Genomic DNA, 69,477 nt, shown 5'->3' with positions numbered 1-69,477 from the left:
CCTCCAGGGACTTGAGGGTTACTTCTGGGCCGAAGTAGCATTATTGTAAAAGTACTACAAATTTACCTAGAAATTATAGATAGTGATTATTCAGGAGAAATTAGAATTATGGCTGCTTCTCCTCATGGTATTATAATTGTACCTGATAATACAAGAACTGTTCAACTTGTTTTAGTTCCTTTTCATCCACTACCTTCTAAATTTGTTAAAAATAAGAGAGGACAATATAGCTTTGGTTCCTCAGATGTGGGTTCAGTCTACTACTAATAGGAGACCTAACCTTAAGTTACTTATTGAAGGAAAAGATTTTGAAGGATTAATAGATACTGGGGCTGATGTAACAATTATTAGAGGACAAGATTGGCCATCAACTTGACCTTTATCTGATACTCTTACTCACCTTCAAGGGGTTGGTTATGTCAGTAACATACAAAAAGTTCTAAACTTCTAACCTATGAAGATGAGGAAGGCAGTTCAGAATAAATTCAACCTCATGTCATGCCACATTTGCCTGTTACCCTCTGGGGAAGAGATCTCTTGTCACAAATGGGTCTTATGATGTGCAGTGCTAATTTAAGTAGTGATTAGACAAATGCTAATACAAGGATTTTTGCCTGGTCAGGAGCTAGGAAAGGATGGACAAGGCATTAGGACATTTGAAAGGCCTAAGCCTCTCTCTAACACTAGAGGCTTGAAGTATTATTGGTAATGGCCACTATCTTGCCTGCATTCTGTGCTGATAAAATTCAATGGCTTAGTAGTGTTCCAGTGTGGGTTGATCAATGGTCTTTATCTTAAAAAAAAAAAAAAGAAGCTGCATCATTGCTTGTGCAGGAGCAATTAAAGTAAGGGCATATAATAGAATCTAAGTCACCTCAGAACACTCCATATTTGTAATTAAGAAAAAATCAGGTAAATGGCAGTTGTTACAAGATCTAAGAAAGGTTAATGAAACCATGGTACCTATGGGAGCTTTACAACTTGGACTTCCATCTCCACTAGCCATTCCTAAATGATATTATAAAATAGTAGTATATTTGAAAGATTGTTTCTTTACCATTCCATTGTATCTTCAGGATTGTGAAAGATTTGCTTTTAGTGTTCCTTCTACTAATCTTAAAGAACCAATGAAAAGGTATCGATGAACCTCCTTCTTCCTCAAGGTATGGCTCACAGACCTACATTGTGTCAAAGGTTTGTGGCTCAAGCCATTCAGCCTGTAAGACAGCAATGGCCAACAATATACATTATACATTACACGGATGAAATCTTATTAGCAGGAGACGATCCTCCGGACTTGCTTCTATGTTATAGAGATTTACAACAGGCGTTAGCTGATAAGGGATTACAAATAGCTCCAGAAAAGGTGTAAACTCAGGATCCTTATAATTATTTAGGCTTTAGGCTCACAGATCAAGCTGTTTTTCCTCAGAAGATAATTATTCATAGGGACAGTTTTAAAACTTTAAATGATTTTCAAAAGCTGTTAGGTGAAAGCAATTGGCTTTGCCCCTGTTTAAAACTTACTATAGGAGAATTGACACCCTTATTTGATATTCTTGGGGGGAGTGCTGATCCTACTTCCCCTTGAACTTTTACCTCAGAAGGATTGTTGGCCTTACAACATGTAGAAAGAGCTAACGAAGAACAATTTCAATATAGATTATTCTTTGCTTCTACATTTGTTGATTTTTTTAATATGACTCATAAACCTACAGAATTATTATGGTAAAAAGCTCTTTTTATGTGGGTACATTCAAGGATATCCTAAGTGTATTATATTGCCATATTATGAGGCAGTAGATCATAGGATGATGCTTGGAAGAAAACAAGCATTAGTTTATTTTGGCAAAGAACCAAACATCATTATTCAGCCTTTTAATGTAGATCAAAATACTTGGTTGAAGCAACATAATACAGATTGGTTGCTTACTCAAGTAGGATTTGAAGGCATTATAGATAATCATTATCCTTGGGATAGGCTGATAAAAATTTTAAACGTACATAAGGTTATATTTACTAAAATGACATCTTTACAGCCTCTATATAATGCTCTTTTAATATTTACTGAAGGTTTCTCTAAAGGACGAGGAGGATAACTTGTAAATAATCAATAGGTAGTCATAGAGACTCCTGGCTCCCTGCCCAGCTAGCAGAATTAACAGCAGTACTAAATGTTTTCCAGTTTGTAAATGATACTTTTAATCTTTTTACTGGTAATCTATATGTGGCTCAGTCAGTTCCTTTGTTGGAAACTTGTGGTACATTTAATTTTAATACTCCGGCTGGATCTCTGTTTTCACAATTACAGAACTTAATTCTTACCCGAAAAAGTCTTTTTTGTATTGGTCATATAAGAGCTCATTCTGATCTTCCTGGACCTTTAGCTGCAGACAATGATCTCATTGACAGAGCTTTAATAGGAGAAGTCTTAGTTTTACATCCTGTTGCATTGGCTAGATATGGTCATAATAAATTTCATCTCTCTAGTCACACCTTAAGGCTCTGACATAGATCACTAAGGAACAGGCTAGAATGATTGTGAAACAATGCCCTGAGTATCTTACATTATCTCCAGTTCTTCATAGGGGTTAATCTACATGACCTTATGCCCAATCATATTTGGCAAATGGATGTAACTCATTATGCAGAATTTGGAAAACTGAAATATATACATGTCTGTATTGACACTTGTTCAGGATTCATTTTTGCTTTTTTATATACAGGAGAAGCTTCTAGAAATATAATTGATCATTGCTTACAGGCTTTTAATGCTATGGGATTACCTAAAGTCATCAAGATAAATAATGGGCCTGCTTATACTGGAAACAACTTTATACAAGTAATTTGTCTTGAACATAAAACTGGAATTCCTTATAACCTGAATGGGTCAAGGAATTGTTGAGCATGCACATCACACTTTGAAAAATTGGCTTTTAAAAACAAAAGAGGAGTTATAGCCCTCAAGGTCACCAAAAGCACACCTCGCTTTTGTCTTATTTGTTTTAAATTTTTGAGAACTGACACTAAGGGTCAGTCTGCAGCGAATCACCACTGGCATCCAGTCACTTCAAGCTCATATGCCAGGGTTAAATGGTGGGACCCTCTAACTAAGACATGGAATGGTATTCATCCGGTCTTAATATGGGGGCGAGGTTCTGTCTGTGTTTCTTCACAGGAGGAAAATGGGACTCGATGGCTGCCTGAAAGATTGTTTCATCAAGTGGACAGGGGTCCTGAGCCTTCTAATGATGATGATACCAATGATAAAGACAGTTCAAAATCCTTATCAGCCAGCTGAGTTAATCTGGAGTGTAGTCTCCACTCTTACTGGAGAGCAAGTGCTTCCTATCAATTCTCAAAGCCACCCACCACATACCTGGTGACCAGACCTTCCTTGTGTTTGATCTTTGCCAATGAGCAGCTGGATTAGACACATGGGACATTCCTGAAACCTCTGGTGCTTCACCCCAGTCACTCCCTAAAAATGAGAGAAATTTCGGGACAACATATGTAGATATGGGGTGTGGGCAACCCTGGACTCGCTGTCGTCTTTTAAAGACTGTCTTTTGTGTCTGTCCTAAGGATCAAATTAGTAGGGAAAAATATCAGTGTGGAGGACTTCAGCATTCTTGTTCTGTTACTACTGGAGTTGTGTTACCACAGGTGAAGCTAGGTGGAATCCTTCCTCCAGTTGGGATCTGGGTTCTATTACAAGAAACAGTTCTAAGAACTTGAGAGCTTGAGAAGCACAAATTGCTTACTTCTCCCTGTAGATGCTCGGGGGCTTGCAGCCCTCCACGGGTAAGCGTTACAAGTCCAGGAACTCAGGTAAGGGAAGACTGGCTAATTGATGGGTTACTCTTTACTGTCAAGCTGAAAATTGAGTCTATCTTTCTTTCAGTAGGCCATAATATGGTCATCACTAAGTCCAGACAGAGGAATAAGAAAGTTAGCAGAAAGAATAATGCTCAAAAAGAGTAGAAAGAGTAGCACTAAAAAGAGCAGAAATAGCACCATTTCCTTATTTTCTTCTTCATTGTCTGGCATCCCTCATAATCCCACAGTTGCTGCACCTACCTTTCCAACACTTGCTATTCCACTTTCAGAACTGATGGTAGACATGTTTCATGTGATTAATAATACTTTTTCTAATATTACTCGCTCTTGTTGGCCTTGTTATGATATAGCACCTCCTTATCATGAAGGCATGCAACCAAGAGTTTGCTGTTCTACCTCCTCATCTTATCTCATTCCTCCTAAAGAGGGACAGTGGGTTTGTTCCACAGGTCTTACTCCCTGCATTCATACACAAGTGTTTGATAGCTCCAAGGATTTTTGTGTGTTGGTTCAACTTATTCCTAGACTCATTTATCATTCTTATGCTGAGGTCTTTGATCATTGGGATGGAGGTTTCTCTCGCTCCAAGAAAGAACTTGCTACAGCATTAACTATTTCAGTTCTAATGGGCCTCAGTGTGGGAGGAGCTGCTACAGGTGCTTCTGCCCTGGTTTTGCAAGGAAAAAATTATGAACACCTTAGAACAGCAGTAGACACAGATATAGAAACAATAGAAACTTCTATTTCCCATTTGCAAGAGTCTCTAACCTCCTTGTCTGAAGTAGTCCTTCAAGACAGGAAAGGACTTGATCTTATATTCCTTCAACAGGGAGGACTATGTGCAGCCCTCCACAAAGAATGTTGTTTTTACACCCATCATTCAGGAGCAGGAAAGGATTCTATGGCTAAAATTTGAGAAGTACTGAGCAAAAGGAAAAGAGAAAGAGAACAGAATTAGGGATGATTTGAATCCTGGTTTTCCACTTCCCCATCCATGGCTTACAACTTTAATTTCTACATTGCTTGAACCATTAATTATAATCTCGTTGCTTTTAATATTTGCACCTTGTATCTTAAATAGGTTAGTTGCTTTCGTACAGGATTGCTTTCAGCAGCTATTCGTCGTTATGGGGAGATGCATTAAGTGCATATGCATAGGTCCTTTGTGGCTTTGGTCTGTATAAGACAGAGTGTGCAATAGAAGGCTGGTAAGAGTGTCCTTGAGCTCCTACCGCATAAGACAGAGACAAGCACCAAAAAGCTGTGTTTGTTCTCCAGGACAGGTAAGAAGGAGTAATATAGACACCAACCTAAGACAGACATGGTCGCCTGGCCACTCTATACTCTAGACAGGATTACAGTAAGCAAGTAAATCTTGTGCCCCTGTCCTACAAGCAACACTGATCACCTTTAAAAAATAAAAAAGGGGGAATTACAGCCTTCTCAGCTGTGAGTAGGCCTTTTCTAGTCTTGAGCAGGCTGAGCAGTTATCCCAGCCTTGAACAGCTGAGCAGATCTTTAGTGCTTACCACCAAGGACTTTATCAAGAACCTGGATGGCCATCTGCTTTGGATGGCTATCTGCTTTGGATATACATGCTGGTTCCCACAGGAAATTGGAAGATTGGGCTGCCGTGCTGACCTTGCTTTGCAACATACATCGACTGAAACCAAGGATGAGTTTGTGGGCATCCATAACCCCATAACGCAGTGCTGAACATTAAACTTTGGAGCCTTGATCAAAACACAGACTTGGCTTCATTCTTTTCTCAACACCCTTCCCTTTTCATTTCCAGCACCCCTTCCAGGTAAACCCAGTTCCCCTCCCCCATGGCTGCTGGATGGCTACAGTCCAGGATCCCAAACAGGGAATGGTGCTGCCCGCAGTGAGGCTGTCTTCCCATTGCAATGGACACAATCGACATTATTAATCCCTACAGTCATGTTTGGGGATTAGCTCCCGGATGACTCCAGATCCTGTCACTCTGACAATTCACACTGGAAACCACTCCCACTGTGATGGACTGTGCTCTTAATCTGGGAGTCAAAATAAGCCCTTCCGTCCTTGCTTGCTCTATCACAATAGCTGATCTGGAGCAGTCACCCAGTGGCTCACACAGTGACATAAAGCTTAGGGGTGCAGGGAGGGGACACTGAAGTTGGGATGTAACATATGAGAGAATATATTAATTATAAAACAAGATTACTATTGATGGGTTTCAGCTAGGAGCTGCTGCCTGGTGCAGATGTGGGGCAGACAGATGGTGGTTTCAGGTGCATGTAGGGCAGGTCAGATGGCAGGAAGTTGGGGCTTCCCTTTCCTGCTGTCCCAGACCTGGGTCCTCTTGTGCTGGGTGGCTCTCATTGCGGCATGTGTTTCCTATTTCTTGGCTCTCCCCATCTCCCCGTCTTGCCCAGCTCACTGAGCCCCAAGGCCTCAGCTTCCCTCCTCCTCTTTTCCTTCCGCCTCCTCCTCCAGGTTCTCATCTTGCCCACAAGAACAGACAGAGCTAGACCTGGAACATCAAAAGATGCTATCTTTGTGGCTTTCTCTGTCTGAAGATAATTGTGCCTGAGTGGTGAGGCTCGTGATGGCTTTCTTGAGATGCGGGCTCCTTGAAGTCAAATGTCTCATCAGCATCAAGTCCATCCATGAACAAATGTGTTCCAAGCCTTACTGTGTGTTAGGGCTATTGTGTGTCAGCTGGAGCAATTTCTGAGCCATTCCTCCTATTGTATAACAGAGGAGAGAGATGGACCCAGGCATAAAAACAATGGTAACCATTTGAGCTACCCCGTGCCCCACCCTCACCCCCACCCAGCACCCTCCAGGCCGAAGAGGAGACTCCCCGAGCTGCTGGGAGATGGCCACCTGTGCTCAGGCCTCTCTGGCATTGCCTTGACTGAAGAAAGACACCTAGTTAAAGGTCAAGGCCCCTCCTGAAGCTTCTTGCATCTGGTGGCGGTCCAGCACTTGCCCGAGAGTGTCTGGTTTCCTCTTTCCATCCGGGAGACTGCTCCGAGCGCTGAGTTCCCTGTGATGAGAGCAGAGAATCACACTGAGATAACACCACAGCGTGGCTTCTCTGTGCACATAGGTCTACACTCCCTGCTGTCCCACAGGGGCCACACTGAAGGACGTACACTCTGGCTTGGGTCTATACTGAAGGACATACACTCCGGTTTAGGTCCACACTGAAGGATGTAAACTCTGGCTCAGAGCCACACTGAAGGACGTGCGCTCCAGCTAAGGCTGCTCTGAAGGACGTGCGCTCCCTTTCAGGTCCACACCAAAGGATGTGCACTCTGGCTCAGGTCCACACTGAAGGGTGCGCTCTGGCAGGTCCTTGCGTGTGTTTCTTACCTCACCTTCTCTGAGAGACTCTAGAGCTCACTTCACTCTCCTCCCACAGAGCAAGAAGGATGCTGGAGACCAAATCACAGATTCCTGCCCAGCAGGGACTGAGCAGAGCCTCTTGTTTTTTCTTCTGGCTCTTCTAGACCTTAGGCCGTGCCAGGAGAGAGAAGCTATGAACTCCACACAAACTGTCCACTGTGGGTACCGGGAAGTTCAGAGGCTGAGTGCAGAGAGAGTGCCTGGCCTCAGTAGCACCTGCAATGGAGAGTGGACCTAGAAATTGAGTTTACTGAGGGTTAGTATAACTTTCTCCCTTATTTCTCCACCTGCTGCCTAAACTGGGTGTGGGTAACTCAGTGCAATCTCAGCATGGGGGTGAGGGGAGGCGGAGAGGGAAGGTGTCCTGGGGCTCACTGTATCTCAAAAAATAAGGTAGATTTTGAAGAAGACAGACAACACCACCCCCCCAATTCATGCACACACACATGCATCCACAAACATGTACACACACACACACACACACACACACAAGAGATTTCAGAAAAACTTAGAGACTGAGGTGCCACCTACCTGGAACCCAGGACCTCGGCATCAACATTTTTAACATTCTCCACAATCCTAGAAAAGGATAAAATGGAGAACCCTTGAGAATACATATGAAAGATAATCGTTATTATTCGTAGAACATAAATTGTGAACAAAGCCATCAGAGTCTCTCTCCACACATTCAGGGAAGATAAGCCAGCTGCTCACTACCACTTCCTACCGGCAGCCTTGTATCTCACCCCAGCGCACAAGATGCCTCTTGATAAAAAGCATCCTTCCGCCCAAACCACCATCCAGCTGCGTGTGAGACCACGGAGCTAACGAAGCCAAGGCAGGCCTTAGAGAATGAGATGTGGCTGCTTTGAAGTTTCTGTGCAGCCGGGGGGAAGGTTTGTGTGCAAGATCCATGCCCAGGAAATCAGCTGTGCACTGTGATGGAGAGCTGGGGTGCACACCACTCCTGATACACTCATGGACAGCCAAATCCCTGTGAGTCTCAAAACTTCTTCCCTTTGATACAATCAGTGATTCTGAGAGATTGAGATCAATCCTCTGCAGGGTCCTAATTATACTTATTAGTGTGTACTAATTGCACAAAACAACAGGCTCCCCGAGTTTCATTCCTGTTCCTTGGTAACCCCTTCTTCTCCTTTTTGGCTCTTTACATTTTATATTACTCTATTTTTTATTTTATTTACTTTTTTTTGTTTTGTTTTGTTGAGACAAGACCTCAATATGCAACCCTGGCTATCCTGGAATGTATTTTGTAGACCAGGCTGGCCTCCAACTCACAGAGATCCTCCTGCCTCTGCCTCCCCAGTGTGCCACCATTTTTGGCCCCTTTTTTTATTCGGTATATTCTTTATTTACATTTCAAATGATTTCCCCTTTTCTGGCTCCCCACTCCCCGAAAGTTCCATAAGCCCTCTTCCCTCCCCCTGTTCCCCCATCTACTCCTTCCCACTTCCCTGTTCTGGTATTCCCCTATACTGCTGCACTGAGTCTTTCCAGAACCAGGGGCAACTTCTCCGTTCTTCTTGGACATCATTTAATATGTGGATTATGTCTTGGGTATTCAAAGTAAATATCCACTTATCAGTGAGTGCATACCATGATTGATCTTTTTGGCCCTTTTTTATTTTAAAGTTTCTGTATATGACAGGACGTACACGTTACATGTAGTTCTGTGTCTGTCTTAATTTTTGGACTGTAATACCATTCCCATCCATTCAGTTGCTCCGAATGAGACAATGCTGCTCTATCTGGCTGTGTGATATTCCTCTACCATGACTTGGGCAATACTTAGAAACAAAGCAGGAGCATTGTTTCTAGCCAAAACCCAATAAAGGCTCTTCACTCTATGCAGTTAGTGACCCCAAACTGAATGCTGAGAGAAAAAAAATTACTGAAACAATTGGTGAAGTTAGAATATGTACTTTCTTCATAATAGCGTTTATTGCACTGGCGTTAAGTTTAAGTATTTTGCCTGCATGTGTCTGCGTGGTCAGAAGAGGGAACGTGATCCCCAGGAGCTGGACTTACAGACAGTTATGGCTACTGTGAGGGTGCAGGAAGGAGAACACAGACCTCTAGAAAGGCAGCCAGTGTCCCTAACCACCTTGCCACTTTGCCAGCTCCTAGTGATAAATCTCTTGGTGTTGATAATGGTACCACTATTTCAGAAGAGAAATGACTCCTTGCTTCTACAGAATTCATTCATTTAGGGGAAAAGAAACACGGAGAAACCCATTATTTTTCTCAAATGATTCAGAAAGATCTATCATAGCGCACAGAGAAAATGATGAAGGTGGGCCATAAGAATGCTAATACTCGTCCAGCTGGAAGAAGAGATCACAGCTTCCTGTGTGCAACGTCCAGTGTCCCCTTCTGTACCATTTTAGAAGCATAAGAAAGACGTTTGCCTGTAGGGAGTGGGAGGGCATCTAGGTAAGAGATAAGGGTGACCTCAGTGGTAGGATCTAGAGAGTAACTCTTAACAAATCTTTGGTTCTAGATCTCTTGAGAGGAGATGACTCATCTTCTAAACAATCCCTTAATGTGGAGATTATCATATCCCCCGTGATTCCTGCCCATTGCACTCTGGGATGTGTTCCAACACACCCATGCTTGGTACAGACACAACCATAGTGCCTGGGACATCTTAACCTGATTTTGCTCATTTGTTTCTTTGTTTAGATAGAGTCTAGCAACATCTAGCCTAGGTTGAGATGTGCTGTGTAGCTCATGATACCTCCCCCTAAGCTTGAAAGCATTCTGCCAAGACTTCACAAAAGCAAAGATTACAGGCATGTGTCACCATGCCTGGTTTTAATTAGTTTTTCTTTTAACAATAAAATTCCTTTTTCTGGCATTGAAATGGTCTTCTCTCTCTTGTTCATCACTCCTCCTTAGACTTTTGTGATATGAAAGGGTCTTGATAGTTCAACTCCTTAAAGGCTAACTTTATAATTTAATGGTTTTTTTTAATTCTTTCTAATTAACAAGTGTATGAAACTTTGGGGGAAAAAGAGGGGTTGTGTGCTGGCTAATCTGATTGTCACCTTGATACAACTGGGAATCACCTGGACGAGTCCAGGGGCTGTCTAGACCAGGTAGCCCTGTGGGCATGTCTGTGGGAACTACCTTGATTGCCTTTGTTGATATGGAAAGACCCAGTCGGCTGTGGGTGACACCATTCCCTGTGCTTGGAGTCCCTGACTGAGTAAGAGAAGAAAGCTAGCAGGGCATAAGCCAGCACCATACATGCACCAATTTTCCTTGCCCTTGACTGCGATATCACTAGTTGTTTTAAGTTCTTGCCACTGCGACTTCCCAGCAGTGAGGGACTACGACCGGAACTGTGAGCCAAGCAAACCTTTTGGTCTTTGACGTGGTCTGAATGATAAAAGCCCCCATAGGCTCATAGGTCTGAACGCTTGGTTCTCAGCTGGAAGAACTGTTTAGGAAGGATTAGAAGGCATGGCTGTCTTAGTTAGGGTTTTACTGCTGTGAATCACACCATGACCAAGGCAACTCTTATAAGGACAACATTTACTTGAGGTTGGCTTACAGGATCAGAGATTCAGTCCATTATCATCAAGGTAGGAGCATGGCAGTATCCAGGCCGGCATGGTGCAGATGGAGCTCTTCATCTGAAGGCTGCTAGGAAAAGACTGACCCCCAGGCAGCTAGGATAGGTCTTACAGCCCACACCCACAGTGACACGCCTACTCCAACAGGGCCATACCTTCTAATAGTGCCATTCCCTGGGCCAAGTATATGCAAAGCATTACAATGGCCCTTCTGGAGGAGGTATTAGAAGAGACCAGTGAGCTCTTAGGTTTCAAAAGTTTCATCTGAAGCTGTAAGCAACTCTCCAATTGCCTTCCTTATGAGAGTTGCTATGGTCATGGTGTCTCTTCACAGCAATAGAACAGAAACTATGACAGTCTTCTAGGATGCCTTTGGTCAGCGTGTTATATCATGGTGACAGAAATAAAGTAGTATTAGAAAATGAATCTTGAGCCGGGCGGTTGTGGCACATGCCTGTAATCCCAGGACTCTGGGAGGCAGAGGCAGGCGGATTTCTGAGTTTGAGGCCAGCCTGGTCTACAGAGTGAGTTCCAGGACAGCCAGGGTTACACAGAGAAACCCTGTCTCCACAAAATAAAATCCAAAAAACTCCCAAAAATTAAAAAAATAAAAAAATAAAAAATAGAAAATGAATCTTGGGACTAAATGAGTGTTGAAACCTCCCTGCCTCAGTTTCTATTTAGTTCACACAAAGTAGGGGCACCAGGTACCCCAGGAAAGTCCACTGTGCTCCACCTCAAGGGTAAAAGATAATCACTTTTCCTTGAATGCAATGTGCTATAAATCTCTTGAAAATAAAAGTGCCTAAAATATCCGTATCCTGCCATTAACGGTGGTTTTTCACACTCAAACTTGTTGTCTTGTGGTTGTATCTTCAATGATATGTAGCAATATCCCTAAAAACAGCAGTTTCCCTGGGGTTTTATGTCAGATCTTCTGTAACTCGTGTGGGAAATTAAATTAAGTGGCAAAGACTTTTCTGATAGCTTCGTCTTACTCTCGATAACACGAGAGCTTTTAGTTAAATTTTATTTTCCTCTGTGTGAGCTTTTGTTAAATACAGGTTTCTCTCTGCAAACTCTTGTAAGCAAATACTAATGGATTTGTAGTTGGAAAAGAGAGTGTTACTGTAAATAAAACGAACAGAGAGGCTGATTTGAAAAAGAGTACAATGTTACAACATGCAGCAAGAGTCACAGTAACCACCAGTTTATACAGCGAGGTTGAGGCATGGAAAAGTCCAGAAGCACAAAAATGAAGATTGCTTACGATACTTTGAAACAGAATTCCCTGGCCCCAAGGATTAACACTAATGGCGCCAGTCTGAGGCTGAACCCACAGTGGACGGACAGACAACCCTGCCGATGTTTTCTGTGTAAGATCGTGGGGGCATTGTGTGGGGTGTGGTTTGGGCAGTAGTTTGTTGGTAGGGTTTGTTTTATTTAAGGCTATAGAGACAAGGCAATTAAGAAGGCTGCTGCTCTACGTGGTGGCTCTTAACTCCAGCTCCAGGGGGAACCCTATGCCCTCTACTGGCCTCTGTGGGCACTGCACACACGTGACATTCACTCTCCCACACAAATGTAGAGATAAAAAGAAAACTACATCCCTTTTTAAAAGATTTTATTTGTGCGTGATGCGCACACACGCATATGTGTTTGCTCACTTGAGTGGTCCTGTAGAGGTCAGTAGAGGCAGGAGGCATCACTTCTTCTGAAGCAGAGGCTTTCGCGGAATTCTGTGGTCCGCCGGATGCCAGCAAGCCTAGAAACCCGGTCATCTTTGCTCTTCTTAGAACTAGGGTTGCAAGCTTTTGCAGGAATGTCAGATTGTTACACAGGTGGTAGGAACCAAATTCTGTTCCTCATGATTTATAAGTGAGTACTTGTCTTAGTCAGGGTTTCTATTCCTGCACAAACCTCATGACCAAGAAGCAAGTTGGGGAGGAAAGGGTTTATTGAGCTTACACTTCCACGTTGTAGTTCATCACTAAAGGAAGTCAGGACTGGAACTCAAGCAGGTCAGGAAGCAGGAGCTGATGCAGAGGCCATAGAGGGATGTTTCTTACTGGCTTGCTTCCCCTGGCTTGCTCAGCCTGCTCTCTTATAGAACCCAAGAGCACCAGCCCAAAGGTTGTACCACCCACAAGGGACCCTCTCTACTTGATCACTAATTGAGAAAATGCCCCACAGCTGGATCTCACGGAGGCACTTCCCCAACTAAAGCTCCTTTCTCTGTGATAACTCCAGCCTGTGTCAAGTTGACACACAAAACTAGCCAGTACAGTACTCATCGCTGCCGAGCTGTTTTTCGACCTATGTCGCAAGTTCTGTGTCCGTGCCTTCCAGGGGTATATGAGAACCCTTCCCCCACAACCCCATGGTTTGCTCATTCACTCATTCATTAATTCATTTTTTCCCTATCCTTCTTCCTCAGATGGTCCCAACATGTTTTGTTTTCAAAGATTTAAAGATTTTAAAGATTTATTTCATGTGAACTGGTCTTTTGTTTGCATGTCTGTCTGTGCATCACGTGTGTTCAGGGTCCCAGAGAAGGCCAGAGAGGGCATGGCATCTCCTGGAGAAGACCAGAGAGGGCATGGCATCTCCCGGACTGGATTTAAAGCCAGCTGTGCGTTGTCAGCCATGTGGGTGCTAAGAATGAACCCAGCTCCTTTGGAAGAGCAGCCTGTGATGCCCTTACCTGTTGAGCCACTCTCTGGCTCCTTTATTTCCCATTAGGGTCAGCATAAGCCACTCCATTTCAGTTCTGAGAATTTTTATAACAGATAGACATAAAAGGTTTTTTTCCTAGTGTTATCTTGTCTTTTCTTGATATTTATCATATGACAAGTTTTAATGCAGGTTAATAAGAGGGTCCCCCTGAGCTTCAGTGCAGACTCTGGCCCCACTACCAATTAGCTGTGTGCATATGTGTGTGTGTGTTGTGTGCGCGCGCGCGCGCGCGCATACCCTTGCCCCTGTATTTCTGTGTGTGCACATGTGTATCCTTGATTGATTCCCACTCCACCCTTTGAGAGACTTTCCCTGAACCCAGAGCTTGGTTCCGTCAGAATGTCTGGCTGTGGAACTCCATGGATCCTTGGGTCTGTCTCCTCCACAGTCCGGGATCACAGGCAGATGCTCTGAACTCAGCTTTTTTGTGGATTCCAGTCCTAGCTTGCTCAGCATGCACGTTGCCTACCCACTCTCTCCCCATCGTGCTGTGGTACTGGAGTGATTCATTCCACTTCAGTGGAATTAAACATTCAGAATGAAAGAGTTTGCGTGTGAGAGGAGAAAAACAGATGGGAGGGCTGTCTTAGGGTTTTACTGCTGTGAACAGACACCATGACTAAGGCAACTCTTATAAGGACATTTAATTGAGGCTGGCTTACAGGATCATAGGTTCAGTCCAGTATCATTGTAGGAAGCATAGCAACATCCAGGCCGACATGGTGCAGGAGGAGCTGAGAGTTATACATCTTCATCTGAAGGCTGCTAGGAGAATACTGACTTCCAGGGAGCTAGGAGGAGGGTCCTAAAGCCCACACCCACAGTGACACACATACTCTAACAAGGCCACACCTCTAAATAGTGCCACTCCCTTGGCCAAGTATATAAAAACCATCTCAGAGGGTGAGGTCATCTCCTTCCTATATGTCATGACATTATGACATGTCTGAAGTGGTGGTCTTCCATATACACACGGGGTTGAACGCCACCTTTGGAGTCTCATCATTTGGAAGAGAAGAGGAACAATATACTCCTTTATATATGCTTCACTCTAAAACAAAAGGCTGGGGACCCTGGAAACCTAGCACAGTGACATGCAAGGCCACCCTGGGGCAGAGCCGTTCCAACCCTGTGGTTCAACTGAGTCTCTGGGTGACAGTGTGCCTTGGAGAGGCCATTGACATGGGGGCTATCCATAACGTTGCTTTTATAATCAATTACTTAAAAGAAAATGTGAAAGGGGAAGGTGCTGGCGAGAGGCTCAGTGATTAAGAGTGTGCCCCACTCTTGCAGAGGACCAAGTTCAGAGGCTCAAAGCTGCCTGTATCTCCAGCTCCAGGCGCATCTGGTCTCCTCTGAGGCCACTTGGTTGCATGTGTGCATACACACAGACACATGTAAGTAAGAATGAAACAAATTGCCAGGTGTGATCATTTTAAGCCCTGTATTCAGGAGGCAGAGACAGGCAGATCTCTGAATACTAGGCCAGTCAAGTCTATGCAGAGAGTTCCAGGCTATCTTAGTCTATGCAGAGAGTTCCAGGCTATCTTAGTCTACGCAGAGAGTTCCAGGCTATCTTAGTCTACGAAGAGAGTTCCAGGCTATCTAAGACTAAATAGTAAGAGCCTGTCACAAATAAATCTTTATAATCACTTTCTGATGCTTTCAACGGATGTTCGAGGACCCTTCCTTCTCCTTTCTCTCTCCTCTCTTCTTTTCTTTCCTTTCCTTCTTTTGAGACAAGGTTTCATGTAGCCCAGGCTGGCCGGGATCTTATTTCGTATCTGAGTGTGGCCTTGAACTCCCAATCTTCCTGCCTCTACTTCCCAAGTTCCAGGACCATATGTGTGTAGTACCACACCCTGTAAGCCCTCTCTGTTAAGCTGCTGTCTGCCGATCTGCAGAACAGAATGCCACAGACTGAATAACCGCCCATTCCAGATTCCCACCCTCTGGAATTTGTACTTGTTATATTATTTGGGGAAAAGGTCTTTGAGGGTGTAATTCAGTCAACGATCCTGAGGTGAGGGGTTACTGTAGATTATCTGGGCAGTCACAGTGTTTACAGATGAGAAGCAGAAAGACTGGCTACAGACACATTGAGGAGGTATGAAGATGGAGACCAAGATGGAGGGATGTGGCTGGAAGCCCAAGGTCGCTGGGTAGCACTTGGAAGTGACAAGGAAGGGTTGTCCTTTGAGCTTCCCAGGGAGGTCATACTGGTAAATGGTAGCCATCTTGTCTCCAGGACTGTGGGAGAACAAGGATTGTTTTTAAGCCCCTGGCATTGTATCACAGTCCCCAGAGGGAACTAACACACAGGGCAAGGGCGAATGTGCGCGTGGTTCTGCTGGGCAGCGATGAGAGCCGTTGTCTCTGACCCAGCACATCACAGATGGAGTTGGAGTCACACTTTCCATCATCACAAGCATCAGCAGCACCTGAGAGTCCAGTGTTCTCAGTCAGCTCAGCACTGACATTTTCTTATCGCTGTACTGTCTTAAAGGCCAGGGCTTCCCCTAAGCTCCGTTAAAACCTCTTGCTGAGGATAATTATATGGCATGAACTGAGGTGTCAGAAGATGCTTCTAAATGATAAACTCACTAGTCAGGAGGCAGTTAGAGTCATGGGTCACGAACAGATGCTGAGAGGAACATACTGTCACCTGAATAGCGTCTATGTGCTGAGGTGGGGGGAGGGGGAGAGGGGGAAGGAGAGGGAGATGGAGAGAGTAGACGGCTCACATCTCAAGTGCGAGGAGTTGCATTGATTCCCAGAATCCAGAATTCAGATTCAGAATTCAGAAATAGAAACCAGGCAGGGTAGCACAAGCTTGCAATTCTAGTTCTCAGGGAGGCAGAGTTGCCTAGATCCCTGGGGTCCTCTGGATAGCCAACCTAGCCCAGTTCGGGAGTCCCAAGCCAGTGAGAGACCACATCAAAACAACAGAAGCAAATGGTAAGAGGCGTATTAAGAGCAAGCATTGTGCAGAGCAGTGGTGGCGCACGCCTTTAGTCCCAGCATTCCAGAGGCCCAGGCAGGTGGATTTCAAGGCCTGAGTTCAAGGCCAGCCTGGTATACAGAGTGAGTTCTAGGACAACCAGGGCTACACAGAGAAACCCTGTCTTGAACAACAAAACAGACAGGAACCAAGAGTAGATGGACAGATCCCCTCCTGTACCACCATCCAGAGGAAAGGTGATGACCCCTGCTTATCTCCGCCCCAGATCTGAGGTGAAAACACAGGAAGAATGGACTGAAGCTGAGAGTCTAGGAGCCCCATTGCATAGCTTGCTGCTGCTTCACTCTGGAGGCAGGCTGTGTAGTTTCCTGTTTAGAAAGGTTGTTCCAAACAGCAGAGGGGCTGCGGCTGTAAGTTGTAGGTTGGTCTGTCTTGGTTCCATCCTTTGGATTGGCTGAAGCATTGTATATAGCTGCAGTGCCCAGAGGAGGAGTCAGCCCAGTAGCAGACATGCAGCAGAGGAGTGGGCAGCTCTGAAACCTCAGAAGGAAGGCTTGCGCCTGTACCGGTAAGAAGCGTCCGTGGGCTTAGGGCTCAGAGGAGTGACGGGGGTGGGGCCACTTTTATCTCCTTACAGAGAGATCAGGAGAAGGCTCATATTTCGAGTGTCTCCAAGGCCCACAATTGTGTGTGTCTCTTGGTGACTGACAGGAGCATATCCCTTGCTCTCCAGGACACAGAAAGGACTGAAAGCTCTCACAAGACTGGAGATAGCGGACAAGACAGGATCTTCTGGGGGTCAACCTTTCTACACAAGAAACTTCCATTCAATCCCACCTGCTTGTATGTCTTTCAATGGAGTTTTAGAATCTGCGTGTCAGGGGCTTGGGGAACAGAACCTAGGGTGTTGCACAGGTTAAGCCTATGTTCAACCAGCGAGCTGTGCTCCCAGGCCCTGTAATGTTTTATTTCTTCTTAGTTTTGTGTGTGTCTGGATATGTGTGTGTGTGCATGTACGGGAGGTCAAAGGTCAGCCTTGGTGCTGTCCCTTCAGGTTTCTCCTTGGCTTTGTGCTCAGCAAGCAGGCCAGGCTGGCCAGGGCCATGGAGATTGCAAGTACACCCCACTATGCGTGGGTCTGGGGGTTGAACTGAGGTCTTCATACCTGCTTAGCAGGCACCTTGCTTACTGAGATATCTCCCTCCCCCCCCCCTACCCCGGCATTTGACATGACTGAATTTCAGCTGTTATTAGACTTACTTCTGGTGAACCTGTTTGCTTCTCATTTTGAGAGTAATTGGAATCATTTTTTCCTATGGCATTTTAAATTGTTTTGGGGGTTATGGAAACAATGAATGAATGAACAAAATTTACGGATATCATAGGATACATCTAAAGCAAAATACAAAATGAGACATCATGTGTATAGCTTAGGAATGAGTATACAACTGTTGTCTATTACATACATATATACTTTGTTTGAGACAGGGTTTCTCCGTATAGCCCTGGCTGTCCTGGACCTCACTCTACAGACCAGGCTGGCTTTGAACTCAGAGATCCACCCTCTTCTGCCTCCCAAGTCCTGGGACTAAAGACGTGTACCACCAACACACGTCTGTATTTGTTTGTGGGTCTGGCCTGTATTTTGTTTGTGGGTCCATAAACTGAAAGAGAAGCCAAGTATGGTGGCACATGTTTTTAATCCCAGCACCTGAGAAGCAGAGGCAGGTGCATCTCTGTGAGTTTGAGGCCCGCTTGGTCAACATAGTAAGTTCCAGGACAACTAGAGCTATATAGTGAGACCTTTCTCAAAAATCCCCAAATTAACTAATTTTATACACACACACACACACACACACACACACACACACACAGAGAGAGAGAGAGAGAGAGAGAGAGACAGAGACAGAGAGACAGACAGAGACAGAGAGACAGAGAGAGAGAAGCCAAGCAAGGCAGTTCAGATCTGTAATACCTCTACTTAGGAGGCTGAGGCAGGAGGATTATGAATTCAGTGCCAGCCTGGGCTATGTAGCAAGTTCCACACCAGCCCAAACCACTTAGTGAGACCCTGTATAAAGGAAGCGAGTCTAGGGAGACGAGCTAGGAGCTAGAGCACTTGCCACACACTAACACCCGATACCGAGCCCAGGGAGAGAGGGGAGGGGTTTACATGTGAATACAGCACCTCTCATGGGCCTGTTTGACCAGGTCTTCCTGCCTCCATGGATTACACGCTGGAGCCCAATGTCACGATGACAGACTACTACCCTGATTTCTTCACCGCTCCCTGTGACACAGACCTCCTCCTCAGAGGCAGCACGTCGTATCTGGCCATCTTGTACTGCGTCTTGTTTGTGTTGGGCCTTCTAGGAAACAGCCTGGTCATCTTAGTCCTGGTGGGCTGCAAGAAACTGAGGAGCATCACAGACATCTACCTCCTGAACCTGGCCGTGTCTGACCTGCTCTTTGTCCTTTCCATTCCCTTTCAGACCCACAACCTGCTGGACCAGTGGGTGTTTGGGGCTGCGATGTGTAAGGTGGTCTCTGGCCTTTATTACATTGGTTTTTTCAGCAGCATGTTCTTCATCACCCTCATGAGCGCGGACAGGTACCTGGCTATTGTCCATGCTGTCTACGCCATCAAGGTGAGGACAGCCAGCGTGGGCACAGCCCTGAGCCTGGCAGTGTGGCTGGTTGCCATCGCAGCCACCATCCCATTGATGGTTTTTTACCAAGTAGCCTTTGAAGGCGGCATGCTACAATGTTTCCAGTTTTATGACCAGCAGTCTTTGAGGTGGAAGCTCTTCACACACTTTGAAATAAACGCCCTGGGCCTGCTGCTCCCCTTTGCAATCCTCCTGTTCTGCTACATCAGGATCCTGCAGCAGCTGCGGGGCTGCCTGAACCATAACCGGACCAGAGCCATCAAGCTGGTGCTCACCGTCGTCATTGTGTCTTTACTCTTCTGGGTCCCCTTCAACGTGGTCCTCTTCCTCACGTCCCTGTGGGACCTGCACATCTTGGATGGATGTGCCACAAGGCAGAGGCTGGCTCTGGCCACCCATGTCACAGAGGTCATCTCTTTTACCCACTGCTGCATGAACCCTGTCATCTATGCTTTCATAGGAGAGAAGTTCAAGAAACACCTCATGGATGTGTTTCAAAAGAGCTGCAGCCACATCTTCCTCTACATAGGGAAACAGATGCAGGCGGGGGAGTTGGAAAGGCAGCTGTCCTCGAACCAGCGATCTTCCCACTCTTCCACCCTGGACTACATCCTGTAAGGGGGGTGTGCACAGCAGGCAGCCCCTACCTGCATTGCCCTTCCTGGCCCCAATCTTCTCCCCTCCTCTTCCCACTTCTGGCTTACCGAGACAGTCTCACCTCGTAGCCCAGTCTGTCTTTGACCTCTCAACCCTTCTGCCCCAGCCTCCTGAGTGCTGGACCGGCACCACCCTACTTTAAAAGAGATAGAATACATGGTTTTCTGTCTTAAAAAATGTGACCTCTTAGTTTTGGGATTTTTGTGCCTGTTTCTATGACAGATAATGTCTTGTAGTTTTTCTCACTTATAATGACTCGGCCAGGTTTGGTTTTCTAAAATGTATTGACAAATACTCCTATTCTCAGGAGCTGAAGAGATGGCTCTGCAGCTGGGAGCCCTTGTTCTTACTCTGAGAACTGGGCCCAGTTCTTAGCACCCACCTGGCAGTTCAAACCATCTGTGACTCCAGTTTTAGGGGTCCTGGTATCCCCGTTTGGTTCTGTGGACATTAGGGACACATATATTGAGCGTACACAACTGCAGGCAAAACACTTATACACATAGAACAGAAAAAATTAAATCTATTCTCTGAAATGGTTTGTGTAAAAAAATGGCATTACTTTCTCTTTGAAGGTTTGATATGAGTTATTAATGAAGCAACCCAGGGTAACTTTTCTATGAACATATGCATTTAATTTACCAGACAGAAATGTTCAGCCTTTTTATCTGCTTGTGGTTTGTAAGAAATTCTGATATGTAAGTTCACAATGACATGAGTATGAAATCTTGACAATTAATTTTGTTGAACAATCTTTTGTTAGTCCGGAGATGGCCCTTTCTGGTCTTGATACTGATCATTTGTGGCTCTCTCTGTTGCTCTCTCTCTCTCTCTCTCTGTGTGTGTGTGTGTGTGTGTCTTTGCCTCTCCCTCTTCCCCTTCCCTTCCCCTCCCCCCCTCTCCTAGATCGGTTTTGTGGGACTTATCTGTTGCTTACATCTTCGCAGTGAGCCAGCCTTTGGCCTTGCTAACTTCCTGCTTCTTCTGCTCTTTGATTTCTGTTTTCATTTGCATCTCACCTGTTTGCTTTGGGCCTCGTTTTCTATGGGCTCCTGGAATCTTCTGTTATCTAAGTATTCACCCAGTGTTACATAATTCTGTCTGAGCACTTTGGTTTTGGGGTGTGTTTTACACATTTTCAGTTTGGTCTTAGCCAGAAGTCTGACAAGTGGTGGTCTTCTACCCCTGTCTTAGCCACTGTTCTATTGCTGTGAAGACACCATGGCCAAAGCAACTTGTAAAAGAAAGAATTTAGCCTGGAGCGATGGCTCAGTGGTTAAGAGCACCGACTGTTCTTCCAGAGGTCCTGAGTTCAATTCCCAGCTACCACATGGTGGCTCACAACCATCTGTAATGGATATCTGTACTGGCTGGTTTTGTGTGTCAACTTGACACAGGCTGGAGTTGTCACCTCAGAGAAAGGAGCTTCAGTTGGGGAAGTGCCTCCATGAGATCCAGCTGGGGGGCATTTTCGCAATTAGTGATCAAGGGGGGAGGGCCCCTTGTGGGTGGTGCCATCTCTGAGCTGGTGCTCTTGGGTTCTATAAGAGAGCAGGCTGAGCAAGCCAGGGGAAGCAAGCCAGTAAGTAACATCCCTCCATGGCCTCTGCATCAGTTCCTGCTTCCTGACCTGCTTGAGTTCCAGTCCTGACTTCTTTTAGTGATGAACACCAGTGTGGAAATGTAAGCTGAATAAACCCTTTCCTCTCCCACTTGCATCTTGGTCTTGATGTTTGTGCAGGAATAAAAACCCTGACTAAGACAGCATCCTATACAGAGCTATAATGGGGTGTCATGCCACATGGTAGGAACTTGACCTTGGCCAAGGACAAGGGCTTCGGGCAGGTATCTGAAGTTAGGACATAATAGGGGAGTAGGTTACAGCAGGAATTTTTATCCTTGGGTGTAGTGCTCAGAGTGAACTTGACATTGGTCAAGGTGAACTTCTCCTAGCCTTGGTTGAGCAGGGAATCCTATGCTAGTCCGGATCCTGCTCCACTGGAGTGCTCAGAGTGAAGATGAAGTTCATTATTCCTCCAGATCTACAAATTCCTGAATTAAGCAGGTGATCCGCCCAGACGCCAGAGCAGTGGAGCCAACGCCCAGCGAACAGCCTGACCACTTCCCTGTAAACTCACCCCCGGAGGCTGGGGAGGGGGGGGTTTGCCCAAACTGTTAAATGGTCTGACTTTCATTAAAGTTTTGGCCTTGATTGGTAAAATATTGTCCTGGCCCTCATTCTTTTCGCCCCTTTCCCATCCATCCCTCAGCTTCTCTGCCAGGACCTGGTTCACTGCAGCTGCTGGCAGCAACAGCATCCGATGCTGTCTTCTGGTGTATCTGAAGTCAGAGACAGTATACTCACATACATTAAATAAATAAATAAATAAATCTTTTTTTTTAAAGAATTTAATTGGGGGCTTGTTTAAAGTTTCAGAGGGTTAGTCCTTTATCCTGATGGTGGGGAACAGGGTGGCAGGCAGAAAGGCAGGATGCTGGAGAAGCAGTTAAGAGCTTTACATCCTGGTCCTCAGGCAACGGGCAGAAGGGGGGGGGAGGGAGGGATTTAAACCACCACAACATCCATAGGGCATCTGCGTACACCCTTCTCAGAGGATGCGCACATAGGATTATATTTCTTTAAGATGTATCAAGAATTATTTTATGATGCAAGATATGGTTTCCACTTGTGTGTGAGGCACCCGGTTGCTCCTGCAGGTAGCTAGCCGCACTGTTCTGTGTCCTCGCTCCTTCTTGACCTCTTTCTGTCCTTTCTGCTTCCTTCTTGTTGCTTTTGAGAAGCAGTGCGTTTAGTGAGCATTGTTCTCAGAGGTCTATGGGTGCAGAGCTTTTTACAGGAGCATGGGTAACCACCAGGGGCCACATCGATGAAGAAAACATCTGTCCACCAAGACTTGTTTAAAACAAATTATATTTTTTAAAATTATCTATTATGGGTGTAGGGGTCAGGTCAGAAGACAACTCGCAAGAGCTGGCACTCCCTTCCCAGCACGTGGGTGTCAGGGATGGAATTCACCTTTGAGTGACTGCACAGGCTGAATCCTTGATGATTTCCCCACCTGGTTGCTTATTCCATGAAGTGATAGGAGAGCTACATAAACCACTCGACTTTGGAGCCTGGCAGTGGTGGCGCACGCCTTTAATCCCAGCACTCGTGAGGCAGAGGCAGGCAGATTTCTGAGTTCGAGGCCAGCCTGGCCTACAGAGTGAGTTCCAGCATTCCCAGGGCTATACAGAGAAACTCTTTCTCAAAAAACCAATACACACACATACATTCTCTCTCTCTCTCTCTCTCTCTCTCTCACACACACACACACACACACACATATGGCTTATTTATTTTCCATTTTAATGTATATTTTGAAGCTGTTATTAGATATGGATGCATAAAGAATTGTTCTGCATGTTTTTTTTCAAATCAAATAGCCTCTTGTGTTACTCTGAAACCCCTTTTGTGCCCAACAATACTTCTTTTGAAGAGGTAGGTGGGTGGGTCTGAGACAGGATCTCTCTACATAACCCTAGCTATCCTGGAACTGACCGTGTAGTCCAGGCTAGCCTTGAACTCACAGAGATCCACATACTTCTGCCTTCTTATCTGCACTAGGATTAAAAAGCATGAGTCACCATGTCTGGCCCAATAATATTTTTCTTTCTTTTTTTCTTTCTTTTTTTCCTGAGACAGGGTTTCTCTGTGTAGCTTTGGCTGTCCTGGAACTCACTCTGTAAACCAGGCTGGCCTCGAACTCAGAAATCTGCCTGGCTCTGCCTCCCAAGTACTGGGATTAAAGGCATGTGCCACCACTGCCTGACTCCCAATATTTCTACAAAGCAAGTTTGAGGTCGCCCTAGGATACAGAAGACCCTGTCTCAAAAAAAAAAAAAGTTTAAGGAAAGATAAAAGTATTTGTTGTTACGGCAAGAGGTTGCCAAGTTGGAATCTTACAATAGGATGTTGCCAGAGCCGCAGGCTCTTAGCTCTTCAGTTGTATCGGCCAGCAAGGCCGCCATCTTTACAGTCTCCACACTTCTCTCACAGGACCTTGCAAGCAGCCAGCCCTGTGTGAAGGCAACATGCTGTGTGGGGTGGGACAGGGAACTCTGCAGTGTGTGTGAGACGTGGTGCATGGAGAGGGGGTCCCCCGGACATTTTACCAGACCAGCAGCTTCCAGGATTTCCTTCTTGGTGTCCTGCTCAGATGCTTCTATAGCAAGAGTCACTCTGGAGTCTTGAATCGCACCGAGCTTTCTGATGGGGCAAGGACCTGTCTTGGCCCTCTGTGTCACTTACAACCGGCCTCAGGTAAGCTCTCTGAACTTCAGGAGGCTGTGGGTAAGATAGGGATGGGGTGAGCAGAGACAGAGGGGCCATCTGTCCTGCCTTCCCACCCAGCTGCCTGGTAGATATCCTTATGTAAGCCGTCAACTCCCTTTGCACATTTAAATGATAAATCTTAGTAACATAAATTAAGCAGCACATAGTTGTTGTTGTTGTTATTTTAAGTTATCAAACTTGGGGGTAACTGATTTAACTGTTTGCTGCTTCCAATTCTTTTTTTTCTATATTCTTTGTTTACATTATAAAAGCTTTCCCCTTTCCCAGTTCCCCCCTCCCCATATGTCCCATAAGTCCTCGTCTCTCCATCCATTCTCCTATCTTTCCTCCTCCCTTTTCTCTGTCCTGGTACTTCCCTACAATGCTGGATCAAACCTTTCCAGGATTAGGGCCCTCTTCTTCCTTCTTCATGGGAATCATTTGATATGCTAATTGTTTCTCCAGTATTCAGAGCTTCAGGGTTAATTAATATCCACTTATCAATGATTGCATTCCATGTGTATTCTTTTGTGATTGCGTTACCTCGCTTAGGAAGATATTTTCCAGTTCCATCCATTTGCCTAAAAAGTTCATGAATTCATTGTTTTTAATTGCTGAATAGTACTCCATTGTGTATATATACCACATTTTCTGTATCCATTCCTCCATTGAGGGATATCTGGGTTCTCTCCAGCTTCTGGCTATTATAAATAAGGCTGCTATGAACATAGTGGCGCATGTGTCCTTATTACATGCTGGGGAGTCCTCTGGGTATATGCCCAGGAGAGGTATAGCAGGGTCCTCCGGAAGTGTCATCTCCAATTTTCTTAGGAACCGCCAGACTGATTTCCATAGTGGTTGTATCATTTTACAATCCCACCAGCAATGAAGGAATGTTCCTCTTTCTCCACATCCTCGCCAACACCTGCTGTCTCCTGAGTTTTTAACCTTAGCCATTCTGACTGGTGTGAGGTGAAATCTCAGGGTTGTTTTGATTTGCATTTCCCTAATGGCTAATGATGTTGAGCATTTCTTAAGGTGGTTCTCGGCCATCCGAATTTCTTCAGGCGAAAATTCTTTATTTAGGTCTGTACCCCATTTTTTAATAGGGTTAATTGGTTCCCTGGGGTCTAACTTCTTGAGTTCTTTGTATATATTGGATATGAGCCCTCTATCGGATGTAGGGTTGGTGAAGATCTTTTCCCAATTTGTTGGTTGCCGTTTTGTCCTTTTGACGGTGTCCTTTGCCTTACAGAAACTTTTTAATTTTATGAGATCCCATTTGTCAATTCTTGATCTTAGAGTATAAGCTATTGGTGTTCTGTTCAGGAACTTTTCCCCTGTGCCCATGTCCTCAAGGGCAACGAAGTTAGCTCTGGCTCAGAAATTGCTTAGAACAGGGAAGTTGTGCTCTATCGCCACCTGCTGTTCACTGACTAGAAGTACCGCCGGCTGCCCACAGTCGCAGACTTCTCATTTCCCACAGTGTGCATCTGTGTGCCCACATGCCATGTTATTCCTGGAGTGCCAGGAAACTATGCTCAGCCACTCTTCCCAAACGCGCCGAGTAAACAAGTCATGGAGCTGGAGAGATGGTTTAGTGGCTAAAGGCACGGACTGCTCCTGGAAGAGGGCCTGAGTTTGGTTCCCAGCACCCAAGTCTAGCAGGTTGGTTTGGTAGCTCATAAATGCCTGTAGCTTGGATCTGACACCTGAGCACACACTCCATGATGTCCCTCCTCCCCTGCTTCTATAAAACAGAGAAAAGTCATAGTGAACTGCAGAGGTGTATTCAATGTGGCAATGTTGGGAAGAGGAACAAATAAAGTGATCTAGAGACTCCCATGCCCATCTCCGGGGTCCTGATGTGAGTCTTGGGTTTAAATAGATGGCAAGCCATAAGCAGAGCTAAGCAGTCCTGGTCAGGTGTGGTTCCACACATCTTCGCTGTCTGGGCTCTGTCTCTCCTGCACGGTGGTCCAGCAAGTGGCTGAACTGGGTCCAATCTCTTGCTGGATGCGGGTTCAAGTCTCCCTTCTTGCTGTTGTCAGGGCTCAGCCTTTCCCTTCCCCTCGCATGAGATCCATAGGGACGCTTTAATCCGTTAGGGTTCATTGGCTCCATATGCGCAGAGTCAACAGAAGCATAAGTCCTCTCCCACTGGAGTGGTCCCAGTGACGAGCCTGTAGTCAGGGGAAGGCTGAAGAGCTGTTCTAGTCTCAAGGATGGCTCACTGGAATGTGTGACCTACGAAACACATGCAGGATGCTTTAGGATCATCTGGCACACCTGCATTTGGACTATGCAGTTAAATGTATATTAACAAGCAAGTAGGTAAACACTTCCAATGGTGTCTGGGGTACTGTTTAGATCCCCTGCTGTCTTGTTCATGCCACATCCCAGATCCTGAGCTTTGTGTATTTGCTGGGTGAATTGAGAAGCTAGTAATGAATGATCATGAAGATCATTAAGAACCAGCGAGAGCTGTGGATGGAGAGGCGGCTCAGCAGGGAAGATGCTTACCACTATTGCTGGAGGACCCAGGTTCAATTCCCAGTACCCACCTGTTAGCTCACAGTCACCTGTAACTCCAGCTCCAAGGGTACCTATGGGTCTCCCTTCTTCCCCGGGTCACTGGCCACCAGCCCGTGAGAATGAAGGGAGGAGAGTCAACGATCAGGGTTTCAGATGGCCTGTGAGTAGGAACGGAAATAATGAAGCTCTGGAATCAGCTTCGGGGAGACAGATCAACTTTATCTGGGGTGAACTGAGGGCTATATAATTTTGGGGAAGAGAGTAGGAAAATCTAGTGTCAGCACAAGCCATGTCAAAAAAGTTATGGCAAGCAAATCATTTTTCTGGAGATGGACCACCATTCTGCACGACTATGATGAGTGTGTTTGAGAGTGTGGGTCCCTGAGTCTTCATCCCGGGATCTTCTCACTGCTGATTTGCCTTTCCTGTCACTATTACATAGCCTAATGAGGTGCCAGCCCACCTGCTATCAGGCAAATTTCTTGCAGATTAACATGAAGATGAGCTTCCCTGAATTAATGCTGTTTAGATGAATTAATGACTTTATAGAAATCCTGATTTAATTAAAATAATTTTAAGAAGAAAGTTTAAATGGTTTTAGTTGTTTTGCCAGAAAGATGTAATAAAGCAAGAATTAAGAATAGAATGTGCCTGTTCCTCATTAGAATTGTAAGTAAAAGCTGTATTCTGAGGAGTACAATGAGCTTTTATAAATTATACTACAAAGAGAAATAGGCTTGGGACAGACTTGTTATCAAGGAAAAAAACATTCATTCTAAGTCAGAGAACCAGACCACAGGTGTGCACTATGAGGAAGCAAGGCCATGTGAAACTGTTGCTTTGAACTTATACTGAGCTTATGGAATGAAGCACTGCTTTGAACTTAGTATCAATGTCCTTCTGTAACTAACTCCCCTTTTGTGAAACATTTTATCTGTGAGGTAATTTTATAAAGAACTTTTGTCTAAGAAAGTATAAAAATGCTGAGAGAAGAAATAAAGTGTGGCTCTTGGGGCTCTGCTCCATCCACCCAATGTATATACATGTATATACGTCTGTCTGTGTGTACAATATGTATATGTCTGTCTGTCTATATGTATGTACATATATATGAATATAGGCATATGTGTATGTATGTAAGTATGCATGTTCTTTTGTGAAATTGATGAAGTAGGTGGTTGGGCCTAGTCGTGTGTGTGTGTGTGTGTGTGTGTGTGTGTGTATACATGACTTTTTCTTTATCCTTTTTTCTTCGGGCTCATATAGAGTTAAGGAGTAAAGATTACAAGTAATTCCGTCTCTTTTCTTGATCCCCTGCTGCTATCAGTAGGAGTTAATTGCCAGAATCCATCAGCTTCTGGCCTGTAGAACAGTAAGAGAGAATTAAAGGCCAGAGGCCATCAGCCTTTGCTCTTCACTCTGTGCCACCTCAGTACCTCACCTTGTCAGGGTTGGCCCCCAGCACAGGGTGGGCAAAGGCCATTAGTTGAAGGCTAAGGTCCTGAGATGCCTTATTAGCATGGGAGGCACTCCAGGAATCTCAGGAGTGCTCACTGATTAGGTTCTTACAGGGAGAAATGACACTGAACCTGTAATCTAACCAAGACAACATTTCTCAGTTGGGATTCCATATGACTCTAGCTTGTGTCAAGTTGACATAAAACTAGCTGGGTCAACAGCACAAGCAGGGCTCTCTGATTTCCCGGTAGGAAGCAAGGAGGAAGGATGGAGGATACACGGCTATGGCAGGATACATGACCATCCATAGCCCTTTGATGAGGACTCATTTACCCAGATGAAAGATCCTAGCGCCCAGAAGTCCTTTAGCTAGGGACTCGAGTGTCTCAGTGGGATCCCGTGTTCCCTGTGAGTGGAAGGGGCTGCTGTAGGAGCTGTGGCCTCAGCAGCAGCTGGATTCTAACACAGATTCCTTATGGCCTCCGGACCTTCACGACTCTGGGCAACAGCAGAAAAGCCAAGAGGAGTCTTGGCCAGGGTCCAGTATTGATGGCGTAGCAGAAGCCAGAGAGGCCTTGAACCAGACCAAGCACTGCTGAGAAAGCAGAATATAAAAGTCTTCTGTGACAACCCCTATCTCCACCCCAACCCTGTGCCCCAAAAATGACAGCCTAGAGAGGAAGTCATAAAGAACTAAAAAATGGAGATTGCTAAGTGTAGCTCTCTCTCCACAGCTGATGGCTTCTGGGGGCTGGAGGCTGGGGCGGGGGCGGGGGCGGGAAGGAGACTCACCTTCCCTTGGGGGCTGGCTACAGAGAGTTTGACCATGCTCCAGTGAGTAGTTTATGGACAACCCCAAATGGGCTTGGTTTTTGTTTGCTTGTTTCTTTTACTTTCATCTGTTTTGGGGGGAAAGCCATGTGGGAGGGGCAGCCATGGGCAGAACAGGAAGTGAGCATGATCAGGGTGCATGATGTGAGAATTCCAAATAATAACAATAATATAAAAAAAAAATCTGGATTTTTATGACTCAGGAGACAGAGGCAGGAGAATTGCCTGGGTTGCAGAGTGACTTAGACTCAGTATAAGCAATTTCATGAATTTTTTTTTCTTCTCAAAATAGAAATCAAAGATGGCTTTCTATTTCAGAGAAACCTGTCTAGATAAACAAAGAAAACAAAAAAAGAGAAATATGAATTTCATTTTTAAAAATTCATGTCTAAAAATATGGCATTCCATCCTGCTTCAGTTCTTACATATAAATTAAATACAATTAAAACTCAAGTCACCCACTTCAAAATGAGCTTTAGGTACCAAAAGAAAAGCGCCCAGCAGGAGGCCAGCCTTTATAGCTCTGCAACTGAGAACCGCGGACCCTGCAGTTCTGGGTGGAGCCACCAGGTGGCGATGAGCTCTCGTCGCCGAATGCGATACGTCACCGGAAGCAGGAGCTAACCTTTTTTGACTGGTTCCTCCTGCTTTCCCCTCCCCCGGAAACTTAGAGCGGCAGGCTGGTCTCGGGTACTTTGGCCTGAGGCCGGGCGGACGGGCGGACGGGTAGGGATGGGAGTGAACGCAGAGCCCCGGAGCCTCTCAGTCTCCGGGGCCGGGCTCACGTCCCCCATGATCGAGAAGGCGCGCTCGGCGCTGCTGCCGTCGCAGGATGTAGAGGACACGGTGGAGACGCTCATGGTGAGCTCGTGGGAACAGGGGGACCGGGACAGGAACGGCATTGTGGGGCAGGTGACAGTGCTTCTAGAACATTCTAGTTCTAGAACATTCTAACGGTAATTGATAAGAGCGCTTCAGGGTACCTTGGGCTGCCCGCTGCAGGACACCTTCCCCGACCCGCCTCTTTGAAGGCCTTAGGTTTTGGGGCTCGCCACGGCCACGCCCTTCTGCCGGGTTGGCTGAGATACCGGACTGTCATTGGCGGAGACGGGGGGCGGGGCGGGGCGGAGTCTCTCGCAGCCAACCATAGGCGGTGGTGGGGCTGTGCAGGGCGGGCCTGGGCCAGGATACGCCCCGTTGGACGAGGATGCACAGCTTTGAGGGTGTCTTTTAAAATTCCTGGGTGTTTTTTGTTTTTTGAGTCAGGGGTCTCACTGTGTAGCTAGGGCTAGAACTCGCTATTTAAACCAAGCTGGCTGCGAACTCCAGGGTGCTAATAATGAGCGTGCTCCCCTATGTCTGGCTCTTTTTGGTTTAAAGATAACCACTGTGGCCCATGCCTTTCAAGGCTGCATACCTTTTCTCTCTGGCCCGCCATCTTTCCCTTTTTGATGTGGACGTAGGGATTTTGTTGTTTTTCTTTTTGCTGCGGGGAGGTAGAGATTGTGGAACTATTTGGCTGTTGAAATGCCGCTTACCCCCATCGTGTTTTGTGTAATTCTATTTGCTCACTGTGTTTTAGTTTTTATTTTTGTTTAGCGTGTGTTGAGGGTAGGTACGCAAGAGTGCAGATGCCCAAGGAGGCCAAAAGAGGGCGTTGGTATCCCCTGGAGCTGGAGTTAGCGGTGGTTGTGAGCACCCCTTTCCATATGGGTGCTGGGAACCTTATGGTTCCTCTGGAAGAATACTGTTCAAATTTTGACAATTCTCCAGCCGCTTCTGATTGTTTTGATCTGTTCTCACACTTTAAAAAATTGGGATTTTCAGCTTTATTTAATCCATGAATAAGGTTGAGCTACTAAAGTAAATGAGATTTGTCTTGAAGTTGAAGGTATAACCTTTCAGAAAAGCACCTTCATCTCCATACTATAAGAAAACTAAGCCCAGGACCTAGCATGGTGACTCACGAAGAGGCAGGCTGTGTGAGCATGAGACTATCTCAGAACAACAACAGACCCACAAAATCCACCCTCAAGGATGTGCAGTAAGCATACAAAGATTACAAGGCTGTTAAAGTTATCTTTTTCTTTTCTAATTTTTTTTTTGTTGTTGTTTTTGTAGCTTTTAGCTCATCTATTAGAATCGATATTGAGGTGGTAGTGGTACACACCTTCAGTCCCAGCACTCAGAGACAGGTGGCTGTCTTGAGTTCAAGGGCAGCTTGGACAACAGAGTCAGAGCTAGTAGAAAAACCCCGTCTCAAAAAATAAAGAAAAAAGAAAAAAGCCATTGGCTCTTTTTGTTGATTCAATGAGTACTGGGCCAGCGATATTCTCAGTTACTGTACTGTGAAGATAAGACCTTTAAAAAGCAGTGTCTGCCATCAGGAGGTGAAGGACCACAGCCAGCCGTAAGATAAAGTGGGTGCAGGGCTGGAAATACAGATTGGTCATGAGAAGCTTACCCAGCAGGCATGAGGCCCCAGGTGCAGTTCCCAAAACAGATGGATAAATGGGTTCCAGTGCCTTTGAGGGTGCTGACAGATCAGAGCCTAGAACTGTTCAGAAGCTGGAAATACGTCCCTTCTTGTAGCCTAGCTCCACCAAACAGCTAGAAAAAGTTGGGGAGATTTTATCCTTTTTTGCAATGGGACATCCAGGGGCTATTGGCCTTATCCTGTGGGTCTCTGTTCCAGCTATGTCCAGTTCTGTAGTCCAGTTCCATGGTCAATCTTGTTTTGTTTTATTTGAGAGAGGGTCTCTCTATGTAGTTCTGGCTAACCTGGAGCTCAATATGTAGATGAGGCTGGCCCCCAATTTTCAGAGATTCTCCTGCCTCTTCCTCTGGAATGCTGGGATCAACTGTGTGGGCCACCACACCTTGCTTCCATGTCAGCTACTTACAGGATCATGAAGGAAACAGGGGTTGTGTCTGTTCTGTCCTATGTCCTTAGTCATAAGGATGATGGCCACAGGGACTGCTCTGGTCCCGGTGAGTCACTGGACCCTGACGTGGGGCCCTGTGAGCAGCGGAGGAACCCAGCCAGGATGATGCCTGGTGTTTGAGGTGAGAGGGAGGCAGGAGGAGCGGCATGGTGGCCGTAGAGGATGGGGAGTGTGGGACGGGCAGGTCAGGCAGGCTCTGTGCTGCCTCAGGTCCTGGCAGCAGCAGTTGACACTGTCTTAGAGAGAGATGGAGCAGCCAAATCGTGTTATTTACACCAGATGAGTACTAATGACAAATTTGTCGTGTTTAGTAATTTCTAATACATTTATCATTATTAACAACTTTTATTACATCCTGTTTTCTTGTTTGAGTAGGTAATTTATACGTGAACCAAGCACTGTCTCGTTGGAGTTGAGGCTCCAGTTTGTAGTTTTTAAAGCTGACCCTGGCTGCAGGATAGGAAGTAGGTTGGAGAGGTCAAAGGCTGAGGTAAAAAAGTTGTGGCAGTCAGCAGGGAAGCAAAGCGTGGACCTCTGAGCCGGGATGGCTCAAGGAGGTGGGTTGAAAGCTGATCAAGACACAGAATGAACAAGTTTGGAGAGGCCCAGGCCAGAATGGGATTCCCTCGGATGGGGCCTGCTGAGGAGCAGCAGGCTGAAGTGAGGGAGAGAGAGGAGCTCAGGTTTGTAAATGTCACTGAGGTGCCTGTTGGTCGGACATGTGAGCAAAGGCAGTGGTGTCTGGAGCTCTCTAGAGTGGTTCTGTGTGGCTAGGAGGATAGAAACCAAAGCTGGCCAAGGGATGCATCAGCGTGGCTCAGTGGAAGAAAAGAGTGAGCAGTAGCCAGAGAAACGAATGAGAGGCAAGCGGAGAGGATGGGTCCGTTGCTGGGGCCCGCTGAGGAGGGGACTCACGAATATGTCTGATGTCTCCTGGCAAACCACCACATTTGTGACCCCTTGGTCATTCCTGAATAGATTCAGTCTTTAGAGAGCTCTCTGCTGTTCAGGCTGAAGGAGCAGATAGGGCAGACCAAGGGTCATCATCAGAGAGGTCAGGAAGCAGCAGGCAGAGTGAGTCTCCTGGGACTGGGGACTAGGTATGGAGGTTGTTGCCCAAGTTTCCAGTTTGAACTGTTGACTTTGAGATCTCTGTGGACAGGACGGGAGGGTAGACTAGGAATGTTGTGAAGACTGGTCCTGGGGAAGGGCGCTAAAAGGACTGCACACTGAGGAGGTGAGAGACCAGCAGCTCAGAGGACCTGGCAGAGCCAATTGGGGTGGAGTGGGTAGGGTGGGGTGCTGGTGGAAGAAACCAGTACTTAGAGGTAGTCACTGATATCAAATGTGCCTAGGAAGTGAGGGAAGTTAAGGACAGGGCAGAGGGTGGGGCCGAGGCTGAGGCTCCGGGAGCCTCGCCGACTAGTTCCGGGATTCTGACTAGCTGGTGCCCAAGGCCTGAAGGGTGACTGGGGGGGGGAGGGGATGGAGATGGTACAGTGTGGCACTGGAAACAGAGTCTCGGGGCTGGTTTCCAGGCAAAGAAGAGATGCCTCATGAAGAGAGGGACCGTGCGTGTGAGGAGGTTGGAGTCCCCAGCACTGGAAAGGCTCGGGTGAGGAAGTTCATCAGTGGAAGATGGGAGGGGGCATTGGCTGCCGGTCAGCAGAGGTGTTGAAATGCACACCACACTACCTGGGTTTGCCTGCTGCCCTCTGAGAGCCCCTGCTGGCGCCCCAGGGCTGTGGTCAGGTCCAGTGTTCACCTCTCAGAACTTGCTTAGTCTCAGTGGTCTTGAAACTAACTCCAGTTGTTCTTGATAGAAGTTAGGGTGGTTTCTCTTCTCTGAAATGGATACTGTAAATGACAGACATTTTGGTTCCTGGTAATTTGATGTAACAGAGACTTCATGGTCTTTGTAGTAAGCCATCAGGGCTTCTACGTGTCAGTTATTTAAACAGTAGTCTATGAGCATACCAGAGACTGCACCCACTCTGCTCTGCCCTGCTCAGGAGTGGGGTGGGGGCTGCACAGACGCCACTAACTGATGGAAGGGCTGGTCTCCAGATGGGCTTGCCAAGTGTCCTGTTTGGACGAGAGGGAGTTTCCAAGTGCCTATTTGCTGTCTTTGGGATTCCGCTGTGATCTGGAAAGGGGAAGCTCCTGCACCCTGAGGCTCCAGGGTGTGCCTGACGGTGGTACTTCAGGATCTGAAAGAGTGCTGCCCATCTGTGTGGAGTCAAAGATAAGCCAGTGTTTGGAGGCTGAGGGAAGGTGGCTCATAAGCCCGAAGTGACTGCTGTGCAGGGCTATTGGGCTACCTGGGCCCAGTGAGATGGGGGTGTAGAAGGGGGCAGAGCGCTTTGGTTGTTTTTTCCAGACAGGGTTCCCTGTGTAGCCCAGGCTGGCCTAGGCTACCACCACCCCGCCTCCCACCCCCTACCCCAGTGCTGGGATTAAAGCCATGTGTGCCTCACCGACAGCTTAAAAGGCAGAGTTTTAAGCACAACAATACATGGAGTAGTATACACTGTGGCTGAGTTTCTACTTTCATGGTTTTGCCATGTTTCTATAAATAACCTGCAGATCCATAACCAGGAATTCTGGGGACGCCGGCTGCTAAAGCTTTGGGCAGCATGAGGATGGTCAGTAGCGTTCCAGTTAGGCCAGATGACGACGTGTGCTAAGAAAAAGGACATGTTACTCAGTAGAACCAGCATTATTAGCAGTGAATAGTGACACCAGAGGGGCCCCTTTTGCTGTGCACATTTCAGAGATGGGGAGCTAGAACGGGGCTGTGACAGGTGGCACCTGAAGGACTTCAGAGGAGAAACCACAGATGCGTATGTAGAGAACGGGGCTGGCGTGTGGGCAGGTCTGCTGAGGCCCTGTTCTCTTGTCTTGCAGTTACATCCAGTGATTAAGGCTTTCCTCTGTGGCTCCATCAGTGGGACCTGCTCCACGCTCCTCTTCCAGCCTCTGGATCTCCTCAAAACCCGCCTGCAGACCCTGCAGCCCTCAGACCCAGGGTAGGCCATTGCCCTGCTTCGTGGAGGAGCCATGGTTAAATTACTTCATTACGTTAGAAAAACACAAGCTGCCTGGTCTACAGAGTGAGTTCCAGGACAGCCAGGGCTACACAGAGAAACCCTGTCTCAAAAAAAAAAAACAAAAAAAAAAAAACAAATCCAAAACAACAACAAAAACAAAAAACAAAAAAAGATGCAGTAGAGATTGCGGTGTGTGCAGATGGTCTGGTCTGTGAGTGGGGAAGTCTCTGGTGAGGAGGGCTCACAGATTTCTTGTCTCCTTCAGGCCCAGGCGTGTTGGGATGTTGGCTGTATTCTTGAAGGTGGTTCGCACTGAAAGTCTTCTAGGCCTTTGGAAAGGGATGTCTCCTGTAAGTTGCCTTTTAGATCCAGGCTCTCGTGTGGCACTCATTTACCACCATCACCACCTCCTCCCCCTCCTCCTCCCCTTGCCCCTTCCTCCTCCTCCCCCTCCTCCTCCTCTCCAGGCACCCAGGCTTCCCGTGGCATGGGAGTATGGGGCCCCTCCTGTTTGTGTGCACCAGTTACTTTACACTGCTGTGACCAAATCCTTGATAGAAGCAGCTTAAAAGAGGAGACACTGATCTGGGCTTTTTGAGGATACAGAATAGCGTCAATAGTTGGAGTACAAAACACAATAGTTAGAGTAGCTCTTAGCAGCCTTGTGGGAGGGGCATGAGGCAGCTGGCCACACCTCAGCATACAGGAAGCAGAGAGCCTTAGCTCCCCACAGAAGCCAACTCCAGTGACCACTGCAGCAACCATGCCTGACCTCATATTCTACAGCCTCCCTGGTCATCAAGTGGGGGCAGGGTGTCTAGACACAGGGCTTGTGAGGGAAGGCTCCCTTTCAAACTGCTCTGTGGCTTTTGTTCCTCAGTTGGCCCTGCCCAGTTCTGTAATGAGCAGTTGTTAGGTTTGTAATTGGCCCTGTTCCCAGTGCGTGTGAGGCTGCACTGCTGGCCATGGCATGTCCTAGTCACGTCCCCTTGCCTTCATTCTCTGTAGCTGCTTAGAGATCACCCCACCTGCTGGGCATCAGGGGGGTTGGGTTCAGGCAGCCCAGACTTTACTTACCGAGGTTCTCAGGCACAGGAGCGCTGGCAGTGTGCTGGACCAAGAAGAAGCTGGGCAGGACTTTCCAGACAAAAGATGGAAGATCTGAAGAAGAAAAGAAAACCCTCTCTTCAGCAAGAAGGAATGCTGTGGCCATGACATTGTGGAGAAGGAAGAAGAAACCCATACTGTTTTTGTCATCATAGTTCAGATCGGTCACAGCCTCAGTGTGTGGACAGTGTACTGCATTTGTGAGCAGAACAAGAACAGAAAATATGGTTCAATTGATGGCAGTGTGGGATACCAGAGGGCACTGGGCCTGCTCGAAGGCTTTAGTGAGAGATCTCCTGAAATGAGTGACCACTGCCACGCAGCACAAGTGAGAGACACAGGCTCCTGTCTTTGGAAGCAGGCTTGGGCAGGAGCAGGCCACACGTGCAGGGGAGCTGCTGCCACATCTCCAGCACAGTTGACATGACTGGGGAGAAAGGAGACTGCAGTTAGACACCATGCACTGAGGCCTCAGAGGTGCCCAGCCAGTGGAGTCTACAGCCACAGCATGACCTGCTCTTGTAGAGGACCCTTGTCAGGCAGCTCACAACTGCCTGTAACTGCAGGTCCAGGAGATCCAACGCCCTTTTCTGGACTCTGTTCTGTCATACACACTTGCAAGCCCATATACAGACACACATGGATATACATAATTAAAATAAGCTTTAAAAAAGTAACTGTGGGCATAATTCCAGCACTCAGGAGGCAGAGACAAGGGGATCTATGAATTAGCAGCCTGCCAAGGTTATATAGAGAGACCCTGTCTGAAACAAAGCAAGAGATGGGAAGAATTTGTTGAGTCACACATCAGAAGATGGAGAAGAAGCGGATCCTACTGGACAATGTGGATATCACTGAGATCTGCCAGATCGCTGAAGGCTGCGGCTCCCACAGCAGCTCTGAGGGATGAAGGGAAGGCTCCTGATCGTGGTGCTGGTCTGAGCAGTTTCAGAAACAAGTCCACTTTCCATCTGTCAGCATCACCTGCTCCTCAGCCCAGCCATGGGGTCGCATGGCTCGATTCCCAGGACAGGTCAAGGTCAGTAGGAGCCTGACCTACCTAGTGCCTGGGGCATTCACCTGCCTCATCTCACCCAGGCCCTTCACTGTCTCCAGATACCACAGGAGGAGGGAGAGGCAGGCAGGGATGTGAGGGTGAGGGAGGCTTCGGTCACGCACGTTTTATTAATTATTCTGCCTTGTTTGCAAATAAGGCTTATCATGTGCTTGGACAGTGGAGACAGTAGTGTGTGTGGGCTCAGTGCCATCCACTGACCTGGCCACCCCAGCAGGTATGAGGAGACTGTTACTCTGAAGTCTGACTGTTAGCACAGCACCAGCTCCAAAACTAGTGTCCACTGCCTGTCAGTGTAGCCTTGCCTTTGCCACCACTATAAAACTGGGCTGGACACCCATACCTTTATTTCTTTGCCCGAAGGCTTTTGGCCCTAAGGACACACCTTGCGGGAAGCACCAGGCCTTGGTTTCCACCCTCCCCCCAGATACCTCCAGCCACTAGAAGAAGGAAAGTGACGTTTAAACTCCACCCTTCCCCTCGGCTGAGAGCACAGAGGGTGGGGTGCTCACTGATTGCTAGAGCTTGCGAGGGACGGGCGAGGGACTAACTCTTCTTCCGCAGTTGTAACTGCTTTCATACACTCTTCACTGGCCGCCGCCTGGCTTGTCTCAGCCCCTCTCACTGGCGCTCCCATAAACACCTCCCTTCACTCCATAAACACCATGCATGTGGATCACCCGGGATCTCTAGAGACCACCCTTCAGAGGCATCGTGCAGTTTTGAGTGTTTGACTCCCTGCTTCCTCCCTCTGCCTTTCCCTGCAGTCCATTGTGAGGTGTGTCCCTGGTGTAGGAATCTACTTTGGCACTCTGTATTCTTCGAAGCAGTATTTCTTGCGAGGCCATCCTCCCACCGCCCTGGAGTCCGTCATCCTGGGTATGGGCTCGCGCTCTGTGGCAGGAGTCTGCATGTCACCCATCACAGTGATCAAGACACGCTACGAGGTGAGTCTCATAGGTCTGGAACCTTGGGGTTCTGGGTAGTGAGCACTAGTGTCAGCCCTGGTGTGTAGTCTGACTTACAGTCAAATATGTTCAGATAGCTTACTTATTTAGGCAGAGCAAGCCATATGTGCACCAAAGCCTTGGCGCCTTGGCTGGTATGTAACATGGAGTCTGCTTGGCTGGTGTGTAACATGGAGTCTGCTTGGCTGGTGTGTAACATGGAGTCTGCTTGGCTGGTGTGTAACATGGAGTCTGCTTGGCTGGTGTGTAACATGGAGTCTGCTTGGCTGGTGTGTAACATGGAGTCTGCTTGGCTGGTGTGTAACATGGAATCTGCTTGACTGGTGTGTAACATGGAGTCTGCTTGGCTGGTGTGTAACATGGAGTCTGCTTGGCTGGTGTGTAATATGGAGTCTGCTTGGCTGGTGTGTAACATGGAGTCTGCTTGGCTGGTGTGTAACATGGAGTCTGCTTAGCTCACCGCTCAGATGCTGCCCAGTGCCAGTCACTAACTCTGCCCTCGCTCTGCAGAGTGGGACTTACAGCTATGAGAGCATCTATGCAGCCCTGAGGAGCATCTACTGCAGCGAGGGCCACCGTGGCCTCTTCAGGGGCCTGACAGCAACTCTCCTTCGTGATGCCCCCTTCTCAGGGCTCTACCTCATGTTTTACAGCCAGACCAGGACCACAGTGCTCCTCGGCACAGGTGAGAGTGGCGGACAGATGAGGGGCAGAGCCATGGGGGTTTGCCTCTTTCTCTGGGGTATTCTTAGGAGTCTTTTGTTTTGTTTTGTTTTGTTTTTGTTTTTGTTTTTGTTTTTGAGACACAGTTTCTCTGTGTAGCCCTGGGTGTCCTGGAACTCACTCTTTAGACCAGGCTGGCCTCAAGCTCAGAAATCTGCCTGCCTCTGCCTCCCAAGTGCTGGGATTAAAGGCATGCGCCACTACCGCCTAGGTTTTGTTTTTTGTTTGTTTTTAATGATGTATTAAATGTAAGTACACTGTAGGTATCTTCAGACACAGCAGAAGAGGACATCCAGATGTGAGGTTGCTGGGGTTTGAACTCAGGCCCTCCGGAAGAGCAGTTAGTGCGCCTAACCACTGAGCCTTCTCTCCAGCTGTCTTAGCAGCTTTAGGAATGGAGCCATGTTAGGGCTGGGTGCTGGTGTGCAGAGGTCGGGTGTCTGGGTGCTGGTGTGCAGAGGTCGGGTGTCAGACTCTGCCCCAACAGATACCCTTGTGTCTTCCAAGGGAAGAGGGCAGGCTAGGTGAGAGACAAGTGTGTTTTGCCAAGGTTATGCAACAGCACGCCACAGACATGACCTGAGGGACCCTAGGACAGAAGCTTTGGGGTGTAGCCTATGAGTCTGTTTTTCAATGCCTATTTGGTATGATTCCCCATCAGACCAATTTGGGAACACTGACAGCTGTGGACTTGAAGAAAAGATTTCCCTTCCGTCCCTTTCTGTAGTCCCTCTTCTTTTGAGCCCTTCATTTGTGTAGAAGTAGAACTGTAAACTTGAGGTGTTTGTTGCAGACTTTTCTCGCCAGTAAGCTTGTACCACACATGGGCCACGTCTGTGGGTGGTAAAATTCCCTCCAAACAGCAGAGTAGCCAAAATCCATTCTGCAGGATGACGAACTCAGTAAAGTGTGTGGACCACTGTGGAAGTGAGCATATGACCCAGTGACTGCTCATCAGCTGTGATTAGAGTGTTGAGGCGATTGGCTCCTCCCCTCAGGGATCAGGTGTGACTCTGCAGGTTACAGCCAAACAGAATTTTAAGACAGTAAGGAAACAGGTGCTATTTTGTTTTTGTTTTTGTTTTTGTTTTTAAACCCAGCCTTATTACATCATCTGGTTGGCCTAGTACACTATTGTAAACCAGGTTAGCCTTAGACTTTTAGAGATCACCCTGTCTCTACCTCCAGAGCGCTAGAATTATATTCCAGGCCTGACCCATCTTGTACAATTAATACACATTAAATAAAGAAAAAATTAGTTATACAACTCTCTTAAAATTGGAATTAATCAGTAATTTTTAAATATTGGAAATACATATATTTAATCTTCTTGATGAATAAAAATTCAAGTTTTCCAATCTAGAATCAGTAACAAAGTAAGAGTGTCCACACTTGTACTGTCCAGTCAGGGAGTGTCCTCACCTGTACTGTCCAGTCAGAGGGTGTTCACACCTGCATTGTTCCAGTCAGAGGGTAGTCACACATATACTGTCCAGTCAGGGGGTGTTCACACCTGCATTGTTCCAGTCAGAGGGTAGTCACACATATACTGTCCAGTCAGGGGGTGTTCACACCTGCATTGTTCCAGTCAGAGGGTAGTCACACATATACTGTCTAGTCAGGGGGTGTTCGCACCTGCATTGTTCCAGTCAGAGGGTAGTCACACATATACTGTCCAGTCAGGGGGTGTTCGCACCTGCATTGTTTCAGTCAGAGGGTAGTCACACATATACTGTCCAGTCAGGGGGTGTTCACACCTGCATTGTTCCAGTCAGAGGGTAGTCACACATATACTGTCCAGTCAGGGGGTGTTCGCACCTGCATTGTTCCAGTCAGAGGGTAGTCACACATATACTGTCCAGTCAGGGGGTGTTCACACCTGCATTGTTCCAGTCAGAAGGTAGTCACACATATACTGTCCAGTCAGGGGGTGTTCGCACCTGCATTGTTCCAGTCAGGTGCTGCACAGCTGTCAGTGACAGACACTGTTATCCAGATACATCACAGACCTTGGTGGTCAGGTCTGCTCTGAGCACACTGGGTAACCCTGCCTCTTCACCGCGTATCTGAAGGATCTGAGTTTTGTAACCTCACACTGCCCTGTTGTGTTCCAGCCCGGCCAGATGCTGTGCTGACGCCCCTTGTGAACTTCTCCTGTGGGCTCTTTGCTGGTGTGCTGGCTTCCCTGGTGACTCAGCCTGCAGACGTGATCAAGACTCACATGCAACTCTCCCCGGTGAAGTTTCAGTGGATCGGCCAGGTGGCCGCTCTCATCTTCAAGGTAAGGCTACAGAGTGTGTGCAGCCCTTGGGGTTGGGGATGCCTCTCCAGCAGCTGCACATACCCCTCCCCGTGTGTTAGCCACACTGGGGAGCATCAGAACTGTGCCTTCCCAGGAGCCACAGCAATGGCTCAGCAAGCAATGGCTCCTGCAAAGGACGTCATCTCCCACAGCCTGATCTAGATGCCTGGTTTGGCAAACAGCCCTTGTCTGTATTTGTATACTGCTTGGCGTTTGTTTGCAGTGTATAAATGGTACAGCTGGCTGAACAGTACGGCACACCTGTCATCTTAGCTGAGCTCTGTGGAAGGAGCATCTTCTCAAAGCAAGCAAATGACCCAGAATAATAAAAGAACCGCATACGTACACACCAGCCAAAACTGTGCACACAACCCTGCGTAAAGACTTTCAGCTAAGAGAGTTCCCAATACAGAGAGCTTGTTAGCTGTCTGGGGCTGGTTTTAATTGCTGGCACCCCAGAAGAACTTTTTAATGCTCTCTCTCTCTCTCTCTCTCTCTCTCTCTCTCTCTCTGTATGTTTATGTGTGTGTGTGTGTGTGTGTGTGTGTGTGTGTGTGTGCGCGCATGTGTGAGCCTGTTTGCCCGTGGAGGCTAGAAGAGGCTGTTGCACCGCCTGGTCCTGGGGTTAGAGACGACTGTGACTGCCATGAGGGTGCTGGGAAGCACACTCTGGAAGAGCAGCACATGCTCTCTGTCTTTCTGGTTCCTGAAGGTCCTTTTTGGACCCAGGGCTTCTCTGTTACATGGCTCTGGCTGTTACAGAAACCAGGCTGGCCTTGAATCAGACATCCATTGCCTCTGTCTCCCGAGTGCCAGGATTAAAGGTGTGTGCCTCCACTGCCCGCTCTATTCGTTTTTTGAACTAAGACATTTTCTGTAGGTAGTGCAGAAAAAGGGGTGGACCTCAACAGTCACAGTAAAAGCGGAGGTCATTGCTTATCTCCTGGGCCCATAATTCATAGGTTTGCCATGACGTTTACACAAGATTCTAAAGTGCAGTAGTCCCTGTCTGCTGAGTCATCACTGCTTTGCTTCTAAAGCTTTCTCACTTGTGTCCGTCACAGAACCATGGGCTGCGTGGCTTCTTTCACGGCAGTGTTCCCCGGGCCCTCCGTAGAACGCTGATGGCCGCCATGGCGTGGACTGTCTATGAGGAGATGATGGCCAGGATGGGCCTGAAGTCCTGACGAGAGGGCTGGCTCCTGCTGTGGGCCGCTGCAGCCCACTCTCCTGGAGTCAGGTGAAGAGCATGCTGTCTGAGGAGCCAGGCACAAGTGCAGTTGCCTTGAGTCCCGCATTCAGAGAGAGCGCGGCTGGGTGGCTGGGCCACAGGCATGGAGTCCCCAGTACCCACCGCTCTGTACACACTTGCCATCAGTGCTGCACACGGGACAGAAGCCGAGCATGGCTGAGAGGAGGCCTCTGGGGGTCGCTGGTTCAGCCACCTGCCTACTTTACAGGGCGCCTTAGAAATGTTGGTAATGAAGGAGCCCCACCATAGAGGAGGTGTGGGCCTCCTGCTGTCTGAGGGCCGGACCCTCATGCTAGGGAAGACTGCACCTGAGAGAGCTGCGGTGGGCCAGGGAGATGCCTCAGCAAGGAAAGGTGCGTGACAGGCCTGCGGTGGAGAGAATCGCTGCAAGTTGACCTGATTTCCTCATGCACTGTGGCAAGCACCCAGACCCAGTAAACAAATGAATGTATTACTTTTTAAAATAAAGACATCAGCAGGGTGGAGACTGTGACAGAAACAAAACAGAACAAGAAAGCCAAGGTAGTTGTTTTGTTCCTAGGCCAGCCACCCCCTGTGGGCCCCGGAGCCGGGGCAGCCCTTCACATATTCTGTTGTAACCTATGCTGCTCTCACACTCCATAATTAAAGTTCACAGGAACACAGCAGAGCACTCTGATTGACAGCGTCTGATCGACAGCGGTTTGAAAAACAGAAACCACAGCAGAGGGTGCTGGAGAGACTCAGAGGTTAAGAGCACTGACTGCTCTTCCACAGGTCCTGAGTTCACCCACCAACCACATGGTGGCTCATGACATCTGTAATGGGATCTGATGCCCCTTTCTAGTGTGTCTGAAGACAGCAACTGTGTACTCACATATATAAAATAAATAGGAACACATCATTAATCCCAGCATTTGAGGGAGACAGAACTAAGAGTTCCAGGTCAGCTGGGGATACATGATCAAACTCTGTATTTATTTATACATATAAAAAAGTTCTAGTTGGTAAACCTAACTAGTATGTCTCATTCCCTGAGAACAGCAAAGTAGCTCTAGGGTGACAATTTCTGACCTGCCATTTAAGTCCCTAAAACTTAACTTGTAAAAACAGCCTTGGAGCTAGGCATGGTGGCACACACCTTTAATTCCAGCACTCAGCAGGCAGAGAAACCCTGTCTCGAAAAAACCAAATTCAAAAACCCAAATACCAAAAAACAAAACAAAAAACAATAGATCAAAAACCTAGAGTGGTGTGGGTGCAGTTCCATGGTAGAGTGTCATAGGCTCTGGTTTTGTTCAGTTCTTGCTGGGCAAGAGGACCATGAGTTTGAAGCTGTAGTAATACCGTCTCAAAAATAAATATAAAAAGGTAAAACTAAAAAGAACAAAGTATTAAACTTGCCACATCATGAATGTGCATCAAGATATTTTTGATGAGGAAAACAATATTCTAATATCTATATTATGTTCAGGCCAGGTAGTGGTGGTATATGCCTGTAGTCGTAGACAGAACTCAAGAGACAGAGGCAAGCAAATCTCTTGAGTTGGAAGCCAGCCTAATCTACAAAAGTTCCAGAACAACCAAAGCTACACAGAGGAACAACCAAAGCTACACAGAGAAACCCTGTCTTTAAAAAAATGATAATAGAAATTGATATAAAGAAAGTGGGTCTGGGAATAAGGGTTATAAGCTGGTATAAGATCTTATGGGGTGGGGGTGGGGTGGAAATGTTCTAAAACTAGTTTAGGGTCATGGCTGCAATTTTAGACAGGGTCTCAGAGTGGAGGCTGACTGCACTTCCAGTTCTCTCTATGACTCCCAGTAAGGGAATGACAAGCCTGCATTCCACACTGGACCAATGTTGCTTTTTGCTTTATTGCTGATGCAGATGAACCCAGAACCTTGTATTAGCACAACACTCAGCCACATATCCAGTCCCAAACCACCAAACTGGAGGCCTCAAACAAGTACGAAGCCTCTTTGAATACACAATCTAAAGGCACTTTTGTTTTTCCTTTGGTTTTTGAGACAGGGTTTCTCTCTGTAGCCCTGGCTGTCCTGGAACTCACTCTGTAGACCAGGCTGGCCTCGAACTCAGAAATCTGCCTGCCTCTTCCTCCCAAGTGCTGGGATTACAGGCGTGCACCACCACCACAGCCCGGCTGATCTATTGTTTTTGTTGTATGCATATATGGTTATCCTTCAGTATCTGTTGAATTTGTTCCAGAACCTTCTATGGATGCCAAACTCGAAGGTGCTCAAGTCCCTAATATAAAATGGACTGGTATTTTCTAATAATCACAACTCTCCCATAGACTCCAAGTCATCTCTAGATTGATACATGGAATACAGTATAAATGCTTTGTAAATAGATGCCTTATCCAAAAATTTCCCCACCCCCCTCAACACTTTTGTAGTATCTTACTGGGCAACCACCATTTTGTTCTCAAATGTAGGAAAGAGCCAGTACCAGAGGAGCAGGTGGGTATGTGCTCCTTTAGTTAACTAGTTCTCACACAGGGGGCCCAGACTGGAAGCCTGGACCTCACTCAGCCGACCTAAAAATGTTATGTGTACAGTCTTGTCCTTTATACTTTAAGAAAATATCCGAGAGATAGTATGAATTGCCCGTCGGTAAGCCGTCTTCCAGACCACGCGGCAACTCTTCAGGCTGTGCTTGCTGTACATGGGCCTGATTTCTACACGTTTTCCAACATAATAACCAAGCTGCGGACTTCCAACCCGCAGTACACCAGCTACTTCCGGCCCGCGGTACACGCCGCGATTGCAGCGGAGCAGGCGCGTGACACTTTAACTTCCGCTCTGGGCGCGCAATAGCGGGCCCGCTCACTGAATCTGCGCGTGCGCCAGTCCCTAACTTGCCTTGCTATTGGCTGGCGGTGGATTATTTAAGGACGTCATTTCCGGCCGCCTGTCCTTTCCGCGCTACCCGGGGACGGGTCCATACGGCGTTGTTCTTGGTGAGTCTTCACGTGGGGTCCTCGGCGCCGCCGAACGCCGCGCTCTCGAGCTTTTCGTGCCATGGATGGGCGCGGAGGGTGCCCAGGCTGCGTGTGCCGGAGCGGCTTGGTTAGCAGCGGCGGCGCCACGTGGTGGCCCGTGGCGAGGTGGGGCGGGCGCTACTCCGAGGCCCTTCCCCAGTTCGTGCTACGCTCGCGGGGCCTGTCGGCAGGATGTGGGAAAAGTGCTGGTGAGGCGCAGAGATGGTTCGGGAGCTGCCGATCAGTCTCGAAATACAAAACCTGAAGCACACCAAACATGGCTGCCTTTGCGCAACAGGTCGTGCACAGGAGAAACTGTCCTTTAATAACCATGCTTTAGTCAGTGTGCCCGCGGGAGCGCTGACTTTTCACTGGCCGGTTTCTGCATGTGCTCTGCTGCCGAAGCCACTCTCAGTGATTAGGTGGCCAGAAAAGTTGAAAGGGATGGAGGAATAAGAATACAACCCACTTGAGCTTCACTTAGCTGTTGTGCCGAGCCTAGAGGCATATGCCTTTAATCCCTCTCAGGAGACAGGGTAATCTTGTGGGTTCTAGTCTCACAAAAAAAAAAAAAGAAAATGGATTAGTTATTTCTTTTTTAGATTCCCATCGTAACTTAAAGGGAAACTTACACAATGTCCGGAGCCCTCGACGTCCTGCAGATGAAGGAGGAGGATGTCCTCAAATTCCTTGCTGCAGGAACCCACTTAGGTGGCACAAACCTCGACTTTCAGATGGAGCAGTACATCTACAAAAGGAAAAGTGACGGTCAGTTGCCGCTTTTGATAGTTTCTGACTGAGCTGTTCTAGTGGGTGTGGTGATGGTACTCAATGTTTGGAGGAATACTACCCTGGCTTGTGAGTTGTTAACCAAGAGGATGTGTGGAAGGAGGCCACAGGACATGATGAACATTGACTGAAGGGAAGAGACAGACTGAACCTGCACACTGTTAAAGCTCAGGGTGGAGGCCAGTCTTGGCCAGTGAACTTTTGAGTGTCGGAAGTGTGCTACATTGAATTTACGGCAGGATTTTCGCTAACACCAGTAGAGCTTGCCTCTATGACTGGAGTTTGGTAGTGGTCACTGCCACATTCGTACACTCTGCCTTCCTACCATGCCCCTTTACAAGGCTGTGAGGTTAGCAAGCCTGAATGCCGCACCCACATTAAAGATCCACCTGTTGGGTGTGGTGGTTCAAACCTTTATCCTAGCGTTGAGGCGGTTAGAGTAGCCCGGCCTGCAGAGTGACCACCAGGCTTATACAAACAAACCCTTTCTTGGAAAGCCCCCTAAAGAGTCCATCTGCTGGCCTAGGTATCTACATTATAAATCTGAAGAGGACCTGGGAGAAGCTGTTGCTGGCAGCTCGAGCTATTGTTGCCATTGAGAACCCTGCTGACGTCAGCGTCATCTCCTCCAGGAACACTGGCCAGGTTTGTGGCTTGGGCTTGAGTCTTGTTTGGGGGCAGTGATCAAGTATCCAACGTGGATAACCCAGGAGGTCACTCTCCCTGGGCACTGTCCTGGTGGCGTAGGGGAGCATAGGCATTGCCCGGTGATGTACAGTCCCTTTCCACAACGTTGGAGATGAAGCTGGGCTTTGTGCTCGCGCCTGCATATTCCTACGACTTCTCAGAGTCCTGTGGACAATGACTGAGGAGGCAAACCATGCAGGAAACAGTCCTGTCACTTTATGCTTTGTGTTTAAGAGGAAATCGTTGCTGACTTAAGGGAAAGGCAATGTCAGCCACAAAATAGCCAAATTAAGTCTTTGCTATCTTGAGTATATCAGTTGTTAAGTAAATGAGATATGAACTGTTGAGAAACTATTTTTTGGGACGGGCTGGCTGTGTCAGTGAGTCAATTCACGAGGCCCCAGGTCAGTTCCATCACTGACCTAGTTGTGGTTTACAACTAAACAGTTCAGTTCATGGAGATCCAATACCAAACCTCCACGTATGTGATATACTTACGTGCCTTGCAAGAAAACCACTCATATACACTGTTTGAAGGACTTTGAGCACCATTGGAGGACTTTCGCAGCAGGATGATGAAGGGGCTTAAAGGGGGGAGTATAGGGGGTTAGGTGAGTGTGGCTAGGCGGCGTGGGGGAAGGTGTCCAGGCGGGCCCTTGCCTGGGCACTTCTGCCCCTGAGGGACCACACACACACAGACATGGTATAGAATAGAGTTTATTCAGAATAGGGGATGGGAGTTAGTGGGAGAGAGAGAGAGAGTGTGTGTGGAGGCCAGCCATGACCATGTGGGGGGGGGGGGAAGAGCCCCAGGGGCAGAGAGCAAAGAGAGAGAGGAGGAGCAAGTAGCCCCTCTTATAGTGGGCCAGATCTCTGGGGCGGGGCATACCTGGCTATTGCCAGGTAGGTGTGGGGTGGAGCTTAGACAAAACCCCAACACTGTTCTGGTAAATTTGTTCAGAAGCCAGGTGCTTGCTGGGTACCTGTAACTGTCCCTTGAGGGGCTTGGGGCATGTGAGAAATGTGAAATCACCAACAGTGGCCAGCTTCATAGTTGAGTTGGGTTCCTCAGGCTAAGGAGATGATCATGCAAGTGTTAGAATTAGCCTAAGAATGTGCTTCAATGAGGTGCTACTTTGATGCTTTGGTGTTTGATAGGTGACTAGAAGTGGGTATGTATCAACAGTTTCCTTAATGAATGCTGACTCAAAATCTCCCTTCAAAGCGAGCTGTGTTGAAGTTTGCTGCTGCCACAGGAGCTACTCCAATTGCTGGCCGCTTCACACCCGGGACCTTCACTAACCAGATCCAAGCTGCCTTCAGGGAGCCACGGCTTCTAGTGGTGACTGATCCCAGGGCTGACCACCAGCCGCTCACAGAGGCCTCTTACGTCAACCTGCCCACCATTGCTCTGTGTAACACAGATTCTCCCCTGCGCTATGTGGACATTGCCATCCCATGCAACAACAAGGTATTTGGTCTTGCAGAGTTGAAGGCACTGGGGAAACCTTCACAGTCCCCTGCACATTGTTAGAGCTTGGAGTTGAGATCACATGCTGGTCGATGAACTCACAAGTGTAGGTAGTGTGCTAAACGAGTGGCAAGGTTTTCGCTAACACCCCACTCTGGCCCTGTGAGTGGGGTTTGATAGTAACCTTTGCTACAAACTTGATGCATGAGCTATGGCCATGGGTGGGCCTGTGTGAATGTGATGAGATTTGGCGTTGGGGAGGGGTTTTGAGTATGTGCCCAATGTGCTCCTGTACCCAGGGTAGTGAGCTGCCATGTGGGTGCCTGGAACTTTCTGGCAAGGGGCTGGTGAGGTGAGTCGGACTGGCCCGTGTTTAATGACTGTTCTTCTTACAGGGAGCTCACTCGGTGGGGTTGATGTGGTGGATGCTGGCCCGGGAAGTACTCCGCATGCGAGGTACTATCTCGCGTGAGCACCCATGGGAGGTTATGCCTGATCTTTACTTCTACCGAGACCCAGAGGAGGTGAGGCTTATTGTCTTAAATGCTGGTGGGCACTAGTGGACAGGACACCTCTGTCTGGTTCTGTGAAGCTGAATTTGTCCATTCTGTGCTTTTAAAACCCTAGATTGAGAAGGAGGAGCAGGCTGCTGCCGAGAAGGCTGTGACCAAGGAGGAATTCCAGGGAGAATGGACCGCACCAGCTCCTGAGTTCACTGCTGCCCAGCCTGAGGTGGCCGATTGGTCTGAGGGTGTGCAGGTGCCCTCTGTGCCCATCCAGCAGTTCCCCACGGGTACGTATCAAAGTCCGGGGCCTCAGGCTGCCAAGGAGGTAGCTTACAGTGGGCTGTGTGTGAGCAGTCGGTGGCCATGGGTGGGCAGTGTCTGGGCACATTGCTCTGGGGTGATTTGGGAAGTTCATGCTGTAACGAGAGCTTATGAATTTATTGTGCTTTCTTAACAGAAGACTGGAGCGCCCAGCCAGCCACTGAGGACTGGTCAGCAGCTCCCACAGCGCAGGCCACCGAGTGGGTCGGAGCCACCACTGAGTGGTCCTGAGCTGCTCCGCACACAGCCGAGCACAGGGAAAAAAGATGGAAGGAAAATAAAGTTCCTAAAAGCTCCTCTGTGGTGTTTACTGCAGACTGGGCCTGGGTTGGTGTTTGGCTACAGAACAGGCACGAGCATGTGGGGGAGGGGTGTCATGTAAAATAGTGTCACCCACCACACTGGTTCCTGCTGGTGGGCGACTTTGTCGTGGGCTTGCAGTGATGAAGCTGCTTGGCACCTCTGGAAATTTGATGCTTGTGATCTGTCCTCTTGATGTCTCATACATCCTTCTACCTCCAGACTGGAGAGAGAGAAGGCTTGTGCCACTGAACCTGGCCAGATTGGGATTTTATTTATGTTCCAGGAAACAAAGTTGGTACTGATACTGTCTGGGCAGGACTTGTCCTGTGGTCCTGAGATACTGGTGGACATGCAGCAGCCTCAGGATGGGGCCATCACTAGGTTTGGCAGCTAGTCTACTGATGCTGTGATGTAGGAATTTACAGTGACTGAGTGGTTGGGATTGCCAGGTGACATTCCGTGAGCTGCTGTGATAGCTGCAGAGGTGGCGTTACAGAGGGGGTGCCTAAACTTACCCACTGGGTTGAGGGTCTCAGGCTCAGTTGCCCTACACTGAGCAATCATTCCCCAATGGTGCGTGTGATCCCCAGCCTGGAGGTGGAGGGGCAATGGGAGGAAGAGTGGGCTGATGTCTTTTTGGGGGGGGGGTTGGTTTTTTTAAGACAGGGTTTTTTTGTGTGGTCCTGTCTGTCCTGGAACACACTCTGTAGACCAGGATGGCCTCAAACTCAAAAATCCACCTGCCTCTGCCTCCTAAGTGCTGGGAATTAAGGCCTGCACCACCGCCCAGCCTAAAAGAGGATTTCTTTATGGATGGTTGTGAGCCACCATATGGTTGCTGGGATTTGAACTTGGGTCCTCTGGAAGAACAATCACTACTCTTAACCACTGAGCCATCTCACCAGCCCCAAGACATTTTTAGGACATTAAAATGGTAGGGGCATCAATTCCCCAGGTAGTGCCTGAGTCCGTACTCACCAGGGGTCTCAGTATTGTCTGCCTTGCAGTCAGGGCAAGATGGCAAGTGCTGCTTCACAAAACAAGTAGAAGCAAATAGCAGGGTGCTTCCTTCAGGAACTGGAGACCCTGCCTGCCTCCTGCTGGAGCTCTTCAGAGAGACACTTTGTATCAGGTCCCCTAAGTTAGGTTGCTGCAGCTGGCTGGTGACCCCTTTGCCTCAGATTGACAGGACTGCAGCTGGCATAGGCAGGACTTCAAAGATTTGGACAGGTGTGTTTTGTGTATTAGTACTGTAGCCAGGCTGGAGTTTGAGAGCACTGTAGTTGTTACAGGAACATCAAACATTTAAGTATTTAAAGTCACCTATTTGTAGTTTTTTTCTGTGTGGAACAATGAGATTTTCTAGAGGCTCTTTGCCTTTTCTGTTTTGTTTTTCTTCATCCCTTAATTTGAGAGTTCAACATTATACTTGAATATCATAAACAGCTTAACCATTTTGCTATTTAGCAATACATAACTAATACATAAGCCCTATCTCCTGCACTAAGCCCTAGGGTGGAATTGGACAGGAAGTACTCTGAATCCAAAGAAAACAGACAACTGGTATGAAGGTGTGTATGCAACCAAACATTTTATATTGTATGAGGTTTAAAACAGGCTGTAGGAGAGATGGTTTTTATGACTTCTAAATTTCCAGTGAGAAGTTTCAACCAGGTAGGAGTTTGGGGTTTTTTTTGAGACAGGGTTTCTCTGTGTAGCCCTGGCTGTCCTGGAACTCACTTTGTAGACCAGGCTGGCCTTAAACTCAGAAATCCACCTGCCTCTGACTCCCAAGTGCTGGGATTAAAGGCGTTCGCCACCACCGCCCTGCTCAGGTAGGAGTTTTGTATCTGTTCATATCCTAAGACTTAGGGCCACATGAGAAGGCAGTGGGGAGACAACAAAGGCAGGTCTGCAGGAGGAAGTCCCTAGGGCAGCATGGCTGCCTTTACACTGTTCAGTCCCTGGTAGACCTTAGACCATCTCAAGTCTAGATAGTCTGAGGCCCACCTAGGATGAGTCAAACTAAGCCCCACTGCCATGTTGCCCTAGGATTTGCATTTCAGTTAGACAAATGGCAATGTCTATTTAACATAGTGCTGTAACCGAGGAAGAAATAATGCTTGCAAAATGGGCAAGATAAAAAAAGCGAGAGAAAAGTAAAGTGCCGAGTTTGATGCCAGACTCTCAGTTTCTGCCCTAGGATCTACGGAGGACGCACCTCAGCGTGCCAGCCACTAGGATCTACAGAGGATGCACTTCAGTGTGCTAGCCCACAGTTTGGCACAGATGCACACCATTGCTGGCCTTCATCCTTATTTCTCAGACACTCATGGTTTTACTTCCTGCTGTCTCTTCTCTGATGTCAAGTAAAACTTATATGGAGGAGGGAGATTCTAAACATCAGGGAATGTCAGAACCAAGACTGGTGGGCTGAAGATAACCCATGGAGGAGTTTGGCAGAACCTATTTTGGTTTGGCTCTCGTGCATTGGTTGTAGACATGGAACTGGTAGATCTAGAACAAAGCTTTTTGTTCCCCCCTTGGCCAGGATGGAGAAGAGCCTGTGCTGGCAGAGGAAGAGGTGGGTGAGCCCCTGGTAGAGTCATCCTCTAGGATTCACTTTCTGAAGATGGGCAAAGGTGCTGGGGTCAAGGCCTGGAGTGTGTTCTTTAGGGCATGAATTCCAAGCATTTTCTCCAGAAAGCATGGCAGGAGCTGCCCCTCAGATAAGCCTTGCAGACTTGACCATCTCTCGTGAGTTCCAGAACTCACATGAGGGAGGGCCTCTTCCTGTGGCCTTATCTGCAGCAATATTTCAGGTATAGGCCCTGGGGTGTGAGGGTCAGAGAGAAGGTTGGTCCTCAGTCCCGTGGTCCTCCAGGTTCCCACGTTGATCTTAGTCAAGGGCTCATGCCTGTGGAGGGAAGGAGAAAGGTGAGAATGGAAGGATAAAGCTCTCCCAGTCTCCAAGTGACACTTGGGTTTTTTTGTTTTTTGGTTTTTGTTGTTGTTGTTGTTGTTGTTGAGACAGGGTTTCTCTGAATAGTCCTGGCTGTCCTAGAACTCACTCTGTAGTCCAGGCTGTCCCCGAACTCAGAGATCCGCCTGCCTCTGCCTCCCAAGTGCTGGGATTAAAGGCGTGTGCCACCACTGCCCAGCTCCAAGTGACACTTGTAAAGGGAGAGCCCTGTTAAAGTGCTGACTGGCCTTGAGTGGCTCAGCAAGGTCCCTGCCATCCATCCTGGGAACCCCAGTTCTCCCCTCAGGACTTGATGGTGCAAAGAGACTGGATTCCTGCAAGCAGTCTTCTGACCTCACGTGGACCCCACGTGAACCCTGCAGTTGAAATGTATATATAGGTATATAAAAGACTTCTTTAGAAGCCTCACTGGGTCTCTAGACCCACAATTTGGTCAGGTGAGAGAAGCAGGGGTGGGGGTGGAGGGACCTTAGATTTGAACCATGTTTGCAGGTCATAGATCTTCCTGACACCAGATCTTAGCTCAAACTTCCACAGGCTTAGTGGTTCTGGGGTGGGCTGTGGCTGGAGGCAGAAGGCAGCTTGGCTGGGAGCCGTGTAGCTGCCGATGGCACCTCTGGTACCTGGGTCTTTTGGGGGTGGTTTCTGAGTCATTTTATCCAGGTAGCCAGGGTGTTATTATGAATTTTGATTTATAGAAACACGACCCGGTAGACCACTCTAATTGTTAGTGCCTGTTCACCTGTCAGTAACGACAAGCGGAGCGTCAGGGTCTGAGTGCCCATGCACCTGTCAGTAACACCCATGAGTGTAGACACCGAAGGCCAGGAACTTAGCAGCAGCCTAGGGAACTAAGAACATTTCTGAAAGGCGCCGCCAGGTTCCTGGTCGGTGATAGCTAGCAGTTAAGAGCGCTTGCTCTCATGGAGGGAGGGCTTATAGCTCCAGCTCCAGGGAATCTGATGGCCTCTACTGGCCTCGGTGAGCGCTAGCACCATGCTTATGTACAAACATAAACACACAACACACACCTACCTGACGTGGAGCACCACTGGCCTAGGCCCAGACTTCGAGGAAACAGGGTGCATAGCTGATTCAAGCTACCTGGACTTCCGTTCGCAGAGCGCATCAGCAGTCAGGTATTTGGCCCGTCAGAGACCTCTAATACTGTAGCCTGTGTTCATACAGGTCTGGAAACATCCACAGTATGACGGGGAACTGAGTCCAACCCAAGGCCTCGTGCTTCTGTGGACGCGGCAGCCCACTCGCAGGGGCCTCCTGGATCTGTGCAGGTGAGTTCCGGGACTTGGGGACCGTCTGAGTCCCAGGCCTGTCCGGCTTTGCTGAGTCCCAGACCCGGTACTCCGTGCCCCGGGTGCACTCGCCCATCAGCTCTGGCTCCACGGTTGAGTGGGAAGCTGGATTGGCCCTCACCCTGTGAGGGTCTAGGTTGGGTGGAGGCAGGACTCTCTGGTGGGTACGTGTCTCGGCCGTGCCTGGTCCTTGGCTCCCACCTTCCGTCCTCCTTTGTCCGAGATGATCCACCCAAGACTCACCCTTGGCCTCGCTCAGGGTTCCATGCATTCCTAGTGGCCCCAACCTGGCCAGCTCCTAATGTCCCCAGATGGGTCCTAAGAGTTCCTAACCTGTCCCCAACGGTCAACTGCCACTCTGCCCCCAAGGTTCCCCGGTCAGAACTGACCAGCCGCAGCCTATCCCCGATAGCCAGTAGTTCCCAGCCACGCCCCTTTGTCACCAACGGTCGCCAGCCTATCCCCAACCGCCTCAGTCAACTCCAACAGCTTCCACCCTGTCCCTCGTGTCCTCCAATAAGTGCACACCCCCACCCCACCCCCAGCCTGTCCGCAGGGGTGGCCTTGGTTGGCTTAAAGGGCCCCCAGGCTTCCCTCCAGTGCTCCTGACCACCCTTCCCCATCAAAGGTGCCAGCGAGACTTTAGCCTGCCTGCCTGGCCTGGGCTGGCCCTTGGGTTCAGAAGCCTTCCTGGAGGGGTTCAGGGTGTGACCAGTGAAGCACCCGGGGTGGGCCAAGGAGCCGTTGAGGTTACTTGGTGTGGAGGTCCCTGAAGGAGCCTCAGTCTGGGAAGCAATGTGGAGCTGAGCTGAGGTTCTGCCACACGGCTGGGAGGAAAGTAGAGGCAGAAGCCTCCAGGAGACCAGCAGATGTGTGACTGACTGTGGTGGGGATGGAGGAAACTGGTCCAGACAAGCGGAGGACAGGGGTGAGGCAAGGGGTGGGGCGTTTTCGTGGAGTGTGGCTGACCTAGGCAGTAGGGAGAGTGAGTTGGACTAGGCTGCCTCCTGTGTGGCCCGCCCTCTGCCTCCTTTAAGGGCCCTGTGCCCTGAAGCACACTCACACTGTAAAGTGTCTCTGAGGAAGAAGAGGGCTCCCAGATTCACCACGCACACTACAAAGAAATGGGACTTTGATAATGTACACCTTAGAAACAAAGGCCTGTGGCTCTGAGGCACCAGCCCTTAATCTCTCTTTACACCAATTCAAGTAGTTCAATTGCCAACTTTTTTATTTTATCTATTTATTTTGGTTTTTCAAGACAGAGTTTTCTCTGCATAGTTCTGGCTGTCCTGAAACTCATTTGGTAGACCAGGCTGGCCTAGAACTCAGAGATCCAACTGCCTCTGCCACCCAAATGCTGGCATTAAAGGCATGTGCCACCACACACACATGCTCTATTGTTTTTTAATACAATGAAATTTCACTAAATTTAATTTTTTATTTATATTATTATATAAAATATTTAAATTTTATTTATATATGTTTATAATTCTATGTATATTTAAATTTTATTAACTATTTTTGCTTATATGTCAATATATATAACAAGTACAAATACATATATATTATGCAAACGTAAGAGGCAGTTGTGGCCACTTTCAGGTTTGTTTGGCTCCTGAGAAGTACTGAGGAATGGTCAGAGGCATCTACCTGCAAGCTTCCACCATCTGCTCCCTGCAGCTGACCCAGCAGTGTGGCTGAAGTCTCCTAGGCCAGGATATGGATGTGAGCTTTGTATGTAGGGGGCCTCTGCCAGGTACATCTGAGCCTTGGCACTGAGAGTTACAGTTAGTGCCTGACAGGCACACAGATGACATCTAGTCCTAGTCCTCTGAGTGCAGACACTGTGCAGCTCCTGTTGTTAGGTGATCTGGTGTGGCTCAAGTCTCCAGGTTAGCAGACTTTAATGGGCAAGACATAAATGCCACAGGCTTAAGAGATTAAACTTTGGGTGCTCGCTTCGGCAGCACATATACTAAAATTGGAACAATACAGAGAGGATTAGCATGGCCCCTGCGCAAGGATGACATGCAAATTCGTGAAGTGTTCCATATTTTTGAATTCATGAAATTCTTAGGCAAATGGATGGAGCTAGAGAACATCATACTGAGGTAACCCAGACTCAAAAGGTGAATCATGGTATGCACTCACTAATAAGTGGATATTAACCTAGAAAACTGGAATACCCAAAACATAATCCACACATCAAATGAGGTACAAGAAGAACAGAGGAGTGGCCCCTTGTTCTGGAAAGACTCAGTGAAGCAGTATTCGGCAAAACCAGAACGGGGAAGTGGGAAGGGGTGGGTGGGAGGACAGTGGGAAGGGGCTTATGGGACTTTCGGGGAGTGGGGGGCTAGAAAAGGGGAAATCATTTGAAATGTAAATAAAAAATATATCGAATAAAAAAAAAAGAGATAAACTTTAGAGGTCCGTACAAAGGCCAGAAGTCTTTAGATATGTTGATTAGTTGCATAAAAATATGCGTGGCATTCAAAATTTTTCAATCAGATAAAAATTTAATATTTTTTTTTGCTTTATGTATGTAAGTGTTTCTCCTCCATGCATGTTTGTGCAGCACATGCATGCATAGGGCTGGCAGAAGAGGACACTGGTTCTTCTGGAGCTGGAGTTACAGAACTGTTGAGGGCCTGTCTCCCTTGTAAATGCCGGGAGCCAAGCCTGGGCCCTCTGCAAGAACAGCCAGTGCTCAGCCAGAACTGAGCCATCTCACCAGCCCCAAATTATATATAATGCGGGCCTAGAATGTACTATGTAGCTCAAGCTGGCCTTGAACGTGCAGACCTGCCTCCCGAGGGCTGGCTTGGCTGAGGTTGGGTTGTCCCATCAAACCTCATCATTTGTCTCTTTCTCTTTAACTCCATTGCATAGCAGCTTTTGGGTATGTGGGGGGCATTAACATGTTTTTACCACTTAATTTAAAAAGTGTATGTTTTTCCTTTTTAAAAAAAAAAAAAAACAACAGGGTCTCACTATGTAGCCCCGGCTGGCCTGGAACTCACTTCACTAAGTAGACCAGGCTGGCTGCAAAATCACAGGCATCTGCCTGCCTCTGCCTCCCAAGTGCTGGACTTTGAGGCATGCACACCTGGCTTAAAAATTATGTGACGTGATTGTATGTTTGTGTGCACAAGTCAGACGACAGCCCTAGTGTCATGAGCTGATTGTGTGTTTGTACACAAGGCAGATGACAGCCTCTGATGTCATCACTTTTTTTTGACATAGTCTCTCGGTCAGTGGTTCTCAACTCGTGGGTCACAACTCCTTTGGGAGTCAAAACCATTTCATAGGGTTCCCCTAAGACAATCAGAAAACACAGATATTTACGTACAATTCATAACAGTAGTGAAATTATAGTTGTGAAGTAGCAACGAAAATAATTTTATGGTTGGGTGGGGGTCACCACAACATGGGGAACTGTGTTAAAGGATCGTAGCATTATTAAAAAGGCTGAGAACCACTGCTCCAGGTGGTCTAACCAGGTTTCTGCAACTAGGTTAGCTAGACTGACTGGCTGTCGGTCCCTCGGGGTCCTCCTGTCTCTGCCTCCCCAGTGTGGGGACTACAAGTGCTTAGGATTACTTTGTCTAGATCTTAAAAAAGGATTTTGTGTGTGTGTGTGTGTGTGTGTGTAATAGCCAATGGCCACTTCCAGACTTGCACACACTTGGTGAACATGAGCCCATAAGTATTTTTATGTATGGACATAAAAATAAAATTAGCAATAAAGAGATATTCACAGCAGATGGGAAACTGAGCCACAAGTTTAGACCTACTTAGAGGATGACTTTAGTTTCTGGAACTTCCTAGGTAGAGGTGTGTCAGGTCTTTTCCCACCACTCCCAAGGGCAAGTGTACCTGGGAAATGTCCACCATTTAGAGTCCAGTCATCCAGTCCAGAAACCTTAAAAAATACGGAAGTACCAGTAAAAGGGTCTAGTCTGAATAATGTTAAGAGGGCTTCAGTGTCACAGACACAGGTTCTGTTGTGAGAAACTGCATTGCTCCTGGAGCGGGAGGAGGGAATTACCCAGGAAGTAAACAAACAAGTCTCAGGAGGCTTCTGAAATTTACAAGGTTCATTAGAACCCTCCCTCCCCAAGGTTATAAAGTCAGCCATGATTGCTAGACAAATAGACTCTCAGACAGGCTGCAAACTGTTCTGGGAGATTTAAGGATGTTGGTTTTGTGCATTGTTACCTGTAGTGGAGTGGTGATCTGCCTCCCCTGGAGTTATTCATGTCCCTGTAACTCCTCATTTAGCATCTTGTAAATAACCTTCATAAACTTGGTAGTTCAGTGAACTAGACTCGGGAGGGTGGAATTGCTTTCTTTGTTGTCAGTGCTTTATCTAAGTGAACACATGTTTCTTTACATTTCCCAAGGAAAAGTCACACAACAGCCACTCTGCTGGGTTTTATTCAGTGCATGGTTTGAACCCAGGGTTTTCTGTATCCCAGACAAGCACTGTACCAACAGAGTTACATCCCCAGACCTGAACTCACAGACACCTCCTGCCTCAGCCTCCCAAGTGCTGGGATGATAGGTGAACATCGCCACGCCCAGCTCACCTAGATATTTAATACCGTGATTAGGAACAATACTGTCACAACATGTATTGAACAGTCAGTGAACCTGGCCCAGATTCTGACTAGTTCCTGATCTCTGTCAGCATGTCAGTCTCCTGCTGTGGGACCTGATAAGGCTTGGGAACTGTTGTGGTTAATACCACAGCTTTATGTGACCATAAGGTCATAGGGGTACTCCAGGAGGAGCCATCTTAATTGAATAATAGCATTCTATGCTCTTCAACTCTGGTATTAACTTACCCTGGCCACCAGGGGACAGTGCAGTACCATGGTTGCCAGCACAAATCCCTTCTGATCGAAATTGTTTCCTGAGGCACAAGTCAGTTATCACAGTTGAGGCATGAAGAGTTTGTAGTTTGCTTTATGTGGCTGTGATTAAAAACAAAACAAAACAAATTAAACAATTAAAAACAAAACAAAATGAATTAAACAAAAGCCTACTAAAAGCAACACGGGAGAGAGGGTTTTATGATTCCAGGTTGCTGTCCCAAACCGCAGGGAAATCGCAGAGGTGGAGACAGTTTGCTTCAGTCAAATTTAGAGAGAAATGAATGTGCCCACACTGCACACTGCCTGTTCACTTGGTCACACTCAGCTATAATTCTGCAGCCCAGAACCCCCCATCCAGGACCTGGTGTTGTCCCCAAAGGTTGGCTCAATTAACAATTCGAACAATCATCCAAAGAGATGTATGCCCACAGGCCAATCAGATGCGGCCAATCCCCCAGTTGAAACTCCCTTCTTAGCCAACGGTCTTATCAATTTGACAGCCCAAACTAACCAGTACAAGCAAGGGTGGTGAATCTGAGGTCAGCTCAAGCAACACAAAAAGACCCAGTCTTAAAAATAAAAACAAGAGGGGTTGTGGTGGCACACGCCTGTAACTCCAACAGTTGGGAGGAGAGGTAGGAAGATCTCTGTGAGCTCAAAGCCAGCCTGGTCTACAGAGTGAGTCCAAAGACAGCCAGAGCTATAGCTGGCTATAGTAAGACACACACATACACACAGTAAAGCCAAACCAAAATAACTGCCATCCCCCCAAAAAACAAGTAACAAAGAGACAGACACCTCCACTCCCAACTTTGTGATTTTAAGCAAGTTTTGGCCAGGGCGGCTGCAGCTCCAGGGGATTTGATGCTGTCCTCTGGCTTTTGTGGTATTCTGCTCACACTTACACACCTCATTAAAAATAAACTCTTCTAAAAAGTTTTGGTTTCAGCAGCTGTGAAGTGGTGATAATTAAAATGTACACCTATTTGGTTGGTTTGGGGAACCAGGCAAAATGGGCTGCTGGAGGCACATGAGGACTTTCTCTGCTTACACAGGGTCCTTCATCCAAGGTTAACAAAGCAAAGACAATGGACCTCCCCCGCCCCTCTGTCCTTCCCTGTGAGAGCATGTGGCTTCCCAGCCTTCAAATGGCTTTCCTGGAGAAAACTTGTGTGAGTTTGGCAGCCCAACAGTAGCAGTGTGTGGCAGTAGACAAGAGGCCAGTCATTAACTTCTATTTGGCAGTTCTTATCTGTGTATAGTGTGTTGTGATCCTAGCCCATGTCGCCTTCTCCCTGTCTCCTCCCACTCCCGCTAACCCTCCTCACCCTCCGCCCAACTGCTCCCCATTCTACTTCGTGTGTGTGTGTGTGTGTGTGTGTGTGTGTGTGTGTATGTGTGTATGTGTGTGCATGCACGAGCACGTGTGTGTGCGTACACACATGTGCTGTATGTCTGTGTGTGCATGCGCTGTATGTCTGTTTGTGTCTGTGTGCTGTGTATTTGTGGTCTCTGTGTTCTCTGTCTCTGTGTGTGCACTTGTGCATGTTTGGGTACATGTGTGCATGCACATGTGTGTGTGTTCACTCATGCAATGACACAGTGTAGAAATAGGAGGATAGTGTGTGGGATTACCCTCTCTCCTTGACCACGTGGGTTGGAGGTTGTGCTTGCCCAACCAGGCACAGTTAAAACACCCAGAGTACACTCACTGCTTCTTGGAAGGCTCAGGATTAGAATGCAGAGAATTTGTTTTCTTCATTTTTCCATTTGCAGGAGTCCTGCCCCACTGCACTCACGTCTCTGGACAGCTGACATCAGCCATCAGAAGCCCCACAGGAGGTTGATGTCCCGCAGTCACAGCCTTCACATGGGTCTCTCCTGGTGGGAGACCCTTGCACAGTGCCACTCCACCGCACGGGTTCTTTCTCCAATGTAATAGGGGATTGAAACCAACTATTCCGTCCCATGGGACCTAGTTATTCGGGGAGCCGAGGGGAACCCAAGCCTGAAGAGAAATGGGCAGGAAAGAAAAGTGAAGCCAAGCAAAAGGGGTGTCTTGTCAAGGCTTGTTTAATGAAAAAGCTGAACGCTGTTTTGAATGCACCATAAGAGGAAGTAGGGAGGGGCTGAGGGGAATGCTAAAAGCACAGAAAGAGGAAAGGTCATCCTGGTGGATGCTGACTCTGGCTCAAAGCATCTGCAGTTTTCCTGGAATGCTGGTTCCACCCAGACCATGGGGGGGGGGGTTCAGCCAAGATAAAAGGATCAGTTGATTCTCATTATGGCCTTGTGTGAAGGAGAGGGTGGTTCAGCTGTGAACCACAAAGTCAGTGGACTCTCAAGGTGAGAGCTGTTGAAAATCTGGTTTCCCAGAGTTTGGACTCCCACACCTGACCGACCATGGATTCGTTATAACTGATGTATAGTTCAGGGACTTCTAACAGCAGAACAGGGCAAAACACAGTCCCTTATTCAGGGAACACGATGTCCATTCCTGCACAGGCCATTGCTGACCAGAAACAATTGTGACTGGTCCCTTGCAGAGTGCCGGGAGGCAGACAGCAATGCTGGGTGTGGGGCTTAGGGACACACAGGAGCTTTGTCTGAGTGGCTGGCCGTTCAGCTGGCATCCCAGTCCTGTTTACTATGGAAAGTCAGAAACCCAAGAAGCTAGAAATACATGAGGCTGAGGTCAGAACTCTAGATGGGGGCAGTCCTAGCCCAAAGCAGCCTGACAGCAAATGAGAAGCACTGTAGGCTTTCTTCTCTCAGATCTGAGCAACTGATTCATTATCATTCTGTAAGACCCCCAAAACCAAGGGTGCCCCAGTACCCCACATCCCGGAAGGTGACACCCAAATCACTCGCAAGAAACAGTCTCGATGCAATACCATGAGGATTTCTTTATTCCAGAATTCTGGGTTCCACAGCTGTACCCCATGCAGGGGTAGAGGACTGAGGACCCCGTGCAACTGAAGTCAGGGGTATTTAAAGGGGAAAAATCACAAGACAAGGGTTGGAGGACACAATTCACAAGGCAAGGGGTGGAGGACAAAACATGCATGGAATGGGGAAGTACAGAATGAGGAAGTAAGGAAGGTTAGAGATTATCTGGAGCAAACATCCTTGGGGCACAGTATAGTTAAACATTAGAACTAGAACAGGGTGGGCTATCTTTCTCAAGCTGAAAGCAGAAAAACAAGTTAGTTGCTTAGAGGTCTAAAAACATTGAGTTGGGGGGGGGGTCTCTCATTCCCCACTCCTCTTGTTAATAGTTCTAATCCTAGAACTATAGAACTAAATCTCTGACTCTATATATTCTGGATTGTCCTGCCCTAATCTCTGATATTGTTGGCATAGCATAAGAATCTGCACAGCACTTATACGTTTCCCTAATAAAAGCTATTAACCGGTTAGTCACACAAGTTCCAATTGTAAGCAAAAGGAGTAAAATTACAAAGAGTCTCATCAAAGCAGAAAGCAGGGTGGTCAAGAGTACAAGATAAGGACTTTTCCACTGAGACTCAAGATTTTCTGCGCAGTGGCGTCTAATGTAGACCAAATCTCCAAATTGGAAGCGATGTGGAACTTGCAAGTCTCTTTCTCTTGAGTAGGCCTCCCGGAGCTGCTTCCACACTTGCTGTCTCACCCACTCGAGGGCCTTGAGCCTAGAGAACAAAAGCCTGAAGCAAAAAGGGTAGGAGAGCTATCTAATCATTAATACCAGTCTCTGTGGTCAATTTGGTGAGGGTTTCTTTCATCAGAGTTCCAGCATCAGTTCCTGAAGCCTTCTTATACAGATCCAGTCACCTATCTGGAAGCAGTGAGGAGTCTCTGGCATGCCTGGAGCCTTTAAGGCAGATCTCATATTGTGGAACACCTCCTGGGAAGGTCCAGTGAACACCAAAGGAGTTGGGGTATCAAAGAAGATCTCTAGGGGGGTCAGGTTAAAAATGGTAGGGGCTCTTCAGAAACAAGGGAAGAGGCACCATCCAGCCTGAACCAGTCTCCAAGGTCAATTTAGTTAAGGTCTCTTATAGGGTTTTGTTTATTCTCTCTACCTGCCTTGAGCCCTGGGAACAGTACATCCAATAATGTTTCCAATTAGTCCCCAATATCTCTGTCAATTTCTGACTTACCTTAGAAACAAAAACAGAACCATTATCTGATCCTATTACCTTGGGCACTCTGAAACTCGGAAAAATTTCTTCTAACCTTGGCAGCTGTTTCCTGCTTCAACCCATCTAGAGCAAAGTATCTACACATGCTGGAAGATATTTTATAACCATATTCTCCTGCCTTTTTATAAAATCTCTTAATATATTCTAGGCTGTTCTCTTCTAGGTCTTTTGCCCTGTTTACTCTTTACTGCATAGGCATTTACTTGCTAGCATATCTTACACTGTTATCTCTCTAGCCTAAAACCTGAGTCATAAATATATACATTTGGTCCCTTAACTGCCAGGACAGTTTTTTTTTTAAATCCCCTAAATGAGTCCATCTGTGCATTTGGCCTAGAGAGTGCTTGGCTTAATTTCTGGGGAGTATAGTTCTCCCTTCTTGTGTGCACCCTCTCTTGGTAATAGTTGGTAGGGTGGCTAGCAATCTCAGTTCTTTTTTAAGTGAGGCTGTTCCTTAATTTTGTCCCATTTCCCAATGGGTGTCTCTTACAGACCCATAATCAGTATAGGCTCCTGCATATCCATTCCTGGAGCCACTTGCTCTGTCTGCCTATTGCCCATTGAGTCTTTCCCCTTTGCACGTCCTGGGCAGTGAATACTCACAGGGGCTGAGTTCATTAGTACATCTGAGAGGTCCAAGATTTCCTGTTGTTTTCCTCTTATGTGAGCAGTCCTCTTGGCATATATCCCTGTGGGTGTGGGCTGTGGCAAAGGCATACCTGTTATCCATGTGGCTGTTGATTTTCTTGTTGGTTCCAAGTTCCAAGGTCTTGTTGAGGGCAACAAACTCCACTTTCTACATTGACATGCCAGGGGGTAAAGATTCTTCTACCCAGATGACATTTGTGCCGTCCACCATAGCAGCACCTGCTTCCATCATGGAGAAAACTGCTCCGGTCTGTAGCAACTTTCAGCAGGGATCAGTAGCAACTTTCAGCAGGGGTCAGCCTCTCTTTTTGGGCCAGTAAGCTGCAACCCATTGGGCAGGAAGCATATCTGCCCCCCTCCCCATTTTGGAGCATATGTCTTACTCCAACAGAGAGTAGGAACAGTCTGGGGTGACCCTAAATGAATGGGCTACCCATCCCATCCCTAGGTCTGCTGTTCTTCGGGTAGTCCATAAATACAGTTTGGTGCCAGGGGCTTCTTGGATCCAAGATCTTTTCTTGGAAACAGCGCCATTGGCTTGGAAGACCGAGTGTTGAGCCCCTGTGTCCACCAAGAACTGAGTGGGCTTCTCTTTCACTCCCACAGTTATCCTGGGTTGGGGGAGGTGGTCAGAAAATCCATCTCCCCTAGTCACTGTCTTCACCCAGGGCTAACACCTGGGTTTGCCATTTGGGGGCACTTTTCCCAAGACATGGGAATTCCTGCTCCCGACTTCTATTTCTTAGGGCACACTCTGGCTCAGTGGCCTCTTTCTTTATAGTATGCACACTGGTCCTTTTCTGTCTCCCTTTTCTGCTTTTTTTTTTTTAACTGTTATATACAGGATTCTCTGTAGCTTCCTTGCTTCTCTGTCATTTTCTTTCTTTTTCTCCGTTTCTTTTCCTCCTCTGTCTCCCTGTCTCAGCAAACTACTAAATCTCTCTACAGACTTTCTCAATAACCTACACTACTAAATCCTTCTACAGACCTTCTCAGAAACCTGCACCAAATTCCTCTAGCCTCTGAAGCTCTTTCCTGATATCTCTACTAGCCCTGTCTATAAGAGCCATTGTCATAGTAGCTTTATATTCCAAGAACCTGGATTCATACCATGTATATTGGCAGAATGCCTCTATGAGCTGCTCTAGAAAAGCTGCAGGTGACTCATTTGGTCCCTGCTTAACCTTACATACCTTGGTCAAATTCGTGGGCTGCCATGCCCTCGAGACCTGCCAATGGAGTCTGGTATTGGTCTATCAGATGCCTCTTACCTTTTGTCTGAGGGGTAATCTTTTTGGCTTCCTGTATTACAAATAAAACAGTCTCAAAGAGATTAGTCTCTTGGTAAATATACCTTTAGTGAGAGAGCTACCATGGTATCAGGATAGGTGGTCTTAGGTCCTCTCTAAATATCAATTGAGCATAATTATTACAATTTTGTAAATCATAAAGTATAAGATAGACATAACACCTAGTTTATCATTCCTGTCAATTAAACAGAACCCTTTTCATCTGTATTATCTTAAAAGACTGTCAGAATTAACACTTAAGAATTAACATTGTAAGGATTGACTCATGTCCTGGCTTTAAATTTTATGTCACCTGAAAATCATTTATTTAAATTTATATCAGCTTTCTCAAGATTAAACAGCTTGGGCTGTCTGTGAGAGTAACAGTCTTCAACCCCATCAGAAATCTAAGAGTGAACAATATTAACTGAAAATATATAGAGAGCTTTACATAGCTTTTAAGACATAAACATCATATACAAGGGAATTTTAACGTTTTTGAAAACCAACTATCTATGTAAAATAATGTGGACTGTTGTCTATTAAACTATATTCAGCTATTTCTGATTAAAACCTAGAAAACACCTTAACAATAAACTCAGAGCCTTATATTTCTATTTAGCCCTAAACTCATAGGCTTAAACATCTCAGATCAGTAATAATAACAAAGAACTGGGTGTAAATCCTGTACTTTCAAATTTTTAGTATTTATGCCAATGAAAACTTTGATTTTGTATCAAAATAAAACATGTATCAAATAAGAACTTATGCCTTGAACTTAATAACAATTATAAAGATTTTAGTATCACAAAGACAGATTTTTTTCACTTAATATTTTAGAATCTAGTCTTCTGGAGTCTCCCTTATTTTGACCTCCCTCCCAGAGGAGCAATATAACTACAAAGTTTACCATCACATAGATCATAATGATTTAAACAAGTTAAAATAAAAGAAATAAACCATTTGTACCAACTTAAACCCAAAAATTCTCGCACCTGCCACACTGAGCGTCTTGTTAAGACTTGTTTTCCTTTTCAGGGGGCGTCAGAGCCCAAATATTTTTCTCTCTCCTTTTGTTCTAAGTTGGCGCGCTTGAGGTGCGCTTGAGTCATGTGACCTGATTTTGACACCACAGAGTTGCTTTTCAGTCAAAGTCAAAAATAATATCGTTCGTCTAAGTCCAAGAACACAAAACACAATACAAAACAACACCACATAGACAGCCTGACCCTGCCACTGTCAGGCCTCTAGATTCAAGAACACAGAGCAAGGAAAATCACACAATTTGCCCCTAGAGGGGCCCAGTTTCAGACACCAGGCGTCCCTGCACACATAGCAGGGATCAGATAAAACAGATTTCAGCAAAGCATGGCTTCCACCATTACTGACTTGCTGTTTACAGATGGAGGAGAGCCTTATTCAGCTTTCTCCTGGGTTTAAAGCTTACTCCAGACCCTCACGGTCTCAACTCTAGCAGCTGCCAGTCGAGCCCTGCACCAGTCGAGCCCTGCACCAGACAGGCTCTCTGAACCCCAGAAGCTTGCAAGCAAAACCGAAATTTTCAGAAAGGCTTATAGACTCAGACTTTGACACACAGTGAGACAGACAGAAAACAAACTGCGGCACCCATCTAGTGGTCAAATTGTAGACAGAGACACACAAAACTGACAAGTATTCACTTCCATTGAGAGGGACAGAACCAGATCAGAAAACCAGATGGCCAGAAGGGCGTATAAGTTCTCCAATTCAGTAGAACTACCGTGTCCTCTCCGAAATTCAGATGGGGGAATCTTCCAGAGTCTCTGGTGTTCCCCCAAAATACCTGAGAACATCTCCCCGGGTCGCAGCCTGTGGTACAGAGCATGTCTGCCCACCACGGTCCTCTGGTTCTCATGAACCCGAGAGGAGAGCTGTTCACCAAAAATGCACATCTCCTCAGATATAGAAAACAGATCAGTACAGACATTCAGGACACAGACACGACACCAGCCAGCACACACACATTCCAGAAGGGATACCCTTTACCTCCAAGTTGGTTCTTGTGTGTGAAGGGAAATCGCACTTCCCTGCCAATGCACCAAAAAATGTAAGACCCCCCAAAATCGAGAATGCTCCAGTGCTCCACATCCCGGAATGTGACACCCAAATCACTCGCAAGAAACAGTCTCGATGCAATAGCATGAGGATTTCTTTATTCCAGAATTCTGGGTTCCACAGCCATACCCCACGCAGGGGTAGAGGACTGAGGACCCCATGCAACTGAAGTCAGGGGTATTTAAAGGGGAAAAAAATCACAAGACAAGGGTTGGAGGACACAATTCACAAGGCAAGGGGTGGAGGACAAAACATGTATGGAATGGGGAAAATACAGAATGAGGAAGTAAGGAAGGTTAGAGATTATCTGGAGTAAACATCCTTGGGGCACTGTATAGTTAAACATTGGAACTAAAACAGGGTGGGCTATCTTTCTCAAACTGAAAGCAGAAAAACAAGTTACTCTGTGATGGGATAGTTGCTTAGAGGTCTAAAAACATTGAGTTGGGGGTCTCTCAGTTCTTTATCCTCTGATAAACACGTGGCCTGAGAACTGTTTATAAAACAAAATACTCATATGACAAAATGAATGTGTGAACGTCATCTGTCTTTCGTCTGTTCCCATTTGATGACTTAGGACATAGTCAGGGCCACGTCATGGTTGAGTTGCTTCAAATCAGAAGACAACTTTTAAAATTTTATATTACAAGGCCGGTATAATCCCAGCACGCAGGAGGTGGAGGCAGATCTCTGTGAGTTCCAGGCTAGCCTAGTCGACTTAGCAAGTTACATAGCAAGGCAATCAATGCTGCATAGCAAGACCCCATCTCAAATAGCAAAAATAGATACATACAAAGTTGAAAATAACAAACCCAACAGTACATTAATTATTTATGATGTATGTACGGCCATGGGAGGGACACGGGCCTTGGACCTACACCCACTCCCCCAACACACGCACGCGCGCACGCGCGCACACACACACACACACACAGCAACCTCAGCTTGTCCTAGTTGCCTTTAATTATCAACCTGAGATGGCCTTGAACCACTTGAGAAGGAAGTCTCAGCTGAGGCATTGCCTAGATTAGATTGGTCTGTGGGCATGTCTGTGGGGGATTCCTTGACAGTTGCTCCTCTCAGAGGGCCTAGCCACAGTGGGTGGCACCATTCCCTAGGTAGGTGGTACTGAGCTTTATATGAAAGCTAGCTGAATGTGAGTCTGGGATGCGGGAGACTAAACTGTGGAAAACCAGACTCTCAACAGCTCTCACCTTGAGAGTCCACTGACTTTGCAGTTGACAGCTGAACCACTCCCTTCTTCACACAAGGCTGATCAACTGGTTCTCATCCTGGCCGAACACCTGGGGTTGTCTAGGCAGAACCAGCATTCCAGAAAAGCTGCTGGATGCCATAGTCAGCATCAGCCCCAGATGACCTTTCCTCTTTCTGTGCTTCTAGCGTTCCCCTCAGCCCCTCCCTACTTCCTCTCATAGTGCATTCAAAACCAGGCGTTTTGCTTTTCATTAAAGAAGCCTTGACAAGACACCCCTTTTGCTTGGCTTTGCTTTTCTTTCCCACCCATTTCTCTTCAGGCTTAGGTTCCCCTCGGCTCCCCGAATGACTAGGTCCTGCAGAACGGGATAAGTGGCACCCCAATGTGGTACTCGAGGTTCGGACCTTCGCCGGATGGAAATTACCCCAGGAGAAGAAGGCTGCCACAGCAAAGAAGCCATTTGGAGGAAGCGCTTTCACCACTCATGAAAGAAAGTTTTCCTCAGTAAGTTTACATTTCTGTCCCATAAGAAATGGGCCATTGTCTAAAGAAGCAGTCTTCATCAGAGACCTGAAAGCTTCTCTCAGGGAAAGGGGAGTTAGAGTTAAAGAGAAAAATATGGCAAAAAGCAGGTGTCAGAAAAGCAGTTTTTCCATGTGTAGGATGTGGTATCAAAAAAGAAAAAGAGAAAAAAAGAAAAAATGGTTAAAAGCTATTTCAAAATTCTGCTGAGGAGGAGAGGAAAATGGGAGACATCCTGTTTCCTCTCTGGAACCTACTGGAGATCTCCTTAGTTCTGGTTAAGATATTTTGATCTCTTTGGGACATCAAGTTCCCTTCCTGTCTGTTGTCTGTCTTTGGTGCACCAAAACCTGTCCATATGTGTGTCAATTTATGTTGTCTATTGTTTTGATTGGCTGAATGATTGATGTTTTTATGTTTTATGTTAAAAAGGAAAAAAATGGTAAAAAAAAAAAAAAAAAAAGCTTTATCTGCTGGCAGTCCTGCCAGTCTGCAATTTACACAGAGGAAGCTAATTTAAGGTGCCTCACATTCTTAAGTAGGAGTCAAACACAGCTGGAGAAAAATCCGATTTTAAAAGGCCACCAGCCTCAAGCTTTGGGAAAACTTTGGTTTAACTTATGAAATTCGTGTAATTGCTTTATTCTTGTTTTTAATTGGTCTTAATGGTATAAGGTTTTACATATCTTGGACTATAGAGTTATAAATTAATTGGTTATCATTTAAAAGGTATAGTGTTATTAAGAAAAGGTTTGTTTAAAACTGGTGATTCAGTGTCAGAGCCGTCTTAACTAGCTACACGTGGCATGACGCAACCCAGGAAATAAAGGCTTCTAAGATGCT

The 69,477-nt window shown here is 47.1% G+C and overlaps 3 protein-coding genes, 1 long non-coding RNA gene and 4 other non-coding genes across 10 annotated transcripts; 7 read left to right on the top strand and 1 right to left on the bottom strand.

Annotated features, from left to right (window-relative positions):
- Positions 1-16,946: 16,946 nt before the first annotated feature.
- On the top strand, positions 16,947-22,040 carry Ccr8 (C-C motif chemokine receptor 8). Of its 2 annotated transcripts, XM_052186965.1 has the most exons (3): positions 16,947-17,101; positions 17,267-17,376; positions 18,745-22,040. In XM_052186965.1, exon 3 carries the CDS (start codon positions 18,759-18,761, stop codon positions 19,818-19,820), a length of 1,062 nt encoding a protein of 353 aa, XP_052042925.1. In that variant the 5' UTR covers positions 16,947-17,101; positions 17,267-17,376; positions 18,745-18,758; the 3' UTR covers positions 19,821-22,040. The 2 variants fall into 2 exon arrangements, with proteins under 2 accessions (XP_052042925.1, XP_052042924.1); XM_052186964.1 differs by lacking the exon at positions 17,267-17,376.
- A 7,638-nt stretch (positions 22,041-29,678) lies between these two features.
- On the top strand, positions 29,679-43,085 carry Slc25a38 (solute carrier family 25 member 38). 2 transcript variants are annotated; one of them, XM_052186960.1, is made up of 7 exons: positions 29,679-29,880; positions 34,872-34,993; positions 35,280-35,364; positions 37,964-38,143; positions 38,675-38,849; positions 41,002-41,168; positions 42,254-43,085. In XM_052186960.1, exons 1-7 carry the CDS (start codon positions 29,752-29,754, stop codon positions 42,374-42,376), a joined length of 981 nt encoding a protein of 326 aa, XP_052042920.1. In that variant the 5' UTR covers positions 29,679-29,751; the 3' UTR covers positions 42,377-43,085. The 2 variants fall into 2 exon arrangements, with proteins under 2 accessions (XP_052042920.1, XP_052042921.1); XM_052186961.1 differs by lacking the exon at positions 29,679-29,880 and adding an exon at positions 33,434-33,579.
- On the bottom strand, positions 40,366-40,907 carry LOC127688392 (uncharacterized). Its single transcript, XR_007978690.1, has 3 exons — positions 40,828-40,907; positions 40,584-40,705; positions 40,366-40,461 (listed from the first exon to the last, which is right to left on the bottom strand). It is a non-coding gene; the product is annotated as an uncharacterized LOC127688392 (long non-coding RNA).
- A 2,234-nt stretch (positions 43,086-45,319) lies between the features above and the next one.
- Rpsa (ribosomal protein SA) lies at positions 45,320-49,495 on the top strand. The gene is made up of 7 exons (XM_052186962.1): positions 45,320-45,404; positions 46,028-46,193; positions 46,741-46,859; positions 48,127-48,372; positions 48,768-48,896; positions 49,000-49,165; positions 49,336-49,495. The coding sequence occupies exons 2-7, from the start codon at positions 46,061-46,063 to the stop codon at positions 49,428-49,430; spliced, it is 888 nt and encodes a 295-aa protein (XP_052042922.1). The 5' UTR covers positions 45,320-45,404; positions 46,028-46,060; the 3' UTR covers positions 49,431-49,495.
- On the top strand, positions 46,365-46,520 carry LOC127690276 (small nucleolar RNA SNORA62/SNORA6 family). The gene has a single exon (XR_007979006.1). It is a non-coding gene; the product is annotated as a small nucleolar RNA SNORA62/SNORA6 family (small nucleolar RNA).
- On the top strand, positions 46,907-47,109 carry LOC127690272 (small nucleolar RNA SNORA73 family). Its single transcript, XR_007979003.1, has one exon. It is a non-coding gene; the product is annotated as a small nucleolar RNA SNORA73 family (small nucleolar RNA).
- On the top strand, positions 48,421-48,569 carry LOC127690277 (small nucleolar RNA SNORA62/SNORA6 family). Its single transcript, XR_007979007.1, has one exon. It is a non-coding gene; the product is annotated as a small nucleolar RNA SNORA62/SNORA6 family (small nucleolar RNA).
- Positions 49,496-55,752: 6,257 nt separating the features above from the next.
- LOC127690452 (U6 spliceosomal RNA) lies at positions 55,753-55,859 on the top strand. The gene has a single exon (XR_007979139.1). It is a non-coding gene; the product is annotated as a U6 spliceosomal RNA (small nuclear RNA).
- The last annotated feature ends 13,618 nt before the right edge of the window (positions 55,860-69,477 follow it).

The sequence above is a fragment of the Apodemus sylvaticus genome, chromosome 7 (assembly GCF_947179515.1).
Source record: "Apodemus sylvaticus chromosome 7, mApoSyl1.1, whole genome shotgun sequence".
In the NCBI taxonomy this organism is placed as follows: domain Eukaryota; kingdom Metazoa; phylum Chordata; class Mammalia; order Rodentia; family Muridae; genus Apodemus; species Apodemus sylvaticus.
This window is presented reverse-complemented; position numbering and strand designations above follow the sequence as displayed.

Bases quoted from the DNA above. Each gene is read 5' to 3' on its own strand.
- Ccr8 (XM_052186964.1), top strand. From the start codon at position 18,759: ATGGATTACACGCTGGAGCCCAATGTCACGATGACAGACTACTACCCT.
- Slc25a38 (XM_052186960.1), top strand. From the start codon at position 29,752: ATGGGAGTGAACGCAGAGCCCCGGAGCCTCTCAGTCTCCGGGGCCGGG. The intron at 38,850-41,001 runs GTGAGAGTGGCG...GTTGTGTTCCAG, and splicing joins CACAGTGCTCCTCGGCACAG to CCCGGCCAGATGCTGTGCTG. The intron at 41,169-42,253 runs GTAAGGCTACAG...TGTCCGTCACAG, and splicing joins TGGCCGCTCTCATCTTCAAG to AACCATGGGCTGCGTGGCTT.
- Rpsa (XM_052186962.1), top strand. From the start codon at position 46,061: ATGTCCGGAGCCCTCGACGTCCTGCAGATGAAGGAGGAGGATGTCCTC. The intron at 48,373-48,767 runs GTATTTGGTCTT...TTCTTCTTACAG, and splicing joins CCATCCCATGCAACAACAAG to GGAGCTCACTCGGTGGGGTT. The intron at 49,166-49,335 runs GTACGTATCAAA...CTTTCTTAACAG, and splicing joins CATCCAGCAGTTCCCCACGG to AAGACTGGAGCGCCCAGCCA.